The sequence below is a fragment of the Anarrhichthys ocellatus genome, unplaced genomic scaffold (genome assembly GCF_004355925.1).
Source record: "Anarrhichthys ocellatus isolate YVR2014 unplaced genomic scaffold, GSC_Weel_1.0 scaffold7, whole genome shotgun sequence".
Taxonomy (NCBI): Eukaryota; Metazoa; Chordata; class Actinopteri; order Perciformes; family Anarhichadidae; genus Anarrhichthys; species Anarrhichthys ocellatus.
This window is the reverse complement of record NW_022280037.1, coordinates 767,254-837,986: the sequence shown is the minus strand read 5'-3', so window position 1 is coordinate 837,986 and position 70,733 is coordinate 767,254. Positions and strand designations below refer to the sequence as shown.

General features: G+C 44.6%; 4 protein-coding genes across 9 annotated transcripts in view; 2 read left to right on the top strand and 2 right to left on the bottom strand.

Moving 5' to 3' along the window:
- Positions 1-18,851, bottom strand: part of cnksr3 (cnksr family member 3) — a 48,693-nt gene extending 29,842 nt beyond the window's left edge. The window contains exons 1-3 of the mRNA XM_031847108.1: positions 18,650-18,851; positions 4,887-5,050; positions 901-1,103 (exon numbers count right to left, since the gene is read on the bottom strand). Of these exons, the coding sequence (XP_031702968.1) occupies positions 901-1,103; positions 4,887-5,050; positions 18,650-18,701 (419 nt within the window). The 5' untranslated portion in view covers positions 18,702-18,851. The remainder of the gene's footprint in view (positions 1-900; positions 1,104-4,886; positions 5,051-18,649) is intronic.
- Positions 18,852-20,688: 1,837 nt separating this feature from the next.
- On the bottom strand, positions 20,689-28,577 carry qpct (glutaminyl-peptide cyclotransferase). The gene is made up of 7 exons (XM_031847684.1): positions 28,388-28,577; positions 25,838-25,984; positions 25,198-25,479; positions 23,667-23,834; positions 22,861-22,960; positions 22,405-22,521; positions 20,689-22,312 (listed from the first exon to the last, which is right to left on the bottom strand). Exons 1-7 carry the CDS (start codon positions 28,553-28,555, stop codon positions 22,131-22,133), a joined length of 1,164 nt encoding a protein of 387 aa, XP_031703544.1. The 5' UTR covers positions 28,556-28,577; the 3' UTR covers positions 20,689-22,130.
- A 516-nt stretch (positions 28,578-29,093) lies between these two features.
- mocs3 (molybdenum cofactor synthesis 3) lies at positions 29,094-35,234 on the top strand. Its single transcript, XM_031846954.1, has 13 exons — positions 29,094-29,339; positions 30,162-30,294; positions 30,406-30,498; positions 31,084-31,204; positions 31,606-31,680; positions 31,839-31,956; positions 32,045-32,153; positions 32,259-32,321; positions 32,808-32,971; positions 33,093-33,140; positions 33,697-33,793; positions 33,876-33,983; positions 34,517-35,234. The coding sequence occupies exons 1-13, from the start codon at positions 29,247-29,249 to the stop codon at positions 34,672-34,674; spliced, it is 1,380 nt and encodes a 459-aa protein (XP_031702814.1). The 5' UTR covers positions 29,094-29,246; the 3' UTR covers positions 34,675-35,234.
- Positions 35,235-35,431: 197 nt separating this feature from the next.
- On the top strand, positions 35,432-68,862 carry prkd3 (protein kinase D3). Of its 6 annotated transcripts, none has more exons than XM_031847222.1 (19): positions 35,432-35,776; positions 36,716-37,325; positions 53,230-53,368; positions 56,820-57,005; positions 57,558-57,715; positions 58,588-58,777; positions 58,867-58,944; positions 59,026-59,212; positions 59,659-59,782; positions 59,994-60,071; positions 62,916-63,192; positions 64,323-64,375; positions 64,733-64,805; positions 64,909-65,015; positions 65,187-65,348; positions 66,340-66,438; positions 66,535-66,802; positions 67,324-67,409; positions 68,049-68,862. In XM_031847222.1, the coding sequence occupies exons 2-19, from the start codon at positions 37,077-37,079 to the stop codon at positions 68,220-68,222; spliced, it is 2,688 nt and encodes an 895-aa protein (XP_031703082.1). In that variant the 5' UTR covers positions 35,432-35,776; positions 36,716-37,076; the 3' UTR covers positions 68,223-68,862. The 6 variants fall into 6 exon arrangements, with proteins under 6 accessions (XP_031703082.1, XP_031703085.1, XP_031703084.1 ...); XM_031847224.1 differs by having other exon boundaries at positions 35,433-35,776; positions 56,874-57,005; XM_031847219.1 differs by having other exon boundaries at positions 35,433-35,776; positions 58,585-58,777.
- Positions 68,863-70,733: the final 1,871 nt, after the last annotated feature.

The following is a 70,733-nucleotide window of genomic DNA, read 5'->3' as shown; positions in this document are numbered from 1 at the left end:
GCCCCGTTGCATGAGAGAAGAAGAATATTGGAAACACATTTCAAAATGCAGTTCTGTGTACATCACCACAACTTACTATGACTTCAGTAATAAACATCACATAGTTGAATTAACACATTTCGGAAAGTTTGAACAAAAAATAGCCATCATAAGCTTCATTAAGAAAGAAAATGTAGCAGAGCTGTTGTACTGGATTGCATCTAATTGTATTGGTGTACCAAATAAAGTGGCCATGGAGCGTATATGTCTCAAGTGACTTACTGTGGAATCAGCTATAAGCTACTAACACTGTACTTTATAGACTGAGTGAACCTTGCTCTGGTTGCTGGGCTTAGGTGAATTGCTACAGACTGTATCTCTTTCCCATTGACTCCATCTAAAACATATGCGTATGAATCACATCAGGACCCAACCCTCACTGCAGTCCTTCAAGTATGTCTGCTCATTTCAAACTAAAAATATGTATAAATGTGAACTACACGGACGTCACTTTAGCACACCTTGCTCTCATCTATATCACGACCTCATCTTACCTTCTTTATGCCACAAAAAAACAGAAGCTTTGTTTCAGCCAGCGAACACTTAATCCTGGCGTCCTGCTTAGCATGCTCTGCCTTTATGGTGTGATGCGGAGCAGGTCGCCAGGAGAGCACAGGGGAGCCTGCCAGCTCCGTACTTAAAGCACACAGCTGTAAAGCATTTCTGCTTTACAGCTGTGTGTAGTGGTAACTTGGCCAACTGCATGGACATGTGCAATGGCTGTTGCTAACTTTCTGAAAATGTCCTTTTATGCCAAAAGATAAATGCCTGTATCTCCTCGTAGCAGTCAAATGGCAGCCCTTCTGATTTCTGATATCTGGCCTGCACAAGCAGGTGGTGGCTAAAAAAAATAAATGTTACCTGTCGAGCCAAGCCAGGAGGCTCTTTGCAGCGCCGATCAGCTCGACCACAGAGGTGAGGAAGTCGTTGGGCGGCTTGCGTGACATGCTGCCCTCGTACACGGGGCTTTTTCTGCGGTCAGACGTGGCCATGTGTAGACTGTTGGTGGCGGCTCTCATCCTCACAACCAGATTCTTCAAGTTGTCTGTCTCCACCCCATAGTTCTGAAACGGGAAGTCAACACACCATTTTAACAAACTAAAATGGAATGAGCACGCACTCACGATTGAAGCCGAAATTATATCCATTTCCAATTAAACTCCGGATCAAAGCAACCAACCCCTCTGCACAGTTCTAGACCTGGGAGGTACTCGTTTTATTTGACAACAGTGGAGTACTATTCCCAGGAAAACGTGTTCTTTCCTGTACAATGCAGAGCTGTAATCATTTCTTTGACATATTGGTCTGTGAGAACAGATCCTCCCCCCCCCAGTCTCCAGGATTGTTGTGGGGCGTGCAGCGAGTGTGTGCACATGCAATCACCTGATTCCTACCAAGCGGGGCAAAGTTTGCATTCTTGAGCCTTTGGCTGTTTCCTGCTTCTGCATTCCTCCAATTTATAGATTATTCAGATGCACAAAGCAGCAGAGGTATGTGTCTGCAAGGGTCACTGAGCACACCACTGACCCAGCTACGTAGCAGCTCAGCTACTGCCCTGTGTGTGTGTGTGTGTCTGAGACTGAGCATTAGCACTTGTCAAATATTTGGAAGCCCTTGTTTTAAAGTGTTTGCAATGTTTTGACTGAATAAATGGGTTTGGGACTAATGTGTTGGTTAAAAGCTAAGCAAAGAAAGGGCAGCCCGGCTGCTGTCCTGGTAAATATCAGCTTACACGGTGTTGCATCGCTGCAGGCAATGCTGCCGTGTGTGTGATGTGCCAGGAGCTAAATACGCTTAGCAAGTAGTAAAACAACACGTGTCTGGGGAAACAGCGAAGGAGATTTGCAAGTGCTTAGTGTGGCACTGCCTCTATCCAACATCAGCTCAAAAAAAATATACAAATCCACTCAGTCAGTGCTCAAGGAATCACTGGACTAGTCGAACAGTAGCTGTAGGCTTTCTTGCTCGTGGCACACTTGACATGAAATGGATTAAAACATCATTAAAGATAAGCAAACATTCTCAGGGAATATATACGGGGAAAAAAGAGAAAATAAACCATGTGATGGTCGAGTCCTCCACACAGTAGAAGTGGAACTGTGGCACGGAGGCAGTGCAAGTGTTTTCCAGATCAAACGTCTCTCCTGGCTTTTTCATTAGCAGGCTAATCACACAGTCGCAGCAGTTCTAACTGGCCCACAGATGTCCAGCGAGCTTTTGTCCCACACTGCCGGCTGAGCGAAAAACCACGTCCGAGCACAAATATGAGGTTCCAGTCAAATGCAATTTTTCATTCTCAAAACAGCATTTCAAGCCAGATTTTTCCTTCTTTCAGAGCCTTTTTATAGACATTCGTTTAATCTAGAACCAAGATGGCAGAGGCTGTTTTTGTGTAGGTTCTAGTTGGGGCTCTTTGAAGGGACTATATACTTGTATAAGTGTCCTCTGGAGAACGGCTATCACAACACAGCACTTCCTGCCCACGCCACAGGCATCACATGGATCTGACTCGACCATAAAAGAGAGAAATGTATGTACCGTAGAACGAGAGTTTGGGCATGCGTGTGTCTGTTGCTACAATGTGCCATCTAAGGTTAAGCGTTATATTATAAGTCGGGACAGATCACCCCTAGGCATCGGTAAAATACATTTACAGTGGCTCTGTGGCTCACGGAGCCAGATGATCTGTCATATACTGTATGCTGGAGACTGTTAATGTGTGTGTGTGAATATCGTGTGGTGCAGCAGGTCTGTGTGTGGGTCGCTGGGCTCCGAGAACAAATGAAGAAGTGTTGGGTTTCAACACTGACTCTGCAAAAGACATCATGTCTCAGAGAAGTCCAGTACAATTAATTGAAATGTTCTCTCTTTGTCCCCAGACAGCAGTTTGCTCTCGATAGCTTTTGGATAGAAGAGAAGCATGAGTATGGATGTTTCCTTCAGGTATGTGGGGGTAGTGCGTTAGGCCATTGGTCATCGTGATATAGGGTTGAAACTGCTGAAAGGACAGCTCAGGTACCTGATATATAAAAGGTTAAAAACTGTACAATGTGTGCACATGCTTCAATGTTTAAAATTCAAGGGCGAAGCCAAGTAGCAAAGTGTCACAAAAGACGAATGTGACTGCAGTGACAGGAGGAGTCTGACCTGACAGTCAACAAAAAGAGAGAAGAGGGGGGGGCTTGTGGGGGGGTGTCAGGTGATGGTGGCCTCTGTTCCTGTTGGTAGCAGTGACCTTGCCTCAGTTAAAGCTAATTGAATCGGGGGGCCTCACTTCCTCCCACGGGGGCCTGTGGCAGGCCAAGGCCTCCTTCTTAATAAGGAAACCCCTAAAGGACAAAAAACATTTAGCCAGACCGCTTCAGTGGGAGGTGAAAGGCTGCCGAGAGTCCAGCATTCCTGGCCTTAAGTTGAATCGCATAAGACTATCAAGTGCATACAAACACACGCAGACACTGTATTACTAACTAACAGTACATTTTAAAGGGGAGACTAAAGTTCACATGCAAGGTAAAGGGGGGTTTACTTAAAATAACAAAACCATGCTGAGGAAGCACTTTATTTATGAAGCCGCTCAAGAGGAAAATGATTTGAGATTTCATTGCCATGATGTCAAGGTTCTAGGGGTGAACAGAAATCTGGGCCTGATTACCGTGATGGTAAAAGAGGTTGTGGACCACCGGATGTACCATATGGTACATATTCTATGATGAGTAAATCTATCAGAACAAAATAAAAGGCACCCATGTACTGTATGAGCCAAGTGCTTCCAGGTGTGCGCCTCCAGTAACCACAGGTAGAGGAGATTCTGTTAACGGGTAGAGGACGGGTTGGGTTTTCTGGGTTCATGGGATCCAAACCTGGTGGACCTACAGCTTTGCAAGATGCAGCCTCATGTAGGAGAGAGAGCATTTCCAAGTTTCCTCAGTATAAAAACAACCATGCCCCAAACGATTAATGTAAAGCATTTTTTAAGAGAGCGTAAAGGCAGAAAACGCTGAACACAGATCAAAACGCAGGGGACCACAATCTGGGGCTTTTATGGCACAGGAAGTGATAAAACTCCAAATCGAACCCATCTGCTGGAAAAGCCGCTTCTCTTTCAGTTGGAGCATGGACGGTTTTCAGCCCTCTTTTCGTGCTCACCAGTTGAAAGCAGACATATTTTTGTTGGCAGTTCTTCTGGGAGCTCTGATGGCAGACAAAAGGGTCAGCTGATTCGCTCCCAGAGTGACTAACAAGAGCCAAACGGGGGATCTATAACAAAGATGGCTCAGGTAGTAAGAACGACCTGTCTGACGAGACCAAAAAGCAAATACACCTTTGCGTTTTTATGTATTTAGTGTGTGAAGGAGACTTAGTAGGTGGAGGGTTCTTATCTATCAAAGAGATCAAACTGTCACTCGTTGCGACACGATTACCATCAACTGCCTCTGTAACCTCACACAGTTTCTAACGGCCAAAATCGAGCCCAGGGCCTCTTTGACCCGGTCTCTCCTCTTGTTGAGTGACACTGCTGTCCCCCCCACGTCCTCGGGCTGCTTCGTGTGTTGTGGTGCCTCCACACCCTGCTGAGCTGTGTGGGAAATTATGAGCCTTTCTGCATTGCTGGTTCCTTTAGCTGCCGAACCAGAAACTACAGGCTGGAGTTTTGTTTTTTTTGGTGAGTGCGGACATTGAGAACGAGGGGAAGGGACAGCGACCGAAAGAGAGCCCCCTGCCTTCCAGAAGATACAGTCACGTCCCACGGTTATGCTTTTACCTGTGATATCCCTGCTACTGTATTCTGGATACACGTCACATTCGCCACAAACACACACACACATGCACAGCGGAGGTCTACTGACCAGAGCGCAGAGCAGATCGACGGCCTCCAGCACCAGTTCTTGGTGTCCAATCCTGGCCACGCCGAGCTCCTCCAGGTCTTGATGCGTGATCTTCAGCAGCTGCTCCCCGCTGATCTTCTCCAGCTCAAAGTTGCTCACATACTGCTGCAGGCTGTCATCCAAACCTGGACAAATGTGACGGAAAAATAGAGGGATTCATTAGACATGCATTTAAAAATACAGAGCGGTCTGCTCTTTTAGAAAAAGGTTCTCTGCAACTGTCATTTGCAAAGAGGTCTTTGCCCCAATTCAGACACAAAAGTAGACTTCAGCTCATAAGAAGGACAGAGTAGTTCAGCTAGTGTCCAAATAGTGTGTGTGCGTGTGTGTAGGTACAGTGCACACAGGGAACAGGTGGGACTGCTATCTTTGATAGACAAACACACCACAAACAGAGTAACGGTTGAGACCTTTTTGTCTGTTGGGCTGGTTAAACAATGGATGGCTATATTTGTGAACGTATGGGTGTGTGTGTATGTGGGCGTCCCCTTGCTACTATTTGAAGCACCAACTACAAATGAGCGTTACACTTCCAACTGCTTCGGTCATGGAACATACAAGGATGTGACTCCCGTGAATATAGTGAACAGTAACCGGCTCTTCTGATACTGTAGAATGATGAAACGGTACAGTACACGCCCATAAATAAACTCAAACTTGTGTGTGTGTGTGTGTGTGTAGCTGTAGCAGTCAATGCCATCTTTCTCCCCATCAAAGAGCGCACAGAGAGGGGGCAGCTGCAGATACATGGCCCTGTGCCCTGCTTTTCTGAAAGACACTCACTCTGACCGCACGCACACACACACACGCACACACGCACACACACTATTCTTCAGTGCGAGACAGGGTTTGGCTGATCTATTTTCAGTTTGAGATTCAAGTCACAGAAAGCGCTGCTTTTTTCAGGAACATGCAACTTAAGAGCAGATAGCGGCATCCATGTGAGATGTAGAGCATGTCGTTAAATTAAAGACTCGCTGGGTGTGTTCTGTGGTCACTGAGACAAATTTTGTAGATGGCACCTCATATCTTCACGCCTCGGTGACACTCGGTCTCTATGTGTGTTACAGAGAGTATGCAAAGAAGGCGATACGGTGTGTCTGTCTGTGTGTTCATGGTAGTCAAATGCTGACTACACAAGATATTACATTGCTTGTATCAGAGCACCAGAGTATACATAAAGAGTACACACTATACACACACACTGCGTCAACATGTTATACGCATAACCTGAAAATAACTGTTTTTCACCGATATAAAAGTTATAACCCAATCTATTTTCTAATGCAACACCAAATAATAACAATTTTGTTTTGTTCCGCTGACAACAGAAGCAGATAGAAAAATACAAATTGAGGTTTGGATAAACTTTTATGATAGACGTTAAAGGCCCTGGAAACTTATTTTATCAGCCAGCTTCTCTGAGTGATGAACTCATATCTTCTGTTGGAACCATTTTGGTTATTTCATATTAGAAATGTTTCCTTTTTTTCTCCTGCATTTCTCCATTCCCTTCTCACTCGTAACAACGCTAAGCAAATAAAGAATAGGAGCCGAGTTAGTTGCTTTGTGATTCTTCAACGTTCCGGTACTGCAGCACCTTTGAGACACATTTTTTTGTATAAACTGACATCACAATAACACTACACATCAGAATACGCTGCATTGGGCTCACACTTCCTACATAGGTCTCCCTTCAAGGCCATTCAAATTCCATTACGGCATCAAAGATCCCCTTGTGATAACAGTTTCGATCCTAAAGAAAATATCTGCGAGAGCTCAGGTCACCTCCACTGAATCAAAGGGGAAATTCCATCATGGCTTGTTAACCATTAGCCTCCACGAGTCAAGTCCAGTTAGGCTCGCTGGATTGTTCTCATTCCTTGGCATGCTAATTCAGAAGCGAGGCTTCGGAGAATTTTAGGCTTAACCCCTGACTGGCCAACAGCAAGGGGATCGTCTTCACATAGTAAAAGACTTAAAAGGACTGAACTGGCCTGAACCCACAACAGCACCAACACAAACACTGGGCCAGTCTCTTAATGCCATCAGATAAAAATAAGGACTTGGATCCAGAGGGAGAGGGGTTCTCCTCTCTGCTGTGTTAAAAAGGCGTATCCTGTGAAAGGGCGCCACTCTCCTAACCAACCAGAATAACACAATATCACCCAGACGGACTAGATATGTGAAAACAGTCTGGGAAGAAACTGCGGGATGAAAGAATCTTCACCCGCTAATTGATGAATGGCCCATCCTTTTCCTCTGAGCTGTTTTCACTTTCATTCATTCATTGGTGAGCGTTTTCCTCCCACACTTCCTTTCCCTGATCCTAGACGTCTGACTTCAGAGAGTTTAGAAATTCCAGGTCACTCAAGGGTCCAGACTGATCTGCATTAGCTTTGAATTGGAACAATTGTAAGTGTGTTTACGTGCATTGGTGAATGAGACCTACGCCACTTTAAAAGTACCAGGGATTGAGGATCGGGATAATTATGTTCCGCAGAGAAAACGTATTACTCCCCCACTGAATTCAGGGGCCGTAAGAAGAAGGTAGCACAGCAATCTTTCCCTCTGGACTCAACCATCGACACCTTGTGAATAAAAGAGGGGTGTCCTTACAGTGGGGCTTATAAAATATTTATTAGGCCTGGATCAATGGCAGCTGGGGTGTGTGTGTGTGTGTGAAACTATCAATTTTCATTAAAAGGTAGCGTAACCAGTAAAGGAGATAGAGTGTCACGTCCTTGTGAATTGAGCAAAGAGGGGAGGGGGGGAGGGGGACGACAAGGGAGGACTGTGTGAATGCTTTTCAAAAGCCTGCGCAGGATGAAACGCTTTTTGAGGAGTTTTATGGCCTCTGTGAACCACTTGGCAAATTTCCTCAAACCAGAGCAAGTGGGTGTGACTGTAGCAGAGGCACAGACACACAGCGTCAATGTCAAATTCACCCGCATTGCCAAAAAGCTGGACGAACACCCTCCCCCCCCTGAAAAGTGCAATTTGAAGACATCACAAACTATGATGGAATTTTTCAACTACACTCTGAATACAAATTCTATTAAAAATGGTCCGACAGTAGCATTGTACACGACAAACCTGTTGTAATTTAATGCAATCAAATGGATTATAGTACCAGTTTCACATGGTTAAAAAAAAGACCTTCCCTGCATGATGAACAAGGGGGCATCTGAACGAAATCTGTCAAAATCTGTGAGTGATAAACAAACAGAAAGGGAGGTGACTGGCAGATGCCAGTATGTTTGTCTCAGTGGGGCACCTGCTGTTCACTGTGGGGTAGTTCTTACCACCCACCAGCTCCCATTCAGTAAACAGTGATTATGAGAAGAACAGGTTATCAACGCAAGTGTCAGGGTATAAATGGACACTCGTGCGCACACACACACACACACACACACACACACACACACACACACACACACACACACACACACACACACACACACACACACACACACACACACACACACACACACACACACACACACACACACACACACACACACACACACTTCTGAGCAGCTGGGAAAGCAAGAACCCCAGAAACTCCAGTCTGGATGCAACAAGTGCAACCAGACCTTGTTGGAGGCCTTGTAGCTCTGCAGCCTACTTAAAGGCTGCGTAAGCACACATTTCTGGCAATGTCAACAACAGAACCCTTCCGCTTGCAAATGGCTGGGCTATTCTTGTCACAATCTCGACATTTGCCATCTGTACAGAAGTACAAAGACAGCAGATTGTGTTTATCGTGGCCAAGTACATGTGAGCGAAGGACCCACTGCGTTTGTGTGATCAGAACGGGTTTGTACATGTAGTCTCACAGGAAGTCCAGTGTTCTGTCTGATCTATGATCAATTTTGATCAACAATGCTTTCAATGCAGCTTTTAGTGGCCAACTTTTGGTTCTCAGGGGTTTGATTACACCAGCAAAGAGCGAACAGTCTTTCACCTCCGACAGAAAGAACGAAACAAGCACCCTCCTCTTCACCTCCCCCATCTTTCAACCCCTCCCTGTGCTCCCAGTGGGAGACGTAGCCACCCTGTAACACACACACACACAGTGTAGAATAGCAAAGCCACTGTAATGCTGCCGTCTTTATTCGTCAGCACGGCCTCTGAACCTGCTGGGAACGGTCAGGAATTTGACTCATTGTTCTCTGCTGAGCAGCTCCATTGTGGGAATTCACAGCACCCTGGCACAATGGTCTCTGGCCGGACCAGGCCGTGCTGTAATTAGAAAGAAAGAAAGAGCTCCTCTCGGCGACTGCTAAGCTATCCCCTAATGCATGACTTCACAGGACAACAAAGCCTGTCTCCACACACACACACACACACACACACACACACACACACACACACACACGGCTGGCCCTTCGAATGGGAGCTGGGAATAGGAGTTACACAATGGTGCTCTACATCTCTCCATCAAGCATGTTGTGTCCTCATCTGAGAGCAGTTTCATAGAATGTCACAGCTTTCTAGGAGACTCGTCACTAAAGTCCGTTCGGAGGCGAATCATCTTGTTTTATGGTTGCTTTGAATAAGTCGTTTCCCTGACAAAGAGGAGCGTTATTGTGTCATGTTTCCAGATACTGGCTCTTCTTTCCAAGATATTCCTGCAGCAGCTGAAACTGCAATAGTTTTGAACACAGAATGAATATCTCTGACAGCTTAAACTGGCTATGAACCTGTGCGACCCGTGCTTTAATCTTACCATCGCTTCTTCTGGCTAACAAAAGGGTGTTTCACTTCATGTACCCCTAATCTTAAAAACAGACAACTACAAAATGGCTGTGATGTGTCCAGAGCGAGCTCGCTAAGTGAGAAAAAGCAGCTGAGGTTAGTCGCTGCACGGGCAGACAAAAGCAGCTCTGTCTCTTACGGGGTGATGGACAATGACTGATGAGAGAGGGGGGGTCAAAGTTGGCGGGGCTGTCTACTATGAGCACTAGCCCCTGGGCTCGGTCAATCTTCAACTCCAACAGCACACGGCCCCAGTCACATTGCTGGTAACTTTAAGTTTAAGCAGGCTATGGGGGGGAGGAGGGGGTGGACAGCTTGGTTAATATTGACTGGAGCGAGAGGAGAGATGATGTCTGGAGGTAAAGCAGAGCAGTGCATTTTCCAGAGCAAGGCTAGCCGTTTCCATCCGTTTCCAGTCTTTGTGCTAAGCTAACTAACTCCTTTAATGACGGTTCTGTTCCATTAAGCCAGGTGATGCGTTAAGCCATGCCAATGAGCCAGCAGGCACAGGGCCGTGTATACACAGGTATAATTTATATCCTTAATTAGGGCTGCAATACAGTTTGCTGTTCACTAATTAAGGATATTAATTACACCTGTGCTCCCCCTGCTATGTCAATGCCAATATGCTGTACAACATTACATTGTATTGTCTTCAAGTAGTTGGTACATCAGCGCGGGAATATTCAAAGACAGGTTTGTTCGACTGTTTACATGCAGTTTTTTTCTGCTAAAGTGTAGGACAACGACCTCTCAGGCCAACAAAAACAACACCCATCACTCTGCAGCCAGTCGGCCGCCCGGCCACACTGCAGCTCGTTACCACTAGCATTAACACTCACTAAAGAAAGCAACAAAGACCTCAAACATGACTCAAACACCCCCCTCCCTCCCTCCTTCCTCCTCCCTCCTCCTCCTCTCAGTCCTGGTAGTCCACCCACCACAATCTCTCGTCTTTTCCTTGGCCCCTCCAACATTCATATTGTTGTGGTTCCCCTGTTGACATGTATCCCAAGATAGTCGCAGTGTTTGTGTCTTGAAGGTGCACAATGCAATGGAGACCGTCACTTTTGGAATTTGGGAATAGTCTTGTCCTTTTAAATCACAATAGGTGTTACGTCAATAAGGACACTCACTCCGTGTGGCCTGAGAGTCACAACTGAAATGGGATGTTGCATAACAGACTGCGCTGTTTTATGTGTCAACAGGATTTCTAAGACACTCACTTTGCTACAGCCTACACATTATTTTCCCAAAGACAAAACTATAATTAAAGACTGTTTGCTCTTTACAAACAGATGGAGATGGAAGGAAAGAGGCAAAAAGCGGGGGAACAAAAGACAGAAAAAGACAAGGAAAGACCAAAACAGAAAATGACCACTTTGACCCCATAAAAGTTAACCGTTGATCCAAAGTCAAAGCCAATGAGACACAAACAGGTCATAGGGGAAAAAAAGCTCAGTTTGGTGCTTTCATCCCATCGCATGTACGGTGTATGATCAGGGTGGCCCTACACACTGATTACAGAGCAATTTACCAGCACCATAATAGCTGCCTATGGAAACCACAATTAAGATGAACAAGGTTTTGGGAAGGAAATGTGCCCCACTAATTTAGTTTGCCATGGGAATGGTGTGCTAGCACTCAGGCTAACACTGCATGTGGGCACATTTTCTTCCAGAGCCAAACTTTGCATCCATTGTGCTATTATGTTGTAGGACAATGCTTTTATGAAACGGAAAGATATGACAGACAGAAGCAAGCTGTTAATTAGACTAAAGATAACCACATGAGCCACAGGGGCGATATGAAGCTGAGTGCAGCTCAATTCCTAATGTGGATCCCCACAAGCAACTTTGGATAAGAACCGCTAATTGCTATTAATCTCCCAGAGGGTAAATGCCCCCCCCCCCCTCTCGAATCTTGTTAAAAAGCCTGACTAAAAAAGTAGAAAGAAAAAGATTCCACTGCCAAGTCAAGCAGGGGATTTACTCGATCACAACCGACAGCGGGTCCATATCTGACCCTGGCACAGTGGAGGTCCCCTTCTCAGCTGTCCCTGTCCCCAGGCTAAACCCAGCAGGAGCGCTTCACTGTGGCAGCGCAAAGTTCTTCTAGTGGTCACAATTGTCGCCAACAAAGAGCTGAAGCATTGGCTGGAGATGTAATTAAAGTTACGTTCTCTATAGTGATGAGGGAAGCGGTTCCGGGGGGGAATGGGGAACTGGGGTTTGAGGAAGTTGTAGGAGGCTGAAGTGGAGAGAGGGAGAGGAGGAAGAGGAGAGGAGAATGTGACCGCAATCCAAGGATCTATTGCTGGCTTGTGTCCAGGTCAGGGGAGGAAGAGCCTCATTAGTTCATCTATCCTCTCCGCAGAAGATCAACAAAAACAATAAAGTGCACACGCCTCGCAAAAAGACTCTTACGCTGAACACAAATCGACAAAGTCAGCTTTCCCACGAAAATTCCTAATGACTCATAATACGACAGAGAGGAGCAGATATGATGTACACTTGAAAGACTTATGCAACGTAAGACATCACTATGCGGCCTACGGGCCTTTGCCAGCTCATCTCGTTCTCCCTGCTGCGAGGGGGGGGGGTGAGTCATCTTCAAAGAAAGGTAGTGATGACGAGAGCTTGTCACGGGGCGCCTGTGACGCAGCCATCGAGAACACACATTCACACAATGCAGGTCGGGCTATGGTTACTGGACAGACTCAGGTGTTTTAAGACGTGTCCTTACATTTGGTTTTGATGCTCTAAAACCAACGATGGATTCTCCATGAACACACACGCACTCTCTCTCTCTCTCTCATGCTAATCTCTCTCACCACAAAAAAAAAAACAAAACACACACCGCCCAGTTCCAGGTGAGGACCTGTTGTGGGTCTCCCTCACTGCCGTGACATGTTAAGAAAGGGACAGTCGTGTTCCTATAAATGATAAATGTGCTGTTGACATACAAACAGATGGAAGGGCAGGTGAGAGGCTTTCCCCAGGTGTCTACACAAGCGGAAACAAAAAGGACGGATCAACAGAATCTCCCATCATTGTTTCCTCAGCTCCATTATATTGAAAAACGAGGAGCCACCACTCCCTGCTTAAACAAATCCAAAACCCACATTTTGCTCTACTATCCTACAACCTATTGAATTGATATCAAGGGAACTAAATTGTTTTTTCTGAAACTTTCTAACTTTCAGCCTTAAGTCAAGATCAGCTGAGATATGATATAAGATTTGTGAAGTTCCAGCCTCTGGCAAACACAGAGGATTTTAGAGTTCAGTGGGTTGACAGAGTCCACTTTGACAAAGCACAACAGGGGGGGATCTGTCACGGCTGACCTGTCTTCTTATAAGTTACCTGCATGTTAGACGCTCTGCCTGTAGGGAGAGAATAAAGGAATAAACAACATGTGTTTTTCTTGAAGAGTGAGCTGTGATGGGGGAAGTTCAGAAGAAGTTGGATGAAAAGTGAAAGAGATCCTGTGGAAAGTAAAAAAGGCTTCACTGCTATTCATTTGTGGAGTTTTCTGTGGACTCCCTTGGTGACTTTTCAACCATGGCAAAATGACAACAGAAGCTTGGCACAGTTCTTTCCCCGTATCAGCGTAATAGAGTTATATGCGCCTTTGTGTGCCGTAGACCTGCAAGGAAAACCACCTGTAAAAATAAACACAAAGAAAGTATGGGGCTTCCCTCTAATCATCCAGGTGTTTTGTTCGTTTCATGGTTAAAACAAATTTCATCCATTCAGGGTGCCATGCTGCTAGTGGGCCTCGGGGCTCATCAATGCACCGGCGATGCTGTGGAAACACAGATTAACCCAATACAGCTGCCTCATCTATCAGCGGTCTCTAACGTAACAAATAAACAAGAGAGGTGACGGACTCGGAGACTCGGCATAGCAAGTGAAAACACAAGCACGGAGACCGACAACCAGAACAGCCTCCATGCAAATACGTATTTCATTCCAACGCAATGTAATAATGCAAATATAAACACTGAGTGAAAAACGAAAGCCAGTGGATTATCTTTAAGTTTTCTCAAAAGGTTGTATTTCCCACAGGGACGGCAGTTTTAAACGGTGTGAATAGCGAGACAGGAATTCAGTCGGTCTCTGCAAGAGGACCGGGAAAACATGGACTAGTCTGAACATGTTCTGAACAAGCTTTGATCTGGCATCTGCCCAAGTGCCTGGCTCAACCCAAAAAGTGGGTAAGAGTTCATAAAAAGCTACACATCACTTCATAATCATAATGACATTACACTCCCATCGCAGTGTAAGCTGGTGGCAGGATGAAAGAGCTTTGTGTGTATTTGGTCAGCGAGGGCGGGGGGGGACCATCAACTCGACCGCGTTCGGCATTTTAAATCCGTTAAAAGCAACTGGTGGCCCCGGACGACACAAAGGACATGTGTGACCTGTTTTGACTGCTCATTCGCAGAGCTGCTGGTTTGGTTTGGTAGGGGTTGACTGCATTCCTCTTATGTCCTGTGGTTACTTGAGCATAACTGCATTAGCGGTGCTTTGATAGCAACACCAACACAGCCATTCACTTGACTTTTCCTTCTCTACGGGAGTTTAAATCACCATACAAGCACAGATCTGGTGCGGGAGCAAGTGGAGAGTTTATTTAAATCACATGACTGTGAAAGTGAAGCTCATGACACGCAATAAACCAGTTAGTCTGGGCAGGCTCACAAGAGGTCAGTCAGCATGTAACCCGTATTTGCACTTGCACCCGCCGTGCCACCTCAGGTTGGAGCTTTTATTTCCTGTGGCTTAAGCAAGAGCAGGGGCCAAGTAGCTTGCAGGTCCGGCTAAGCTGAGATCATCTTGAGAGATTTGCAATGCACATTTTAGATTTGAATAAAAAGCAAACTGGTCTAGCCCCATGGTTGGCAGGCAAACAAGGTGACACTCGGTCTCCCTTTTCCTGACAACCGAGCATGGATATGCATGCAAATGCAAACTGCTTTTGGTTTACTGATGACAAATCATCACCCCTGTTAAAGGTATGTACACATGATGAGGGATCATGACCGCGTGCTGCCCGAACACAACAGCAATGCCGAACACAGCGCCTTGAAGGACAACTCTCAATCACCGTACGAAAACCTTTTGATTGATTAAAACACAGACCCTTGTTTTGTCTTTGTCTCCTCGTTGCGAGATTAGAACAGTGACATTAACTGTTGATGATTTCTCCAAAAGTCCCCATATGATAGAGCTCCTGGGGCTATAAGGCTGGGACACCGGGCCGTGTGAGAAACGGGCCGACAGGAACGAAACCACAGCAATCCCTTTCAGTCTCCTCTCCCCGGGGGGGAATCCTCTTACAGCACTTCCCCTGAACTCTGAAGGCCATTTTCTATGCAAAGGTAACATGGTTATCTGCCCATCAATGGAACACAATAGGTACATTCTAAAAAGCTGAATGGCTCGACGACTGGAAACTCGTAAAATGACAAAGACAGGAGTTTTAACTAAAAGGGATATCAAAAGGAAGATTGACTTTCAAATGAATACATTGTTTCAGTTTGTTACTTCCTTATACGTGAGGCCACCTGAAGGGGCACATACAGATTTACGCTGCTCTTAAATGCATATACACACACAGCCTACAGAGTAAAGGGTTGCTAAAACGGATTAATGATGCCTTTGGAGGCCATCCAAACACAAAACCTCACTTGTCCGATAGAGCCGGCACATAAAGAGAGGCGGTGGATGCCTTAATAAGGGTGAGGTGTCTGCAGAACGTCTGTTCACGCTCCTGTTTAGGAAGTCTCCACTTTAGCCAGATAAGGATCATGAGCCATCATTGCCCACACCTCCGCTATCATCTCTATAGATAAGGCTGCTGAAGGTACCCATCAGTGGAATCACTCGGCATGTGCGGACTCAAAACACTGTGCTGTTATTTTCTGAAGCACACACACACACTTGGTCAAAAGACAAAAGCGCATTCAGTGCGTTTGCCACCTCTCTGACAAGCTAATTGCCTCCTCGGCACTTTGGTGCTACTCGAGAGGCAGGATGCAGCAGCAACAACACAGGGACATGCTACTACTCTTTAAAAGTTTCCATACACATCAAACACGCTTTATGACGTGGTGAAGGAACACGTGTTCAGCCTGCATCTGGCCATTCATAATCAAACTTCTGGTTATGGGCAACGTACACACACACACACACACACACACACACACACACACACACACACACACACAAGCTGCTGAGAGCAGGGCATGAGAACAGGGGGGCGAGATACGTAGATGTGGACCACTAGATCAACGGGACTTCAATGACTTCTTGCTCAAAATAAACCCATCACGTGCTTAATCCATGTCCAAAAACAGGGCTTTGAAATTTGATTGGCCGTAAGTATAGAAAATGCTGGAGGATATCCAGCTTGTACTGAACTGCAGAGTCTGGACTTGTTAAAGAAGTGGATAAAAGCCACTCTGTCAGACAGTAGTTGTGCAGATTTGCACGTTTGGAATGCCTCGTTTGAACTTGGCAGTCATACTCTCGATAACTACAAGGGGCACAAGTGGGGAGGGAAAAAAGAGAGAAAGTATTCATCTTATTTAGGGCTAAATATTCCCCCAACAGTGCCAGCCACTCTCAGCCGAGGCACTGCCAATGAATGGCATGTGGATTCAGCACTATATTTGGAAAATGACTAGCAGCACATGACTTCACTTTTGAATTTGTGGACATGTGCATGTGGGTCACTGTATTAATGTTACTGTAGATAGTTCTTCATTACCATTATTGAATTTTTTAAAGTGTCACACAAACCCAAAATGTAATAATTTACTGATTTAAAAAAGCACCCCCCCAGGGCTAAGTAGTCCCATACATGACATGTGGAATACCCATCACACAACACCACAGGTCCAGCTGGAAGATCAGAGCTTGTGGTAAAGGAAGTGTGCTTCAGGGAAACTCCAGTCCCCCAAAACAAAAAACAACAGTGTTTAAAATGAAGGAACCAAACGCCCTTTCGCTGGGAATATACAACGACCAAGCGCTGCTTGATCTCCTCTAACAATGCAAGTGATTAACAACAGCCTCAATACACAAAAAACAGTCCCTGTCCTACTGAGGAAAACAAGCTGGGGTGAGAGTGAAGGTCTTCTTCATACATTGCTGTCTGGAACATTTCAATTTGACTTCTTTCACGCGGGCTCAACCAGCTCTGGAAACAACATGAATTACACAAGTTGTTTCATTCAGTCAAACATCATCGGTGATTACATGCTGTACAGTGGCCACTGAGGACAATACAACCCTGTTGAGGACTAATAATATATAAGATATGAAGTCTTAAAAACGTTCATTTAGACTTGACTGACCCGAGCAGACCAATCGGTGATCTGTGGATTGGTTTTAAATGATGACAACTAGCAGCGCTGTAGTTTGATTATTAGTTGAGAGCTCTATTTGTGTTGTGGCTCTGACGGCTTAGAGGCAGATCCTTCGGATTTCTCGCAAAGTAATTGTAGTCTACACCCACAAACAAGGCCTCTAACTGAAGCAAAAGGCTGTTTGGCCTTGCTAGACCACAACGGGGAAAGTTAGATTTCGGGGATGACTTTGCAAGGCTGCATCTTCTGCTTTGTTGAGTTCGGAGTGTACAAACAAAGTGGCAGTGAGCACTTTTGATAAAGTGAAGTTCATTACAACCCTGAACAACAATGAGAGAACTACATAATATATCCCCATGCATGGTTTGCGGTCATTAGTTCACTTCTACCGGGTTTGTAGGAATCTGCAAATCCACCGGTTGAAACCTTACGGAGACAAATGCTGAGTCAGATTTGCGGGAGACTGACAGCAATGGAGCCTGACTGACAGCAATGGGGCCAGTGTAGAAAACTAATCCCCCATCCATGCGTGCCCTGGCCCATGCCTAACCCTTCCACGATCCCCTTTAGCTCCCGACTATCGATGAGCACCGGCAGGCATGAGTCAATCAGCAGGTACTGCACCACAACGCCGTCATAGTTCCAAACAATAACAAATCAGAGTTTACCCTGAGATACAAAGTATGGGATTAAAAAAGGGAAGTCCCCTATGATTTGTTTTGGGAAGTTTCCAAATGTCCTAAACTGTAAGCAAAGACGAAGAGCTTCATCCCACTGCTAGCGATATAAACAGCCTATTACTCCTTTTGGCATTAAATACAAACACTCTTCGCTTTTATGGGTTTGGAACGACAGCACTCTCTTGACTACTTCCATCCATACTGCACATACCATTTGGTGTCGCTCACTAGACATACCTCTGCTCTGAATCCAGGTTCAAACAGTACTGATGTAATTGCCATAGTAAGCATTCCTCTGACCATCTGAAACAGGTATGGCTTAATAAAGTCTGAAGAAGAACAAAAAGCACTAAAACAGGTCAAAACAGAGGGATCGATAGAGCTCCAATCATTGTGACTCCTTCAGAGGGAGCAAGACTGCAACACCAGGGCAGTGACTTCTTGAGGGCAACATTAAAGCGAGTACTGGTTACACACCAGGATTACATAATTAAAAACAATGAGTATGAAGAGAGAGTGCATTGGGCTGTGACTGTGTTCACTTTTTTCTCACTAGTTCAATGGAAACCGGTTTTAGAGTAGAGAGGGAAACGACTGCCAGATGAGAGTCTGTGGTCTAAAGTGTTAACGTTACTGACTTCGGGATTTCTCAGACAGATTACACAGCTAGCATGAGTGACATAGCTCAACTTGCTAACATCTGTAAGAGTAAAAGAAAACGCAGTGTCCCATTGTTAATGTATGTTGTGTCACACAGGAGCGGTTTCTACGAAACTAGCGCGAGATAACTGAGCAGCGACTCATATTAGTCGAGACAGAATAGCTTTTAAAAGAGCGTTGTTGTTGTTGTTAAAGGGTTATTTTAAATTTAAATTAACGTTACAAACAAAGTGCTCCAGACTTACCTCTCATCCATTCTACAACTTGCTTTTGCGTCCACTTTGTTATCGGCTCCATGGCTTCTTTAACGCAACAAAAGGTGCCAAAGTTTGGCGACGGGGTTGTACAATTTAAATTAAAAAAAATATATGCTGTCACATTGTCAACAGGTCGGTGCTGCTCGTCTGTTTGTGTTCACCCACTAAACAGCTCCGTATACACGCGCGAGTGGAGGCTGGACTGAAATCTCCTCACCGCCTCGCGCTGAGATCAACGCTGCGTTCAGGAGCTGCCGGGAATACTGGGATAAAACACGATTGCGGTTACAAAGAAACGACCAAACAAGCCGTGTTTATGAATGGATGCATTCATTGTGCATGTTTATCGGAACAAAATGTGATCAGGATGCATACCTCCCTTTCACATGAAAGTATTTATTTTTTGACTGATTTTATAACAGCCATTTTTATACTTATTTCCGACAAAACCACTTGAACACCAAACAGTCAATGCCAATCTGGAATGGAAGCAGGAGTTTACGGAGAGCACCTGAACGTGGCGTATGTTGTCGGTAGTTTCTGTGTTCACCGCCCTCATTTGAAACTGGAGGTGTGTAGTTCCACATATCATACAGTGCGCTGCCCACTTTATATTGTGTTGCTCCTGAAAATAACTGTCCAAGAACACAGGTTATACTGTGAGTCTGTCAACATAATATAAATGGCGAATCACAGTTAATAATGTCCGTGCATCATTTTGTACAAAGTGTAGACATCTGTCTATATTATATGGGTCATATTGGTAATGCCTACTGACATGACATTAAGTCTTTATTGTTTCATTAGCTATTTTTTTCAGTCAGATTTGCAGTCATTTAAGAAAAAACTTTCTTTCCACTAAACTAAATGCGGCTCAGCGCTGCTCTCTGTTGGTGACTAGCCTCTTTGCAAATCATGTACACACATGTTCACATTAAAGCTTTACATTGGATACAATATCAGTAACTAATTGGGAAAAAATATATACATAGACCCAGATAGAAAGACACTATTGTCTAATGTGTGTGTGATTGAAATTTCTGAACAGTACTGACTGACTGACATAAAACCCTTTGGATTGTTATTTTCTCCCCTCAGTGACAATATCTGATGTATGATCATAAAGAATTTACATTTGACCAAACGTCATCTTATTTCCTTGGCTGATATGGTGACATATGCTATACATGTAGACTGGGATTGGTGAGAGCAGGTGTACAGGTTTATTGTGTGGCAACAGCTAGCTACACTAAAGATTAGAAACCATATCAGGTAGCGTAAGTGTTAGGAAATATAAAAATAAAATAGAAACCTTCTTCTTTTGAAACGATAGGGTTGATTTTAATGTATATCTATTCCATACATGTGTTGAAACTCCAGCATGTTTTCACTATTTGCCTTCCTTAAGAGGCTTTGCAACGTTGATAGTTTTACTATCATGGTTTGTGACATTAAGTAACCTCTCCTGGCTTATTGTTTTTTAACAATCTGAAACACACCTTGCATGTGAGAGTCCCGGCCCTACCCGTCACTCCATTACTGAACAGCTGGCAGCTGTTGTACACTCTGTACTGTAATCAGCTGCAGAAGCTCGGCTGTTATTATACCTGGGCACGTATCAATTTGCTCGTTTCCTTGCTGCCAAGACATATTTTGAATAGGAGTCCTTTCTTTAGATTAAAATTAATTAGAGATTTTTTTCTCCACTATAGGTTAACCAAGGTAAATTAGGTGATGGCTGACAGGTAGAATGCCCGAGGTAACCTTTTATAGAAAACCAAACACAAAACAAGGGAAGGTGAGCCTGATTAGCACATTATAAGACAAAAAAAGTATTTAAGATATCTTTAATAAAGCACAGCGTGTCAGTTTTACCACTGTTTACGAGAAAGCTTTTAAACACAGTTTTCTAGAGTTTGGCTGAAAACTATACAGCAAATTGCAGTTTTTGGTGACTAATGCCCCTTGAAGCTCTTATACTTTTAATCTCCTTCAAGGCAAGATTCACAGTATGTTTGTGTACACTGTTGCCAGGCATCACAAACATTTCTGACTGCAGCAAACGGGAGACTCAGATCCACGGTCAGTTCTCATGGGAGTGGGCTGGATTGCAGGGGATCTGGGTGGTGTGGAATTCAGGGGAGGCCCTCCCTGATAGGATTAAGTGAATCATGGGATTGGAGGTGAGACGGAGGGATGGAAAGGGTTGTTTGGTCGGATGAGGAAGAGATGGCACCTGGGAAACTGGAAGATCAGTATTGGTAACCCTATAGTTGTGTTAGGTTAGAATTACAGAAATAGTTCAAACTTCCTCATGCAAAAGGTCAGCTTAGAGAATCACAACGGCCACGCATCAGAGCAACTTCGTTATTCACAGCTCCCAAAAACAGTGAAACAAAGACCCGTGAAGATAAGCAAACTCGGCATGATCTCGCTTGTATTCTGAGTCAACATTTATTTCACCCTCAAAATAAAGGAAGTTCAGTTTTGGCAGTGTATATTATTCTGGGATCTACATTAAAGATGCGGCTAATAATGCCACATAAACAAAGGCTAAAGGGCTAAAGATGTAGAAGAGAGAATACAAATGAACCCACTTCCTGCCCCTGACAGGTTTGCTCTGAACAGATTTATACCTGCAGGAGGGGAAACGTCCCGTACCCTGTAGCTAAATGTCACCATTTCATGTGTGTCGCCATATACTCCGCTGCATGTGTTTTGGCAGCATAGTGTGGGTTGTCATATTTTATATATTCATCACACAACATGACAGATCAGAGACTCTGGATGTTATTACATGACTATAAGCAAGGTTTTCTTTTGAGGTTACAGTTGTCCCCACAGCAATTCATAATGAAACTATCACAGATTTTGGACTTGCAATGCATTCATATACTTCAATGTTGCCAGGTAAATTAAAGTGGAAAAACATAAAGGGAGTCATAGCATTTTAACTGCTCACAATTATTATTTTCCTTCTCTTTTTGGGGCACCAGATCTTAGACATCAGCATTGACACTAAGATGCCTCATCACAGTGTAAAGGAGCATTTCAGGCTGATATAAAGAGAGCAGTGTGGTAAAAAAAAACACACACAGAAGACCCTGTGTGCCGATCTTGTTGCTGGGGACTCGACTTGAAGGGATGATTAAGCTTCAGAGTCTTGAAGCCTTTTATGAACCCATTTAAGAAGAAAAGACATTTAATTTCGCCCATGGAAGTACATTGGCAAAAACATGTTTCAACAAAATTTACATATTCTCTCTGTAAAATGTTTTCTGCAGCTGCACCCATTTGATGTGCAGCGTTGAGTCTCAACTGCACGTCTTAATTGTCAAGTACATTTTGTTGGCGTTTAAACAGCATTAAATACAGTCTATTCTTTAGAACAACAGCTGAAGATCTTTACTACAGTGAAACATCAAAAGAAAGAAAGTTGTCGAATTGGAATGCAGTTTTTTTTTTGTTTTTATGGGGCATTCTGTGGGTTTGAAGGGATGGCGGGTCTGGCGTTGAGGTACTCCAGAACAAAAACCTGCATGATCTTGTTGAGGTTCTGAATGGTGGAGCGATCCAGGTTCTGCTCGTTGTCATCAAACGTGTGCCACACGGACGGGAATGGGGAGGGGATGAGGTGGAGGATGGGTACACCTGACAGAGAGGCACAGGATGAGGATCAGCCAACACAGCTACACAACATATGTAATCATATCTGCGGTAGTTGTGTTACTAGGTGGGTATACCTCTGTTTAGGAATGGTATATGATCATCTTGCACGTGGCCAACAGGTTGATTGGGCCAGAAGTATTGCACGTTGTTAGGATGATCCACAAGCTGGTTCGTGGAGTGTAAACGCATCTCTGTAGTTGTAAGAGGGAGGACAAAGAGTAATAATGTCTTCAGGGACTGTTAGCAATTTGAGCTACAATCTAGATAAACAAAAAATATATCATCTCCACAGTGCAGTCATGACATCACAATAGTTGCAAATAAGTAAAAGATACAGTGTGACAGATGTCTGACAATTTGAGTGTCACAGTTGCAACATTGGTCTCAATACGATGATGATAGTCTGCAATATGACTAAAGTATCAATGACTATTCATCCAAGTGTGTTTTTTTTGGTGGCACACCTGAACCAAAGTAAACAGACCTACATGGTGTTGTACAGCAGTAGTAAAAAACATGTGATTATTCACCAATGCTCTGCAGTCTGGAGAGCCAGTGCACCGTGCTGGGGAACTGGTTGTAGAAGCGTGGGCCGGGGGCCCCGATCAGGTCCAACAACACAAACAGATCCTGGAGGAGAAGAAACGATGTCAGTGAGCTCTCATGAGAAACTCTCCCTCTACACATCCCGAAGATAAGTAAAGACAAGAAGCCAGGTCCCATAATGATCAAACCTCAGAGCCCCTGCTTAGAGGTGCGGTGGTGCAACACACTGACATAAATGCTCCGTGCTATCTCTGCAGGACACACAAATCACAACTGACTGTCTGTCTACATCCATTCACACACACACAGGCACACACACACACTCGCACACACACATACACACACACACACACACACACACACACACACACACACACACACACATACACACACACTAGGTTCTTTAAGATGCTGTCTGTTTTATCTGTCTGTCCACACAGGAATGTCTACATAGATAGTCAGTCTCACTATCTCTCCGTGGTTGGGATACAGAAAACATTTAAACCAATTAAAGTGACGTGTTGTTATCATAGACTGTATAATAAATGACGCTTGATATCATGACAGCCAAGCCTCCCAGATGATAAAATGGGTGTCTTTGTGATTTGTGATTTTCCCTGAAATACAAAGCCATTTAAGACATGCGCCTCCCTGGTTGAGGTGTCTGTGTGGGCTGTGGGAGGAAGAGGAGATAGGGACTAAACAGATTGTACTGAAAATAATGTGCACTGACAACGGTATGATCTTAAGTGTGATTACAGTGAAGTGGGAGCAGAGAACTGGGGTGTACCATGGCGTGCAGTTGGTTTGTGTCCGTGGCTCCGGCGGGATGTGGGGTGGTCTCCATCATCTGGGCCAGGTGGCGAGAGCCATAAAGGGAGTCTGTGGCGGTCCACTGGAAAAGAGCCTCCTCTCCATCAAAGAAGAGCAACTGCAGGGTGAGGTCAGGAGTAGTGCTCTGCATGGGAGGTAAAGAGAAGACGGTCAAGGCATTCGCAGAGTTCTGCTACCCCCTAGTGGTTTTGACAGAAACTGCCTGAGGTTTTCTTTGGTAGTTTTTATGTGAAATATTCCTTTAAAATTGTTGTAACACCCCCAAAAATATGTTTCTGGAACAGTAAGTGGTCATTAATCAGCTGTGATATTGATCAGGACTCCGCCTCCATGGCACCTAATGTATTTGTATTCATATTCCCACCGTGACCTTTGTGACGGACGGCTGAGACTGATAAGCATGTCTCTCGGACGGTCTCTCCCTGTCACAGGACCTGTCACTGTCCGCCCGACAGACAGGGGCCTGAGCTCAACTGTGGAACAGGAAAAGGGCAGAGGAGCAAGCTACATGAATACTAATGTGTGTTCCTTATGAATCACTGGTTTGTGGGGCGATCAAATATTGTTTTGTTTTTCCATGAAACAGAACGAATATTTGGACTTAAGATGCTGTTGTTGCCTCTGATTTGTTGGGTGTCAATAAATTATAATGAAGTTGAAAAAATGTTGTTTTTTTCTAACATCTAGCAAAATCATAAACCTCTTATTGACTGACTAAATCTTCGTTATTGTGAACAAATCACACAAAATAAGCAGCAATGAATTGATGCTACCAACAAGTGTTTTCTGTGTAGCTGAGATGTTTCTTAATCTGGAGCTGAACTGAAAATAGTCCCTAACAAATGCAGCATTGACATTGCCCAGCTGTTTTAGGAAATTACATTTAAGAAAAAAAATTAAACTGTAATATTGTGACTACTTTTTCAAAGATTTACGTCTTCAGAGTACCACAGACAAGTAAGACAGCTGGAACGTACCGACAGACTGACTCATGATTGGTTTTGGTCTTTTCATGGAATTTGTTGAGAATAAGTTAAAATGTAGATACCACCAGCCTAATCCTTTAAATTAAACTTGGAAAAATGTCGTTAGTACCACCTTCTTCCCTCTTGTAGTTGTTTCTCATGTTTGAGTGTCATGAAGAAACTCTACAGTGATGTTTAACCTGTTCCTGGAACTGCCTGCAACACGTTTGGCCTTGTTTTTTTCCGGAGCTTAGTGCCAATGTTGTATGACTCCCCTGTGACTCCCCTGTGACTCCCCTGTGACTCCCCTGTGACTCCCCTGTGATTCACGGCCACATCTCGAGTCAGTGCTGGCCATAACCACAAAAAACAAATACACCCCCTCAAACGAAAAGCCTATTGAACGCACACAGGAGGGACTGAGGCATCTACACATAGAGTCACAGACAGACAGATGGACCAGTAGTGTACCCTTTAACTTATTGTATGTTGCCGCTTTAAGTCACATGCTAGGCCCACCACCTTCTGAGCTTTCAGTTCTTCATCCAGAGCGCGCGCCAGCTCCAACATCATGGCACAGGGAACGGCAGAATCCGTGGCGCCTTGGAACTCCCTCCCGTGCCATTGTGGTGGGTAGTACTTGGAGTCGTAGTGACAGGCCAGGACCAGGCGGCGACTGGCTGACGAGTTGAGGGTGGCAACTATGTTCGTGAAGGGCAGTTGGCCGTAGGGTGTTTGTGACACAAACTTATCCTCCGTCACCTCCCAGCCTGCTCCGAGGGAACCGAGGGTGGTTTTGATATGCTGCGAACACACAAAGATAATGACTTAAAGAGCATTCAGCCTGCAATTCACCTTACCGATTATCTGTGGCAATAAGTTTTCTAATTTAGAAATTGCTTGTATTTTCTACTGTTACATCATATTAGGGCATGCAACGTGGAGGACTCATTCACAAGTGTAAACCAGTGCATCTATGCCTGTAGCTGCCATGACGTTGCGGATAAAAGAATGTCTTCCGAGAGGGAAAAAGTAACAGTTTTTACATTTTTCTTTCCATTTATAGTCAATTATGTGTGTTACATGTTTTCTGTACAAGTGTTTCTGTCTTTGAAACTGATCCATCCATTGATATGTTATTCTGCAAGAACCATAAGCTCACCTCCTGCACGGCCTGGCTGCCTGTAGAGCCTGGGTACCTAGTGACCATCAGCGGCCTCAGGTCCCTCTGCCACATCTGCGCCAGGTCAGTGTGGGACAGGGCGGTGCGGATCTCCTCTTGTGTCAGAGTGACAGCTCGGTGATGAAGCTGAGCGGAGCCAGAGGAAACAATCGAGATAACACAAAATGGATGAGAAATAGCATCGGGTCCAATGAATATTTAGAAAGGAATTGAGTGTGTCCAGAAAGATCAGATTGTGATGTACTGTTAACGCAGCGTTGCACATGGAACAGAGAATATTCCCCTATTGTCAGTCAGTGTCTGCTCCGGCACAGTTTCAGATCAACAACTTCCTTGTATAATAGGGAAGTCTTTCTGTGATGCATTGCATCGAGCAGCAATGTGGATGACACAGCATACAGATTAATTGATTTAAGTGTGTCACAACACTCTCTCATGTTACTGGAAACCACTCCCTACTGCCAACAGTGGATTTGTTTCATTACAGTATTTAAATTATTAGAGACACCTGAAGAGAAAATACATCATAAGAGGGATTTATTTTAGTCATCTACATCACCTACATCACAATGCCATACATGTTAAAGTAATAATCTCGAAGATTTTCATTTCAATGAATGTCTGTTAGGCCACTATCTCTTGCTGAATGAGGTAAACACAGTGGCGATTGTGCAAAAGGCCCACTGACGTAAGAGCTTGCAAATAAAGGAATTCCCATCACTGTGGTTTAAAATACTGCGAAGTGAGATCCAAAAACACGCCGGCAATTACCGCTCATCGACAAAAGTAAGAGAACAAAACGGAGATCTTTGAGATTGTAACATTAACAAAAAAAACAAACATTAAAAAGCACCAATTTGATCTTGTGGTACGGTTGTATCAACCGTTACACGGGCTGTGAAGTTCACTCTGACACCTCCTCGGAGCGAGGCACATGGGCCAATTAGACCAGTGTGAATAGACATTGATTTTCTTCAAGAACACACAAGGGCTACTTCAGAAAAGCAGGGCTCTATTGAATGAAGAGGCAGACAAGTAAAAGGTGTTTGTTAACATGCTCTCCCTTGCTCTAAAAAAGTTTGTGTAATATAAGGAACGCAATACGGATTTGGTTTCAGGTTTGTCCATTCAATGGGTGCTAAATTACAGCCATTGGTTAAAAAAACATATCGATTCTTTGATCCCATGTCTCTTTTCTCCCGTTTGGTCTCAAAGTTCACCTGCTGAGCAGCGTGGTTGTCCTGGTAACAAACTGTCCTGAGTGAGAGGACAGAGAGCTGATGAAGAGTATCAGAGCACAGTCAAAGCCTGTCTATGTGCTCTGCCCTTTGGTTAGTCCTTATTGGGCAATGTGATATATTGGGGTTGTCGAAACCATACTGACTGAATTATTTAAACGATCTTGAATGATTTTGCAGATTTTTTACAATATTTTATCAATCATTTAGTTGTGAAATATTGAAAAATGTCCATCACAGTGTCCAAAGTGACGTCTTCAAATTGCTTGTTTTGTCCGACTGACGTTCCAAAACCCGAAGATAAACCATCTGAGAACCTGAATGTTGTCATGTTTAGTTTGACATGCAAAGTAAGTCTTTAGATTTTTTATGGGAAATCACAGTAGACATTTGTTTTCCCTCCTAATTTGGTTTCATTTTACTCTCTCAGACAACAGGGGAGGCCACATTCCTTAACTCTGTTCACTACAACTGAAGCATACAACATTCACTTACAAAACATGTTCATGCGTTGGGCCCATACTGACCGGCTGTAATTACAGAGTGGCATACAGTGCAAAATGTGTAATTATGCGGTCACACAGACTGTATAGTCAACCGAAGCACTAGGGCTCACTGGGTTCAGAGAGGGTTAAAAGGGGTCCACTTAAGGTCTATAAATACCAAGACCTGCAATTGGAGGATCAATGATGATGACAGTGCTGCCATAGCAACTAGGCGAAAAGGAGAGGAGAAGAAGAACATAAATGAGGAGCATGAATGGCCAGGCATACCCAGGTGTGTCTCAGGAGAATTACACAACATGAGCTGGGAAACAGTGCAGAGGGCTGCTGGAATATCATGAATAAATACATTATGCATATCACAACTGTATTTGGGAACTTGTAGATTTCCCTCTCTTATAATGAACAGTCTAACTACTGGGAGATTGACACTTTAAAAGGAAACATTTGCACACACAGAGACACGATACAAACAAAATTGGAGTGAGTCATTTTTTCATAGAAATCCAGCATTTCTCTAAAAAAACAATTTGTTTAATTGGGTTCAAATGCGTTTAAGTTACAAAAAATAAAGTAAAGATGATATTGACACTTAATCGATAATTGAAAGCATTTATTTGAGCAGTGTTTAAATAGGTGACATGGCAATAACAGTGAAGAAAAGCTACATGTGGCAAGTTTTTCTAAATGGTTTACTCTTGGAGCATGGTTTTCTGGGTGTCTTTGTACAATTGCCTGGCAATATGTTAAGACCACTAAACATGAATATATCCTCTCAATTTATTTACCTTTTCTTCTGTCCAGGGGATTCCAGCGGTGCAGTGGACGAATGTCACCCAGATGGCCACGGTGTAAAATAAACGCATCTTGGAGGGACCGTGGCTTCGCTCGGTCATCGTTGCTGTCGCTGCTCTCCACATTCCTGTGTCTCTCCTCTGTGAGAGATTACAGATCATGTGAAAAGCAGGAGGGAGGACCCGAGGCTCTCTGAACCACAGCGCGTCACCGCCCTGTTAACGCCTGTGTGTGTGTGTGGGTGTGTGTGCTTGTGTGTGTGGGTGTGCTTCGTCCACTCCCAGGAAACTCATGAGTACGACACACGGGCCCCCTTTTTCATTTGATAATTGCTCATTTTCAGCAACAGATCAACACATTTACAGCATTTCAAAGTCCCAAGACAATTTGAATGGACCCATTAGGTTTTTTTATTTAACGTTTGAATGCGGGCTTTATACAAAAAAGCAAAGAAAAAACGTAAAGTATAGTATATTAAGATGTCATTCTTGCAGATACATAATTATAGGAAATCGCGCTTTGCTTGGATACACGAGCAATTGAATGGAGTGCAATAACTTTTAAACTTTTAAAACACATTACATATTTGTTTACGTATTGTTTTATTTGCATTTAGTAGCCTATTATTTTTGCGAGAGTAAGACCAGCGCTTCGTACGTCACCTGCCACGTGGTTCATTGTCACGTGGCCAACCCGGAAGTCTCTGCCGTGCGCTCAACATGTCAACATGTTCCCATCACACAGTTAGATCGTAGCTAAATCAGAGTTGTGAAATATATTTTGATATACCTAATACATATATATATATATATATACATATATATATTGCAACTGCGCGTGTTGCCCGCAGACATGTCTGACGAGGTGCGCTGCTTGAAGGCTCAGCTCGAGGAGAAAGAGAAAGAGATCGCTGCTCTGAAGAATAAACTGTCCCGAGTGGAAAAGGTACTGTAGTCTATTCTGAATGCTAACAGTCAATTCTGTTACTACAGAAATGTCTTTTTATAATCTATTTGCCTTTGGCTAGCAGTTTAGCATTCCTAGTGCAGCGATATAGCATTGTTGTACCTCGTCTACATAGCAATAGCATACATTGTTTATAATCGGACATGGAACATTACGTTACATTACATATATTACTCCTTTCTTAAAATGAACCTGCACACTTGATAGACAGCTAACTAGCTTGTTAGCTAGCTGGTGAATGTCCTAATTGTGATGCACGTGGTGTAGTTGAGGAAAAAATGCCACATTGGGTAATTGATAATATCTACAGGGGGTGATAACACAATATCCATGGGAATAACTCATTATCATTGCATTAAATGCTGAAAGTTTGATCCTAGAATGCAGTGCTATAGTAATAAATTCCGATGCCTTTGATTCTACAAAAAAAAATCAATGGCAGACATGCAGAAACACTACTTATCACAGAGGAGAGACGGAAAGTTATAAAAAGTCTAAAATACATTTGGAAATTCTCAAAAGAGATAAAGCACACTTAACTCATTTAGTCTTGAATACTAAATAAGACATACATAAGCATGCTATAAGCCATTTAATTCCTGCATATGAAGAGCTTCTTTCCCCCAAATAGCACCTTATGTCAGACATATGGGCTGTGTGCGTATATGTAAAGAGAGATATAAATGTAGCTCATGATATTATAGAGGCAGGCTGCTTGGGGCTGCGATGCCACATGGCTCAAAGCTTCTGTTTAAACTTGTTTCTTATATCTCGTGTTGTGATTCCTCCCCCGATAATAAGAGCCCTGCCACAGTACTGGAGCTGCATGAGAAAGTGACACCCTTAACCCCCCTGAAAGCCAAAGCAGCCCTCAGCAATGAGGACATCATGCGGTACAGCAGACAGCTCATTCTGCCTGAGCTGGGCGTACAAGGTACGAATGGCTACAGGCAGTGTTATTCTGATACGTAGCATAGTCAGCATTCTGTCAAGTGAGATTAACGGCATGACCGAACCCAACAAAGTGAATTCTGATTGTCCACAGGTCAGCTTAATTTATCCAAGACCTCAGTGCTGATTGTGGGGTGCGGAGGACTGGGCTGCCCCCTGGCACAGTATCTCGCGGCAGCAGGCATCGGTAGGTCGTCCACTTGATTAATGCTCAGCATGACCCGGTGCCAAAGAAATCAAACCATTAACCTCGGAAATAAATGGGCTGTGTGGGCGTGAGTAATTGTTGCGCTATCAACGGGTCATTTTCCCCTAAGGCAGGGTCTAAAATTAGCAATCTGGCTCACCTCCCCGCTGGCTGTTAAACTAAATAAATGTACCTGCGGGGGGAAAGGTTTCGAACCATAATTATTCATTTCCACTCCTAAAATAAATATATCACACCACCCATTTTTGTGCTGTTTAATGATTACAATCAGGTGCACTGGGAAAACTTGTGTAAAGAGCCAAGAGTATATTCACAGCTTAAGACCTACTTATTTTGGGAATTTGTTTTTCTTTTGCGGGCAAATCTATACTGCCTGTTGCCTCAGGTGGAATTTCAGCCAAACTTTGGCTGTATAGTCAACTAGGGAAAAGCAGAAAACTGAAGGAAAGCCGGTACAACATTTGAGAAAAGGCAACAAACAACAACTAAAGATAAAGTCAAGTTTTCCGAAGGCACACTTTGTTAAATTGACATTCATTCTAAAGACTTTCTGCCTGCCTGCAGGGCGCCTGGGCCTGCTGGACTATGACGAGGTGGAGCTCAGTAACCTGCACAGACAGGTGCTTCACGGGGAGGAGAACCAGAACCAAGCAAAGGCTCTGTCCGCTGCCAATGCAGTTAAAAGGTACTGATTGAGAAATGCAGTACTGCACACACTAGTGCCCAAACTGCACAAACCGACCTGAAACAGAGGCGCTAGTATTTTGATATTATTAGTAAATGTTCTCCAACTACGATAAGTGGTGTGCTTCTATGTGTTTTGTGACCATTTAGTTGCAGGGCAATACATGCTGGCGCTCTCCAGTCTCGCCACAGGTTATATTTGGTTGTGTACTTTCTCCCCAGTCTGCAGATATTGTGTAAACATGTTATTTTAGAGACACCACCTCACAGTGGGCCCAATGTGGTCAGCGCGCACATTGTGGAGCCGTGACCACATGAGGGCGCCATTTCTCTGTCTACGGATCAACCTCTTACTTTAATTGTTCATTTATTGAATTCATATTTTTGAACGTGACCTTACAGGTTGAACTCAACAGTAGAGTGTCTTCCCTACCACCTGAAGCTCTCGCCGGAGAACGCCTTGCAGCTCATTCGACAGTATCCTCAACCTTGCATCACACCTGCTAATACTTTGTCATGAAACTGTTCACTCAGCTGTGAAAGCACGAGTAGTACTTCACATACTCAGGTGGTGAAATGCGCACATGGTGATACAAACTGCGTTCTTGATGGCACCTTGACTTCGCTGACCTCATGTATGACATTGTGGCGGATTGTTCGGACAACGTCCCCACTCGCTATCTGGTGAATGACGCCTGCGTGCTCAGTGGCAAGCCTCTGGTGTCAGCCGGCGCTCTGAGAATGGAGGGACAGGTAAGGCGGAGAGGCACGAGTCCCATCAGCTCCTCTACATTTGTAATGATACTTTATCAGCCCTCTTGCTCCGTGTGTGTTTGTGTAGCTGACAGTATACAACTACCGCGGAGGCCCCTGCTACAGATGTCTGTACCCGGTTCCCCCACCCCCAGAGACGGTGACCAACTGCTCCGACGGAGGGGTGTTAGGAGTGGGTGAGTCTCGTTCCCTTACTTGCCCCAGGGAGCCCTTGACTTTGTACAGAATTCAGTCTGTGTAAATGGTAGTTGTTAGTAAATCTTTCCACGTTTCTCTTTAAGTTCCAGGGATAATAGGCTGCTTCCAAGCTTTGGAAGTCCTCAAGATTGCCTCCGGACAAGGCTGTATCCTTTGGCTTTTTCCATTCTGAACTCCCACGTTACATGCAGTGCCCTGCTTGGACATTTTGTTGCTTTGGTTTTCCAGTCATCTGGATGAACAAAGAACTGTGAAAGCGTTGTACAGGTGTTTTGTGCCTGTCTGATAAAAATATAGCATAAACAGACTCTGCTGACTCTTCGTCTGCCTATTCCTATGAGAACTCCTTTGAAGCTGCTGTGGTAAAGACTTGCATCAGAGAATAGACTTGTGCTATCCTGCCCTCCGGCTTGCATTGTGACAGCCATGCTAACACCTGGCCCTCTATAATGCGTCAGCCTGGGAAGTGCCGCGCCGTCTTCCTACCGAACGTTGCCATGGTGCTCTGCTCACACAGCAAACGGGGAGACGCGCGGCAGCCGATTCTCTGGATCAAGCAGCGCAGACGCTGACACTTTTCACATTGTTGCCGTTTTCCTTGACCCCCCCCCCCCCCCCTCCGGGCGTGACAGCTTCCTGCGGCCAGCAGCTGGTGATGTTTGACGCTCAAGACGCCAGATTCAGGTCCATCAAGCTGCGGCCCAAGCAGGCCAGCTGTGCAGTGTGCGGAGAGAAGCCCAGGGTGACCCAGCTGGTGGACTATGAGGCTTTCTGTGGGTCTGCTGCCACAGATAAGGTTGGTCATGAGAGAGGTCCTGCTCATTTTCACAGACATCAACTGGATCTTGCCATTTAGTAAGACACAGTACATGTCAGTATTCTGTAATCATAGGAAAACATCTCTTATTGGGTTTCAGTGCCGCAAACTCAACCTCCTTTCCAGAGACCAGAGGATCACGGTACAGGTAGAGCGTACATCGTCCGGAACAGTTGGCCGCTGCGTGACTCCCGGCATTTAGTGCCGTTTATTGTATGATTGCCCACAATTTTCTCCACAGTTTTCATGCTGATTACATCTAAGCGCTGACCCAGCCCCGAATGGGAAATGACTTAAAATGTGCCTGGAGATTTTCTACGGGAATTAATAACATGTCCTATTTGGTGGCGAGAGCAGCGGTAGTGGGTTGAGTCAGTTTTCTGGAGAATTAGTGTTTTCAAACCCGCGGAGTCATTAGCCTCAGAGATTGGGATCATGATTGATTGGGCTGTAATCGAGATTGTTCAAGGGGCTCCAGTAAGAAAAAAACAAAACAATTTTGTTTCCTTTGATTTAAGGAAAAGCAGTTAAAATGTTCACATTACTCCACAAAACCAAATCCGGGCTACATTTCAACATTTACCCAGAATAATTGTGGTTATCCTGTTTTATAGATGTTAATCAATGTCTTTTCCCGAAAGATGAAGCTCCACCTCTCTAATGAAGTTATTTGTGCGCTGAGGTCTGCTTTGATGTGATTCCAGGATTATAAGTCGATAATGGACAACGCAGAGCCCCATCTCTTGTTGGATGTGCGCCCTCGTGTGGAGGTGGACATATGCCACTTACCTCTCTCCCTCAGTATCCTTTTTAGAGACAGAGGCGCACAATCCATCTCCTATGTCCAATCTCTGTGTGAATGTTCTCCTTACACTGTTGCCAGACATTCCCCTCTCGAGTTTAGAGGAGAGGAAGAGCGAACATATCCAGTTACTCCAGGAGAGAATCGGCCAGTTGAAACGGCAGATGGAGGGCGACTGCCGGCCTCCAGGTAAACACGTCAGAACCCACATGTCGTTTGAAATGGACAGGCACGTAGAGCCAACTTGTGCATATTCACAGGCCGCCGTGTGGTCTCATACTGCCGGGCTTACTTTGGACAGCTAGTAGCAGGTTGTAATGGGGTTGCTAGGTGACCCCTTTTCCAAAACAAGTACGGTCAGCCCAAGCAGCTGGTCCGCCTTAGAGAAATTAATATTCAAAATGTTATTTTGGTGATGTTCTGGCTATTCACTGTGTTGAGCTTTCTTTATCAATGAGCTAAATTTAGCCTTGTAGAGCATTTAATACAGTTTTGGTTGTTTGTTATATGGTCAGTTTTTGTTCTGAACCATTTACCTTTTCTTTCAAATTCTTTAATATGTGTACCATTCAAACTCTTGTGCAGAATTTTGTCCCTTTTTAAATGTTTCTTTGTGCTATCATATAAAATAGTAATTTGAATCTGACGCATTTCACGCGTTTAGGATCCACTGGTGTCACCGAACTAATCTCTCTGTGTTCTTTCTCTGCTGATTCCTCCAGTGTATGTGATCTGTAAGATGGGGAACGACTCTCAGAAGGCGGTGCAGGTTGTGGAGAAGATGAGTGGATCAGAAGTGGACAGTGTTTCAGTGAAAGACATCTGTGGAGGCCTCATGGCTTGGGCAAAGAGAGTGGACCCCACATTTCCACAGTATTAATCCATTTTAAATTCTTTTGTTAATAAACTTGGTTTTTCCATCATTGTTCAGTTGTTTTCTTATTTGTATGCGCACTGAACTGTGTGCTGTCAGGTGGATTGGCTTTAATGTCAATACTGAATAGCAAAGTCTCACATAGAGAGAGTGTAACAATGGAACAGTTCCTAAAATGTGTTGTGTAATCTACTGTGTCGATCAGTGCATCGAAGACATGAGCTGACAGTTGGATAACACACAGGCATCCTTGCAAAATCGAATCCCTCTTCCTGTTTTTTCTTTGAATTCTTAGTATTAGAGGCCTAATAGTTAATTGAACAGATGGCTTAATGAAGAAATTAAACCTACACTTTACATTTCAGACATAACTACTGACCCTTATTTTCCCTTTAAACATCCGCTAAGCTGTTTACAGCTTTTGAGAGAGAACACAGATACTTTTACTTTCTTTGTTTATTTATTAAAGTAAAGTTAATTCAGCCCATTCCTCATTTTGCTGGGGACACATATGAACCCTCTCAATAGCACCTGAGGGCTCCTGACCCCCAATTTTGAAACTTCATTACAAACCGATTCGAGTCGTAGAATACAGTTTTTTTCTCTCTTGGCATGGCCAAGTTGAAATAACGGAAAAGAAAAGGCACATGCGCATTGGTTTGAGCTCCATCGGAGGCGCCATTGCTTCACAGGGACTGTAGTTCAGGTTTTCCTCCCCTCACATGGAAAGTCAGTTACGCGGAGATAATAAAAAGACTCCATCCCCCGGCGACGGTCGCTGCTCCTTTTTTTTTTTCCTTCTCGTCGAGCAGGGGGTTGTAGACACAGCTGGAAGGATAATAAGATGCGCACGAATTTACAAATCTGGAATAAAAGATAAAAGAGAAGAATAAATGGACGACTCGGTTAGTCTGCGCGCGCCCGCGTGTACAATTTATGTCGGTATTCGTTCCATGAGACGTTGAGCTGCGACGCTGCGCTTCTGTGTGCGACTTCCACAAAGTGCAGCATTTTAAATTCGGACTCCGCTTTCCTCAGTTGATGGAGTTACAAAGTGTCTTCAGTAAACTCACAATGGAAAGAAAAGCGCCCTTCGCTGACTGTGAAGGTAAAGTATCATTTCAGATGCATTTAAGGCGACGTTTGGCTGTAAAGGGGCTTTTTGCGCGTAGACGACACGTAAAACTGCAACAAAGTCCTCTGAATGTGTGAATCCAGGTCTTGTATAACTTGTTTTGCTGGCATTGTAGACTCGGGTTGTGCTCTGCCAGCGAGCCTATCGAAAGTGGGAGGGGTGCAGATGTTAGGAAGCCCTGGTTCCAGATGTTTGCGGAGGTGGAATTCTTGTAAACACCGACATGATACGCTTTATCAACTTTTACGCGTCCTTTGGGCTACGTTCTTTGTTGTTGTTGTTGTTGTTGTTGTTGTTGTTGTTGTTGTTTTTTACCGTTTTGCGCACGAGCATAACGGCCCGTTGTGATGGTTTTGTTAAGTTTTCCAAACGTCGATAGCAAAGTGAAAACGACTGCTGTTACGAACAAAAGTTGAAGCTGTCGCCCCTCGAGCACGGTGCATTTACATGATGGCTGTGTGAGTTGTCTTAAAGGTAACCCTGGCAAGCTCTTTTAACCAACACAATGCAAGGCAACAGCAACACACAGCACGAGTGATCATCTAAGAGATAATCTATGAGAAGTAACAATTTAAAGTTTTAAGAATTCATTCTAGCACAGGCAAATATTGATGAAGATTATTTGGGGTCTTAATTTAAAAAAAAGAAAAGAAATGGACAAGCCTGGCTGACTATTTGTGTGTAAATTGATTCCTACATGAATTCAACCCAAGAGTGTTCACAAAGGGAAGAAAAGTAGCTGTCTCATACATACAGCCGGGCTGCCCTAAGGCTCAGCAGAATGAGAGCTCCTAATGTGCCCCCGTCCTTCACTATCTCTGCTGTTTCTTTTAGATAGGTGACTGCTTTTTTTTCATTGTAAAAATAGCACTGTGTGTGTTTTTGTCTCTGTGTGTATGTTTGCGGTGACAGGCTTCCTGTGGTCAGAGTGGATAACTGACTTCAGTAAGGAGAAGGAGCTCCACTCCAGGATATGAAGCTCGCTGCAGTGACTTTACTGCAGAAGTCTGCCGAGTCTTCACAGACGTTTTTCCTCCATCACCTGCCCGCGTCTCGTGAATGAGTGTGTGTTGTGTAAGCTCAGGCGGGCGGACCCTCTTAATTTATGAGAAACAATGTCACTTTGATAAAAGAACACACAAACAGAGCTGGCTCACTACCACTGATGAGGACCAAAGATCTCCCCTGTCAAGAGTCAGCTGTGTTTCTTTCTGCCGGCCCTCTCTGAAACCTCCGCCGTTCAGCGCTCCGCGTTGCCATTGGAAGAAACCCAATGTCTGCCTCCTCTCCCCCATCCTTACCTCGAGCCTTCCTCCACTCTCTCCATCCGCACCACCCGTCCGGACCGTTGTACGCGCGGCTGTCCAACGGCGGTCACAGCGTCCCCAGCCCCACCAACTCTTTCCACGGGGTGTCCTTCCTGCTGCAGATAGGACTGACCAGAGAGACGGTGAACCTGGAGCCCAGTGACCTGTCGCTGTCCGCTGTCAAGGACCTGGTGTGCTCCATAGTGGACCAGAAGGTAAGCCTCTCGCTGAAACGCCCTTTCATATGACGTGACACTGTGCTTTTCAGTTAGAAAGGACATCTCTCATCAAACACTTTTTCTCTAATGAGGATTTCCCCAAAGACATGCAAACCTGCTACGATTACCTTATTTTCAAACTTTAGCAGGAATACCGAAGGTGGTGGAGGACCCACATGATGATGCACCAACATGTGTTTTGCCATCCTCTACCATATTCATCTGTTGAGGCTTTGTGTTTCTTTTTTCAAAGTGGACATCTGGGCCTCGTGCCCCAAAATGAGTCAAACACCGCAGAAGCGTGCACACTACAGCTCCGATTGCTCCTCCAGTCGCAGGACACGGCGTAGCAGCGCCAGTCATTTACATTGTGGTTTAATGTTACCGGACTTACATGGCGCAAGCACAGGCACAGGCACACAAGCTCGTCTGCGTACTCATAAACAGAACCACTCCGTGGTTTTGTTTTTTGGACCTACTTCTTTTTCCATGACACTGGTAATGTGCTGTAATGACACTGGAGTGTAGCCTCAGCATAAGAACTTTAAATACAAAGCACGGGCTTCATCATTTTGCCGTCTCTTATTGGGTTGTGTGAGAGTATCCAGAGGGAGAATCAATAGCGCCAGCTTTAATCGCAGTGTTCGTTTGCACTTACAATGATCGGGCCGGTCCTGATCATGGTTTTCGTCTGCTTCTTTATAACGTGCAAACTAAGAATGAGGGTACAACCTTTTTAATTATATAAAATATAATACATACTTTGTAAAGCTCCATCACCACAGATGTTGTGCCTTTGTTTTATATGAAGTGACTACTACTACTACTACAAACTGGAGGGTTAAAGCAGCCCAATAAGTATTGGAAATGAAAACTGAAAGTGGATAACTAAATAGGCAGTACTTCTAAACACATGTGCAGTAGGTGCTGGTGCTCTAAAGCTCCTGCTCAGTCATTGTCTTCTTTGAACCCATGCATGTGTGCTCCATAGTTGTGTGGGATTAATGGTGCGCAAAGCCTGTTGGAATAATGAAATGGCTCCTGTGTGCATCCACACGTCGCTGTTGTTCTAACCTCTCTTGTGTATAACGACAATTACTCCCTTTGTGTCTGTAATTACCACCGACTGAATACAAAGAGGGTGATTGAGCGAAAGCACTCTCATCAGCCACCGGGATCTGAACATTCAGGTCTCTCGGAGCTATATTTGAGTCTGAGATGATGATAATGGAAATGAGGAAAAATATTATGAGGAACAGACTTTGTGTTGAACAACAAGTGGACGATAGCGGAGGGAGCTATCTGTGTTGAGCCTGCTGTCCCTCTGGTTCCATGTTGTCCAAGTTGACATTCCAGAGGTGCGTAATGTTGTTTTTCTTTACAAGGTCTGCTGATTCTCACTAGCTAGTTATGAACAGTTCTGAGTCCCCAGAGCAGAAAATCTCATCACTGCGCATATTTACATGGATCCTGTAACATGTTGGCATAGTTGCAAGAATCTGGAACAGGAAGAGGGTGGGAAACACGGCGCTTTGAAGACAACCTGTAAAAAGTGAGTCGGTGCGGTACGTTTTTTGGCGAGTGGGTGCTGAGATTTGTCGCCCATGTGCAACTTTATCCCTGTGTCACTTCACATATCACATGCATTAATTTAGAGATGCCATGCACTCTAACAAAATGTAGCAGGAAACAATTAAATTGATGACCAACAGTCATGGGAACTTTGAAAAGGCCATATATATATAATTAATATCTGAACATAATGTACATCCTTTTCATGATTACGTACAGTGCATCATCACCACAGAACATATCCAGCACGTTCATCCACATTTCTTCTATTAAACACTGCCAACATGCAGTGCACTGCCTCAGCTATTTCATGAAATCCAGCCACATGGCTTTGATATCAATGGAAAATATGACTCTTGGCCTTCTGCGCACTCCAGTCCATCTCTGCCTCACTCCTTGCTCTAAAATATGCATGATAATGCTGAGCCTTCTTACAAAGGCTGCTCATCCTGGCAAACTTTTCCCAGCTGTGGATCTCTAACCCTGGCTTAGCCGTCGACAGTCGTCCCAGGATGTCTCCAGTCAGCAGAACCTCAGGTGTCTGTCAGCAGAGGCGAGACGGGGGAAAAAAAAAAAAAGCTTTTGACTTCACCCGGTAATATCTTTGTGGAGATAGAGTCTGGATGAAAGTGTATTCCCCCCTTTCCTGCTGTCGTTTCCTGTGCCGAGAGCTGGCCTGCTTCGCAAAGTGACTCAACAGACACGCTCATCCATTCAGTGTCAGGTTTTCTGCTGTGTCAGCTGTTGTGAACCTTCATGGTGGGATTTAGTAAACCATGATATTACCCATGTTGATGTCTTGGTGGTCTTCAAGCTTGTGGATGAGCAATTTGTCCATCCTCCTGCTGATTATCTGGGTCTGGGTCACCACAGCGGCAGGTACAAGAATAGCAACCTAGAGTGCGTTCGAGCATGCTGGGAGATGTAGTTCCCACATGGCATCCTGTCTGTGCTGTCCCAGTACGCAGCCAAACTACCTCAACTACCCCAATTGACCTTTCGGAGCAGTAAAGCTCGATTTGTCGGCGACTCAAGCGTCCGTTGAGCTCACCACCGCATCGTTACAGTCGCGTGTGTTGTACACGATCTGGTCTCAGTGTGCTTTAACTAGCATGCACTCACCACAGTAACTATATTTACATTCTTTCATTTACTGTGCGATACAGAGAGATGCTTGACCACACGCACACTTACATAGATGTGGAGTTACATCAAGGTAACTTGTAACTTCATACCGCTTTCGTCTCATTACTGAGACGGAGACTACGGCCAATGCAATCGCTGTGTTATACTACTCAAGAGTTCCCACCGGCATCAGTAACTTAGGAGAAAACACAAGCAGCCGTTATGTTCTCAAAGCTTGTGACCGTAGCTTAAGGACAGAAAGTTGAAGTGAGTGCTTTACTTTGTTGCACTGTTGCTGTTGTTAGCAAATTTTCAGTGTTATTTTTTAGTGTTCCTCTTTGAAGCCTGTTTCTTTGCTGGCTTGCCAAACTGTAAGATCACACAGTCTTTTGGTGTACGAGACAGCAACATCAGGACACACAAATTAACCCATGTCCAACTTTTCAATGGGCCTTTGTAATTACAAATGCCTATTAACACGCAGAGAAATCACTTTACGAAGCATGGATGCAAGCCGGTGTGCTGTAGCAGATGCACTTTGGATGCAGTTGACAGCTGTAAAATGTCCAGATGTTTACGTTCGCTCTCTTTTACTGTAGATTATGTGTCACGGCTTCAAGGTCGACATTTCATATCTTCCCTGAACCCTTCAGTTTTGAATCAGTCTCATTGTTTGATGGGGAGTCATGCAGCCTGCTGTAATAGCTGTGTATTGTATAGATTTCGTACGGCTCATGCCTCTTCCTGCTAAAGACTCAACCACATGACTTGGCCAGCGTCCACAGAGCAGATCTACTTTCTCTCTGTTCTCTATCTGGAGTTGGTTTTGATAGTAGTGGTTTGGACCACATTCACCAACTTTTAGTGGTTAAGGTCAACCTTAGTCCGGGGCAACCTGATATGGATAGGTTCAGTCCCAGTCTCTTAGGGGAGCTATTGCGGTTACTGCCCCTGCAATCTACTGAATACTTTAAAATATGACTGTTTAAGTGTCACCACTTGGCACAGGGGTACCGACTCAAAGCCAGGCTCCTTAAGGACTGTAAGAAAGGATGAAGGGAGCCAACCAATGGGTGGTGGAGACCCTCCCAGTCGGGTACCCATCAGTTCAGCCTTTATCCATGTTATATTCACGGTTAAGCCATGTTAATGTGGGTGATTCTTTTAGACCTCTAAATGTGCAGTGAGTTCCCTTTTTGCTTCTGCTTCTGTTTTTTTTTGGTTTTGTCACGATGGTGCATTGAATGACCCCAAGTGGCTACACGCGACTTCAAGTCAGGACAGCCTGACTCTTGCCTCTGGTTTTGGGGCTTGATGAATGGCGCGAGATAAACATCCATACACTTCCACTTGTTGAGCGCTTCCTGTTTGGTGTCGCCCAAGTCCTCTCGTGCAGCCAGCGAGGGAGCAGCGGCGGGACAAAAGTTCACGACTCCCTGAGAATGACTCCCAGTTAGCCAGCTGGTCAGCCCGGACAGCCAGCCAGCTCCAGAACATTCCTCTTCACCCAGGCATTTTTGGAGGATGATGTGATGTTGCTCGGGATGGGTGGGATTAGACTGCTAGGAAACTGAAATATTTGAAGCTAAACACTTGCTTTGGTAATGCTGAACATCTGACAAATGTTGACGGATGCTGTAATGGCGATTGCAGAATTGACAGTTTAGTTTTCAGTCTTTATGGGACTGTGCGGTATTTAATATCCTACAAAGACAATTCAGTTTTTAGTGGAGATGCTTTCTGGAGAGTGTTGGCAGCCAACGTGTTTGATATAACTTTAAAGTGTACCTTGGCATCAGTTAAATGCTTTTCTCCCTATCAACGGGGATGATAAAGCTTAGCAGGATAAAGGGAATTTGAAGCACTTCTGGCAAAGGTAATGGAAAAACCCCATTAAGCCTTCGCCTCAAATGTTACTTTTATGAATACTTTAAGTTTAGCGCTCTTCCTTAGGAAGTTTCTGCATTTTCACTCCAGCTGTGAAAGGCAGGTTTCTCCACCGGTTTTGTTAGTGCTGTAACTCGCAGTCTCTGGTTGAGGGCTGTACAGCTGCCTCTGTAATTAGCGAGACAAAGGCCTGTTTGAGTCAGAAAGGGGCGACTTTGGACAACGTACAGTACAATAGCAGAGTATTATAAAAACTAAAGGATTGTTTGGATTGTTCTAAACCGATGAGTAATATCACTTGGATGCTGCGAGGTAACACTTGGCAGAGAGAACTAGATCGGCTCAACATTCCTTTTTCAAGATTAATTAGATGGAGTTGCAACAGTGGAGATGTCTTTTTTTTTTTTTGTTTGGCTTTCATGATGGTGCTGTATCTGCCTTTAGGTGCTGTTTAGCAACGGTTATTTTGTGCAATTGAGGTCACAAGATTTGGCTTTGGTGATTAAGCTTCAGGACATAGAAGTGGTATTTCACCGGCCCTTTTCACCTAAGATCTGTATGTGGTGTTGAGGTTTGTCATAAAGATAGACCTGGCCTGGGAAATTGTATCTATAGAAAGACAAAAAAAACTGGCATAGTTTTATAGAAGAAAATGAGAAGGGAAAATAGCAAGAAAGAAGGGTGCAGATGGAAAATGGAGAGACTGCAGTTCACATCGACCAAAACTAACTGAAACACTCGGGAAATAAATCACCACCATCTCCCTCCCTCCCTCCTTCCCTCCCTCCCTTCGACACTGTAAGCCCACATCTGCATGTTCCTATGGAGCTGGCAGCCATATTTCACCCCAGAGGGCGTCCCAACAGCACAGTGCTTTATGTGTGATATACATGAGGCCAGACGTTTCCTGTAAAGCACATTCAGCTCACCCTTGAGTCAAAATATTCACTGTTGCTTCTTGGTTATGGCCTTCGCCTTTTTCCAAATTAGATGGTTTTTAGGCATTCTTTTTTAATACTGATGTATTCCAAAGCCATAGAGTTGACTAAATTGATATCACAATTGGGATTGCTGAAAAAAAACTAAAAAAACGTTCATGTACAACTCAAAGGCGTACTTGCCCAAGGAATCTATCAATTTCCCAAGTCTTGGAGTAATTTGTGGAAAAGAGAGAGAGAGAGAGAAGAAAAAGGGGAAAAAAATATCTCTGAAGTTAAGTGAGCTAAGTAATTTCTACCATCTGTAGGGCACATTTCTGCCGCATTGCTCTCCTCTAAATGTAAAGTGGCAAGGCAGAGCACAGGGCCCGGCCACAAGGGTTAGAGAGAATGACAGAGTGGAGAAGGGTGCTCCTCTCCAGGGACAGGGGGGGGGACAGCCCTGTTGGCAGGCCTTGCATGGAGCACAGAGGGGGGGTCGCGGCCACCGTATAGCCTGGTGTCCGTCGGTGCCAGAACCATAAGTAGAAGGCCGCTTCTGCCACCATGCGTGGCTTTGCTTCGGATTTTCTGCCCAAATGCCCTTCACAATACTCGACTTATGCCAGTGGCGGGGGCGGGGTGAGATAATCTTGCATCACTCCAATCTCTGTTAGTGCTGGCTGAATGGGCTTTGATTGCGATTATGCTGAAGTGGTGGGCAGCAGTAATGTTGAACCGTTTAATACGCAGGAATCCCGGTGACGTTGTCCTTGGGAAGCCAAGCACGTGTGGTGATTTAGGACCACTTCCTGAGAGGCTCCACCAGTTTCCATTCATAAATTTGTAACCGAAGCATAACACAGTTCGCTGAAAGAGGACATGTCATTTCCCTTATTAATTTTCTCATTAACGGTTCGAGTTTCTCCTCTCCTTAGACTGGAGTTTCTCCTTCGCTGCACTCGCTGACAACCTCAGCATACTTAGAGGACTTCAACCATGACACATACTGAAGTGGAGAGGTCGATTGACATGCACACTTGGCCTATTTGACCTATTTAATCACTAATGTCCCTTTTCTGAACTGTCAAACCTCTCAAAAGGCTAGCTAACAAACATATGTCATAATCGTCATCTTAGCAGATGTGTTAACATGCCAAAAATGTTTCCACCGTCCTGCAATTAAGACCACATGGTGTCTGTTGTAGCTACACAGTGATATCAGCGAGGCTTTATTGATCCCTGCAGCGGGGGGGCAGCTTGCAGAATGACTCATTCTGAGTTGTTTTCTCAGCACCGTTTTGCCTTTCCTTTCTTTCAGCGTATAGTGAGTGATCTGTCAAACTGATAGGAGGGTGGCTGGGGAAGTGCAATTACATGTTGATACTAGAAGAATACACCATGAAACCTGTGTTATGAAGGGAAAAAGGTCAGAAGAAATGCCCTGGTGAAAAGCACCACAGGGCCGAATGGAATAAAAAGTAGCTGTATTGGAATTCCACTTTTATTCGATTGGCTTGTTTGAGCGTTCTGAAACCCGAGGGGAAACAGTCAGCCACTCAACATGACTCCTTTTGTCGCCGTGTCTCTTGCTGCCGCCGCGCTCGCCGTTCGGTTGGTTCCCCCTCAGAGCCGCTCCCTGTTTCCATATTCTTTCTTTGCCCCTGCTCTCCAAAGCTGCTGTGGTCGGCGGAGCAGGCGTTCAAATGGCTTTTCTCGACGCTGCACATGCACATTATTCTTCTCTTGCGGGTTCAAATGTGCAGAGAAATTGCCTTTTGGGTGTCCATGCTGTGAATAAGGTGACAGCTTGAGTGTTAGAATTTGGCTCTACTGAGTGTTTGGTTTAGTGTTTTTTTTGAAGTGTAGTTCTTTTACGAAGGTACAACTGTATTTCTGTAAAAAGTAAGTCCTCATTATCACTCATAAAGAGAAAAACCTCAGCTACTAGTGCCTGCCCACTTTCTGTATTGCCGAACCTGCGGCTATTATTAATGTTTCTGTTGAGCAACAGCAGCATGTTCTTACATCCTGCTATTACCGCTCACCTCATGACCTCCTGCTCCGCCAGAACAAGAGAAAGTGCAGTCGCCATCAATCTCCCATAAATTCCCCCCCGAGTTCACCTGTTTATTTGCCCTGCGTGGAGGTAAAATCTGGCAGCTGTTCCCGGCGACTCCAGGCCAGAGAGGGGAGATGGAGTGTGTTCTGCAGTGTATCTGCGAGGCAGAGGTGCTGGCGGAGGATCGCGGCGGGGCTATAACTCATCAGCAGCGTGCGGGGGCCTGGCCAAGCATGTCTTAGATCACACTGCTCTCTTTCCTGAGAGGCCTTAGATCCTGTGACTCAGCCTTCCTCTTCTCTGCTTGGCCTCTGGACAATGTTAATGCATGAAATTCTCATGCAAACACATGCGCTCATATATACACACACACACACGCGCGCGCATGTGCACGCGAGCAAACACCCACATGTGTGAAGTCATCGAAGAGAGACTGTTTCTGTCATGCGTGCTCTCATTGGGGATACAGTGGCTCGCAACCAAACACTGACCTCATCCCCATTATCTCCCATCCACTTCAGTGCTTTTATTCCGCAGGCCATATGACCACAGAAGAGTATTGTTTCTCCGGATTCAAATAACCAAAAGACGGGCGAAAAAATTGCGGGGTTTTCTTTGGAGAGCAACGCTTTATAAAACAACAGGAAGAGATTTGGCTGGAAACCATCAGCCACTGTAAGCGGTATAGCTGTTAGCATCTCCTGATGACTGAGAGAGGTCTAGGATAACAGGTGTAGAGTCTCCTGCTACGCTGGGGTGAGGACAAGGCCCTGGATCTAAGCTCAGTGGTTAAGAGTTGTGATTCCAACTTGTCTGCACCAGAAGTGGAGATACACACACACACACACACACATGCTCACACAGGCTGCAATCTCACACACAGCAACTCTCAGCTTACGGTAAGAAGGAAACCAGCAGGGAATTAATTGCATATGAACACTTGGACACTTTTTCAAGCTTCTGCGTTTCTCTTTTTTTACCAGTCAGTGATGCTTCAGTCAGGCTGCAGTGTTCACACTTCTCTTAAACATGCAGGAGAAAGACAAGGTGTGAGAAGTGGTTTAGTTGCTCAAACAAGAAGTTGCTCCGTCGCTATGCTGCGTCCTGTCTGTACAAAGCAGCCGCATCAAGCCAGGAGAAGTTGCAGCTGATTGATGGTGGAGATGTTCAGCTCGTGCGGTGTGCCTTACAGTTTGTGAAAGTGCATCGCTACGGTGTGGTGCACATTGAAATTGACTGTAGCGCCAGATGTATTTCAAGTAAAGCTCCGTTCCACGCTTGGCTGGAGCTTTGAGAAGCGTCAGATGTCATTCGGACCGTGATCTGTTGTTTTGAAGAACATACCGCCGTGTTCCACGATGACACAGCCTCATGCAGCAAAAACAAAAAAAACAAACTATGAATGAGCCATGAGCCATGCTCTGCCACATGGAAGGAAACGAGAAGTCAGCGCGTAGAGTGAGAAAGTCACAGCTTTTCTTGCCGCTCTGCCACTGAATGAGTTTCCCTTCCGCAGCATGTGGCTGCTGCAGTTGGTTACACTTAGTGGAGTCTTCCTTTGTGGAAAAGACTTGACTTCAGGAGGAGCACATATTATGAATGTGTGTGTATAGTGGACAGGGATGGGATGAGTTTGCTTGATCCTGCAAGTGTACAGAGATGCCTGCTTGGATATAAACCATATGAGGGTAATGCCGCTCCCCCCCCCCTCTGCTCTTTCTGCCTCCAGCTGTATTGTGCTTTCGTTGGCCTATGCCAGCAAACGACGGAGCAAGTGGTTTTATGTAATGTACCATTGAAAAGAAGCATGCATTGACTGCAGAGAAGGGAAGAACATTGTATGCAGTTGCTTGACTCATCATGGATTGTGGTCAGTAGATCCACAGTGTATTGTATAACCCTACAAAATCATGAAATAAAATGTCATGCTAAGTGAGTAGAACAGTGTGGGGTGTGGTTCTGGCACCCTGCATCTCTCTGAATCGGCCGGGCCAGTAAGTGATGCCCATATTGAGCGGCTGCCGATTGTTATCGGCCGATAATCAGAAGAAATAAGCTATCAGCTGTTGGGCAGCACAGTCCAGCTTGGCTAAATAATTAAGCTAAAAGCTAATATTAACGGAGGTTGCATTAAGATGCATTATGATGAGTTCAAGCTCTTTCCAGTAGAAAGTATTAGGCGAAGGTGAACTTTAATGTTGTCATGATGTTTTCAAACGTAATCGTGAAAAATTGTAGAATTATGACCTGTTAAACTTTCTTACACCAGCTCTTAGCAGCTTATGAAGTATAACTAAAACTACTAATGCATGCAAGATTTTTTTTTTTAAATCAAAGCAAATACTTTATTGACAATTCAAATATTTTTTCGGGGCGGTGTATCGGTCGATATGGCTCATTGACCGTCGGCGGCAAAAAAGCGTGATCGGCGCATTTGATTACATAAAAATAAAAGAATAGATTATAATCCTTTTCTCTTGCATGTTTGTTTAATTCAACCAGCCACAGTTATTGCATGCTTCAGATGTGGACTTGAAGCTTTCATTAGCTTGTTAGCAATCATTGTCCATCTCTAAAGTTCACAACAGGTTAAGTAGCAATGTGTTAGCTCGTTCATGTGAGCTCTTATGGTTGTCGTAGCACTTTAACACACTGTGTATGACTTTCTGCTCGCTGCTGATTCCATCCACTTCATTAGGTTTGGAACATTCCCTCCCCGAGACAGTAAAACAATAAGTACAGTGAGGACATCTGCACCATCAAAGTCAATTATTTCGAAATTATACAACCAAATTATAAGCAAACTGGAGGACCAAAAACACTTGATGTTGAACAAGACAGTGGAAAAGCAGAGTGTTTCCAGTGTGCCGTCTTGTGATGCTTCACTCCATGTGACAAAGGAATTATGTTTATGCCCACTTCTAGTAATTGCATAATTCGTTGCACATGTGTTTCTCGTGTGGAAAACTTTTGCTGGGCATCACATTAATAATATATAATGAAAACAAATACAATTCCACTGTTGACTTTAATAAATTAACACAGTTTTCCACACCGTGTTTGATGTGACTTGAACAAAGTAATTACACAGTTTTTCCCCCCACGGCTCGCATGAGCGCATAATTGGATTTTCCAATGCATTCGTTGGATATCTCTCTCTGTTGCGGTCGTTAACGTACACCTCAAAGTCAAACAACTGTTTCCCCATCGTTTTGGCGCAGAAAAGTGTTTTCCTATTTGTGACACCCTCTCTGTGGCTCAGTGGAACTTCTGGTTTCATGACTTACTGTGGAGCTCGTCAAGTCGTGCTCGGAGTTATTTACCAAGTTTGAATGTATATGTAATTTGAGCCAGCTTCTCTCGTTAATGTATTCTTAGGGAGTCTCTTCAAATATCAAACAGAAACAAATAAAAAACAACATCTTGTGGCTTCTGGGGGAGGGATTCTGGGGCAGTGTGATCTGTGCCGGGGCTCTATTAGATAATTGGAGGTATCAGTCAATGGACTTATTTATCTGCTGAGAAAAAAAAAAGCACCTTCTATCACACTGATCTTGTGACAGCTTTTATCTTGCCACCTCAAGCTAAATGAACAACGGCCTTATGCCTCCTGACTCTGGCTTAGTGTTTCACAGAACCTCAGTATACCTTGATGAAGATCTTTAGCCTCTGTCCTCTGCAGGGAGCTTAGATATTCCTCTACCCTCTGATGTTATAGTGCTATAGCTCATCCATACTGCAGTATAAGTATAAGTCATTCACTTTTGCACATTCACACCTGAGCTGACCAGCTCAACAACAGTCTTCAGCCTGGAGCTAAGCGCCCGCTTGGGGGGCAGCTCAGAAGTAGCCGAGTGAGAGACTTGCTCATTCATCTTCAACACAGTTCCCCAGCTCGAATTGGCATCAGGGTGAAAACGTGTGGAAAGTTTTCCATCCACTCTAGCATTTTCACGTTAATTTCTTCAGGTGCACTGTCCCATTAAATTGCCAAAACAATAGTTAAATGCAAAAATAAATCTCCTATACTGGGTAAAGAACTGTAAGCAAGATCTGTGTCACACTCAGATGACAAGGGTCTGGAGAAAATCTTTAAATTGTGGAAGGTTGGAAGTCCTGGGTCACCAATTAAATGGAACCGTTGGTTAGTTTTCTTGATGGGAATAGATTGATTTGTATAATGACAGCTGACTGTGTATGTGCTTATTTCTGAACTGATATTTGTGCTTGAGTTTCTCTTTTCCATGCCTTCAGGGAAGGCATGAAGGGGGTCCGGCTGTTACAGATTAGTTACTTATAATACAGAGTAGAGGCCAGTGTGTCGAGATTATCCAAAAAAAAAGAAAAAAAATCACACATGGGAGAGATCACATGACAATCATGCAGAATTACAAAACGGCATCCAGAGTGTTTGTGAAGAGAGCCATTGTTGTTAGTCTAGAACACTGTTAGTGTGCATGAAAGGCTGACTTTGGCAGGGAATAAAAGGATACATTTAAAATGCATGAGTGTGGAGATGATTCATCATTTGATCCACAGATAAACAATCAGCAACTACTGCATTTTGAAAAAGTTAGCTATGTGATGACATCGTTTTGAGGTTTATGAATCTGTGGTAGCATTTTATAGACCAAATGATTAAAAGGTTAATCAAGAAATAACGTAATCGTTAGTTGCAGCTTTGCTTTAGTGAGCACATGACCTACAGCGAGCTGTTTATTTTTTGAATGCATTGTTTACTTAGCTGCACATGTACAATATGTCCATGCAGACGGATCTGGAGCAGGACATTTCACTGGAACTGTCCTCCACATCTGTCTGGCCTGCTGCCAGACTAATAAAGGTGCGAGGCAGCCGGAGGTCAAGCAGCATACTTTTCCTCGCTGCAATCACATGGCCAATCTGTCAGAGCCTGAGCACCGCTCGCAATGCTGCTTCCCGTTTACCGCCCACCTCAGCCACCCATCACCCCATGCACAGAGACACAAACGTCCGACCGCATTAATCACGCAGAACACTATTCTATTTTGACAAAAGCTTTTTTATTGTCCTGTGTGACTGAGTGCCTGTCTTCACACTTTGGTTTTGGGTTATTTTAGTGGGCTAGCGGAGATGTTCAGCAGAACGTTGTCCATGGATGAGTTATGACTTCTGAGTTTCCCTAATTATACCATTTTGCAACTGATAGCATCAATACTCCTCAACGCCAAATGGCACACATGGTTATTCAAACCAGATCATTTCTTTATGGCTGTCTTGATGTAATTTCTTTTTGGCTCCCCAATGAAATAGGACCATATTTCAGATCTGCCCCCCCCCTCTCTCTTCATCTCCCTTCTTTCCTCTTCTCTCCTGCCTCTCACTCTCTTTCCTTATAACAGGATTTAGCATATCAATGGCGGATTAGTTCGTTTAACAAAAGCTTACCACTGCAAAGCCCCTTTCCACTCGTCTTTCCAGCCTGACTTGTGGACCCCACACACAGCTCCACCGCGCCGATGTCTTTGGTGTGCGTGTGTGGTCGCGGCTGATCCGCTGAATGGATTCACGTTTGAAGATGACAAAAGACATGCTTGGTCACTACGGGCTTCGGCGAAGTGTGCAGTAGCATGCGCGGGTGATGGTGTGTGAGGCCGCATATGTGTGCAGGAGCATGGTTTGTTTTTTTGCGTGAGTGTGTGCCCGGAGCTGCTTTAGGCCCACAGGTTAGCCATCACTTATCGCTCTATCTGTACAAACGTTCTGTTAAAAGGTGTCCTAAACCTGCCACTCTATTGTTCTTGTACCTCTCAGGCTTCCTCTTGCTTTAACGGGGCACGGAAAAAAGTAGTGTACTCTGCCCTAGCATCAGTTATACTTGCTGGCCTGCAGATGCTCCGGCTTTGGAATGGGACCTGGGATCCATACAGTGGAAAGTGTTGCATGGGGGGGGAGGTGACTCCAGCTGGCTAGATTTGGGCATCGACCCATGTGCGTGCGGGTTCGGGTGGAGGAAAAAGCCCTCCGTGACACCGCAGCCGGCTCAGGAAGGATGCCCCCACTGCCTGCGTGGTGTTGGTTTGAGCCACGTAGCATTAATCACCGCAGAGGGTGACAGGGTTTAGGATGTAGGTATGTCGAGTTGGAAGTGTTCCACTATACAGGCACGCGCCTTGTGTTACAATCAGGGCTGAGCAAAAACTTTCTCCTGTTAACTTTGCATGTTTGCGTTTGCAATAGTTGTGATGCAGAGGGAATCGCCTTCAGATTGGTTGGTGGTGGACTCCTATACGGATGGAAGGATGACTCTTTACGGTGAATTGTCACAAAATATCCTCATCTGGCAAAAACACATGAACACTCAAGCACACCACAGGCCCACGGCGTTTGTGGAGGCTCACTTCTAGCAGTATTACCAACTCATCAGTGTCACGGCGGCGACGTGCCTGTGACTGTGAGCGCACGTCAGAACGTTGTGGTTCTATTTCCGAAAGGACCTCCAATCAATTTGAACCCACAACTTTTTTCGCGGTTCATAATTTTACAGTTAATAAGCAAGCTTTAACCTGACACAACCTCACTACCCCCATTTGGGAATGACCACTCTCACAGTAATGCAAGTCAACACTCTCATCCACCTAGAATTGAATTACCATATTTATTTACAAGGGTCACTTCACCCAAATGACAAAAACACTATTATTTTCCACCCAATTACCCCAAGTAGAATCCAGCAATACTGATAGTTTGGGTTTTGATATACCTGCCAGTGAGTTATCTATCTCCAGCCCAATACATTGGAGGGGAATTGATTAAATATCAAAGTATCTTTCCAGAAATAATATCCTGGTTGATTGGTCCAACATTACATTGCATCATGTGCAGCGCAACTGTTGCATAATATGTACAGCGAGGAATAATGCTGCTTTGGCTGCATGTTCTTTATTCCAAGAGTGAACAGTTCATGAATGCTATTCTAAGCAGGGCCTTTCATGGGAAAACCATTGCTGCACAAGAAGTAATATTATGATGTACTTTATTGATCCCTGAAGGGAACTTGTCCTCCTCCGCTGGGAGATCAGAGTGTAGGTTGGGGGCAGGGGGACAAGATCCTTTGTTGGAGTTAGTCTCCCTGCCTGCGGCCTGAAAGACCAGAGCAGGCCTCAGTAGTCATCAGTTTCTGTGCAGAATTCAATTTTTTTGCCTTCTGACAGTTCATTCCTCTGGCTTTTGTTGACACGAGTCATCCGATACACCCGTGTTTTTTCGGAGCCATTAATCTGTCTTGCTGTCTCTGTATCTGTGATTCTTGGCAGTTGAATGGCTCCAGGTGTCTTGTGTGTCCCGTGCCCAGACGCTTTGCCAACCCCCGGTGCTCCGAGGCCGCAGTGGCATTGTTCTATGTGGCCCATTGTGTGTGACCCTGGTTCAGGGGGAAACAGCTGGTGGATCCTCCAGTACCAGCCTGCTTGGCACTGCGACTAGGCCCAAGCCATGGTGTGAAATAACTGCGCCCCCAATTCCCGCTTTGATACAAACCCTGCAGGACAGCTCTGAACATCCGTCCAATGTTGATCAGCTTTTTCCGGTTGGCAAAGTGATGTTACGATGAGCAGGCAATATTAAGTGTACGTTAGAATTTTTTTGTGTTTGTGCTCATATCATTTGGTTGTAGCCCTTTCCTTGTGTCAAGAACGTTGCTCTCTAAGAGGGCTTGCCTCGTTACAGGAAGTGACTCAGTCAGTATTGACTGCCGCTGCACTTCCTGTGAGCTGATTCTCCTCTCAGGATGTTTACCTCCTCCTCCTCCTCCTTCCCCGTCTCCCTCTCCGCCCCCTTGCGTGATCATGTGACTTCACGTGGGTGCACTCGGCTTGAGTCAGACCCGGCTCGCCTAGGTTTAGTTCGGCCCAGACATCGTCAGTGACGGTGGCTGCTGAGTTGGGGGCCTTGGCCATGCTGGAATCCAGATGATTCTTCATTGTGTGTACACTTATTAAACAATATAACTGATACATCACGTACATGACTTACTTCTTCTTCACTGAAGGGTCCTTTTAGTGGTATGTCCTCCTGCTTTATAGTGTAGAGACCTCTGAAGGGAGGAAAGGAGGTGTGAGCAGGAGCTCTCTTCCCGAGCCACTGGGTTCAGAATACTCTAGTCCCCATACTGATGGTGATGTAAGCCACTGGATATGATGTAATACGAGTGTATGTGTGTGTGTGTGCATGTGTGTGCTTGTGTGTATTTATAGGTCTACTGCAGAAAATATTAGAGGTACAGGGTTGATCATCTGTCATTATTTGTCAGGCTCAGAATTTCACTAATATCTTCACTTGTATCTCCACCTCTCCCCAGTTCCCAGAGTGCGGCTTCTTTGGCATGTACGACAAGATCCTGCTGTTCCGCCACGACTTAAACGACGAGAACATCCTGCAGAGGCTGACCTCGGCAGAGGACATCCACGAAGGAGACCTCATTGAGGTGGTGCTCTCTGGTATGTAGGCTGCAGTGGAACTCTGAATAGATGCATAGTGTCCCCCCTTTAATGTGTTGAATTTTTTTTGCACGCTGTTTTTCTCCAGCTTCTCAGATTAGATCGAACACGAGCAGTAGTGGTACAATGAATTGTTACTTAGCATTTTTGTGAGGGAAAAAAACAACCCAACAGACATTTGTGAACTATTGCTCCTGGCAAATTCAAAAGTTTAATTTCATTTTCTTGGTTAATTGATTAGTTAGTTTGTTTTACAAAATGTCTGAAAATAGTGACAAATGATCAGAGTCGCCTAAAGCCCAACATGACATCCTCAAATGTCTTTGTTTGTCCACAACTCCAATTTATTCAGTTTACTGTCACAGAGGAGTCAAGGAACCAGAAAATGAAGCTGGAATGACTCAACCGATGAATTGATTATCAAAACAGTTGACAAGTAATTGATTAGTTGCTGCAGCTCTTTAAACTAATAAACTGGAGGAAGCTTCATGTGTTGTTTTTATGCCTCGTCATGGTTGACAAACCTTCCAGTAAACAGCCTGTAGCGTCTTGCTCAAAGCAACTTCAGTGGGTCAGATTACTCTGTTCTCACTGAGACTTTGCAGTCAAAATGAAATATTATTCTTGTTCAATTTGATGTTGTCAATTGAATTTGCTGCCAGTGAATCACTCCGGCGCTCCACCCGCTCGCTCACCTGCTTTTTATTGTGTGATACATTTCTTTTCTTCCTTCCTCATCAAAGTTTCCATCAGATTGTCAACCTTTCTAGCGGGCGGCTATGCAGGTGTTTGGTTTTTCTCTGTTGTTTCCCGCGATGAATGAATCAGCTTCCTGTGCGGTGCTGAGACCAACAAGCGGCTCAGAGTATCTGTTCGGATCTAATCCGTTCTCCTGCTCCATCTGTCTCCACTGGGAAGCACCTGACACCACCTGTGCTGAAAAAAAGGCTGAGAGTATTGTTTGCGGGGATTTAGGCGGGGGGATGATTGTATAGGTTCAGGATCTGAGGATACTGCAGGCATCAGGGCTGAGGAATGTAGACTAAAGACTGGAGAACTTCCTCCTTTTTGTTTCTGACTGTCTGTGTTTGTCTTGTGCTCTCTTTTGTGTCAGTCTCTGTTGCTCTCTTTCTCTACTCGCTTTCTCTCGTTCTAATCCCTCCTACCTCAACAAATCCATCTGCAAGTGTAAGCCCAAGCAGTGGAGCTTGACAGTTTATAGCCTGAGATATACCTGACGAAAACCGTCACAGACGAGTCGGATCCCAGATTTGCTACACGTGCAACACATGCAGTTTCATTTAACACTCAAATAAACTTGGCCTTCTTCAGGAAAGGGGCTTTGCGTGGTGTCAGACAACTTTGTTTGAGAAGCGCAAGGTGGGAGATCCACGTTCCCGAGCCCCTCATTCGGTTCAGAGAAAAATATGAGCCTCTTCTTCCCGCCCCGTGAATTTGTCTCCTGTCATTTTCCCTTCCAGTTTTCCTGAACCGACCTGTTGTTGGATTCCGCGGCCGTGAGAGAGAGACGGTCTGAATATCTCTCTCACTGCGAGAGGGAGGCAGAACTGGCTTTTTCTTGGCCGTGGGCTCAAAGCAGAGGGTTTGTTTTCCCCGCAGTAAGTGATTGTAGAAGACACGCCGACTGTAAACACGCTCTGATGTGCAGGGCGGCCCTGGACACAGCGGACACAGCGCGGGCCATCTCGGCCCATGAGGTTTTGAGGTTTTGCCCCGACCCGTTGTCCCTTTGTTCCATTTTTCACTCCCTTAAAAACACTCAGCCACACAGGCTCCTTCTTCACCACTGCTGGCATTGTGAAATTGATATTTTACAATCATAAATATGGCAAACTTGTTTTTGTCAGATGGAAACTTGTGGCCTCCGAACGAACGCTCTGTGCCTCGAACAGATAGTGCATTCATGTCAGCCTCTCCGTTTCGTGAGAAGCACTCCGAAAAACAACGTGTCGAGTTTATGTTTGGTGTTGTTTGATGCTAATTAGCACGACGGGGCATTACATAACACCGCGACTGCTAAGAAGCGACCAGTTGTTTTTGCAAACGTGTGTGAAAAAGCACATGAATGCCGCCTTTCATGTGTCTCTGCCAGGGAGCTGTGTTCACCCCGTGACATGTGACCTGCCGGAGTTCTTTCTTCTCTCTCAAATTAAACCCAAACTTCAAAAAAATCCCCCAACCAGCCAGTATTTCTCTGAAATGGAGAAAAGAAATGCCTGTGTTGATGTTGCATAAAAGTGAATATCTCAGATGATATATTAGCAGCGGCCCCAGTAAGTGGGTTGAAAATTAAAATAAGGTTTGTTATTTGGGATGACCCTAGAGCTGACCTATGATCTGTCCTGCCTTTGGAAATGTTGCTTTGTCAAGCTAGCAGATCTGATTAATTCCGTGTGACCCGGCTTTTTTATATTGCCAGTGAGGATTTCTATGACATCTAAAAGTTTTTTTTCCTGCTCTAAATCTTGAATTGATTTCTTTCTTAAAGGATGTTTTCTCCTTTCTTTTATGTGGAGCAGATTCTTAGCAACGGAAGTGTCTATTTGTTTTTACAGGCCACATGTCATATTTGTTGTTGGAAGTCTGCATCTCATCACAATCACAACAGCTGAGCATTTCCTCAGTTGTCGAAAAGCAAATGTGCTCGGTTGAGTCACCTCAAAGGAAATGAACACAAATACACACACACACACACACACACGCACACACACACACTATGACATCACTATCGCCACCGCTCAGGTATTTCTGTTTCACCTGAGTATAAAGATTAACTGCTCCCTCTTTGGTCACTGCGAACACATCGATGACTGCACAGGAACAGCTAATGCAAGCTCTGTAGCTTCAGTTGCACAAACAAGTTTGGGCAGCAGTCTCCTCCATATCTTACGCATCCTCACATCTTTGATGATTCACAGCCATGACTAACCAACACTCGCTTCCAACAATGAGTTCAGTGCGTGTGTGTGTTTGACACAACACAGCTCCGACATGAAGGACAAATAAGAGAGAGACAGGCATGGGGACGCGTCCTCAGCTCTGGTGGTTTTGATATTGTGTTCTTAATAACAAAGATTGACTGATATAACGGGGTCATTGTGCATTTTCTCTGGTGTCTCGTGGGTGTGCCTTATCACTTTCATACATAAAGGTAGGACGTTATAAAAGTGTCTTTGCGGATGTGGCGCCCTCTGTTGCAGCCGTGTAGACATAGCACTTTTATTTGTTTGTTTTGGAGCACTTGCAGAGAGAATCTCATTTCTGTTAGTGAGACTAGATATTGGTTTTATATTAAAAACCACGTGAAATACATTTGATAAATGGCTGCTCTCTTCTTGTCTTTTTGATTTATTTGTCATATTTTTGTCATCATTCTTTTCTTTTTGATTCCTCTGTTTTTTTTGTTTTTTTTCAACAAACTGTTTTCCAGATTTGTTTTGCTTTTACCAACTTTTAGTTCGACCACTTTCTGTATTGTTTCTAGCTCAGGCCACAGTTGAAGACTTCCAGATCCGACCCCATGCCCTTTACGTCCACTCCTACAAGGCACCCACCTTCTGCGATTACTGTGGGGAGATGCTCTGGGGTCTCGTCCGGCAGGGGCTTAAATGTGAAGGTTAGACATAAACACACAAAAACACCTCGTTGAATTCTGTGGAACCCTGCTGTGTCATTGTGAAAGCCTGTGAGTTAACCAACGTGAAGACCTTCCACTCTAGGGAGCAAATGCATCCTCTTTCCTACTGTATCCACACACACAGACACAAACACACCACATCTCTGACCTCAACAATGCATCAGGGAGATATGCAAGCAAACAAGAAAGATTTGGCACTGTAGCTAGTGAAATGCTTTCCGATCGCAGTGGAAGTGTGCTCGTCCTCGTTGGATCAGATTTTAATGATATTCTTTAATTTTCCTCTCACTAGGCTGCCTTTAAAGTCCCCTGACTGTGAATTAAAATTAAAAGGAAGTAGTTGATTTACTGTAAAAACACTGTAAAAAATACTTTCCTTTCAAGCCACCAGTGGTGCCACCGTGTGGCCGATTTGCAGAATGAAAATATGCTCACCCCTTTTTCACCTCGCAGGTCGATATGCTGTAATCTGTACCATCCATACTACCTTAGCGTTTGTGACTGATGTCATTTGTGTTTTCACGTTTTAAGGATGTGGGCTGAACTACCACAAGCGCTGCGCCTTTAAGATCCCAAATAACTGTACCGGTGTCAGGAAGAGGCGACTGTCCAATGTCTCACTGCCCGGACCCTGCCTCTCCGTCCCCCGACCGGCACCTGTGGAGAATGCCGTGGTCGTCCTGGAAGAGGTGAGTTCTTAATTGGTGGTTGCGTAAATGCATGTGCTTGGACAGGAATGGATAGAAAGAGAGCATTGTGAAAAAGTTGGAAAGACGACAGTATCTGCTTGTTCTCTTAATTCTAAGTTCTCTAAATCATCCTCACACAAAAAATGAGTTTAGACGTCATCCTAAATCAGACGGGGAGCCAGGTGAACTGGCCAAGAATGCGAGGCAGTCAATCCGCACGCTGCTCACAAGCTTTGTCTCAACTGTTAAACGTCTTCTACTTATCAAATTTGGCTCTCTTCCATGGGGGACTCTCCTGAGCCCTGTTGTAGAACACCACTGATGCAGAAAATTGAATTGCGCTGCGCAGCGCTCAGCGGAGAGATCCTTCTAATGAAACATTTTTCACTCTAGCCCGCACTGGAATATTCCCCTCTTGTCTTTGTCCCCACACAAAGGTCATCAGGAAAAGTAATTATGCAGATGACATTAAAAGTCAATGTTTGTGTATCTACTCATATATGAAAATGGAGAAAGCTTCCTTCCCATTTCTGTCAGGATCTTCCAGCTTGGTTCATTACTAAAAAATCTGAACTTAATATGTGGTAAAACCTGACAGATCTAATAACCGTTTTTAGACTACCGGGATCGTGTTGTAACTATGCAAAGTTATGCTTGCTCAGTGTGGCGTATCTCTTTTCCACTGATTTCTTTCTCTTCTTCTACTACCATGCCATTATTCACTCTGTCTTTCCCAATCACTCAAATACTCCCTTTGAGGCTGTTGTTCCTGTATTTTCCGCTTCACTTCCTTCCTGCATATGGTTTTAAATTCTTTCCAACGCCCCTCCATCTTCTCTGTTTCTTTCCATCCTTCCAACCCCCCGCAGCAGAGGTCCCATCAGGAGGCAGGGAAGAGGATCCTGTCCTGGAGCGGCAGGCCTATCTGGATGGAGAAGATGGTGCTGGGACGGGTCAAGGTGCCGCACACCTTCGCCATTCACACCTACACTCGCCCCACTATCTGCCAGTACTGCAAGCGTCTGCTCAAGGGTCTCTTTCGCCAGGGCATGCAGTGTAAAGGTAGGACTTTAGATGAGTGGTTTGATTTTTAGAAAGTGTCGGTGATGCTCTGCCACACTTATCTTTTTTTTTCCAATTCCATCTGTCAGACTGCAGATTCAACTGCCATAAGCGATGCGCTTCAAAGGTACCTCGGGACTGTTTGGGGGAGGTGGACTTCAACGGAGGTAGGTTCTAGTTCACAGTCACAGTGGTATGTCTGCGATATTTGCACTTTGAAATATGATAATAATGATGTTCGTGTGCAGAGCCAGCCAGCCCTGGACCAGACTCCGACACTACTATGGATAATATGGAGGTGGACAGTGGCGACATGGATGGCGGCAGAGGACTGGACGACCCCGAGGAACCCTCCACCCCAGATGAGAGAATGTTCGACATGGATTCTCCCTTATTGGATAGAGAGAAGGACGAAGAGCCCATCAAGACTATTAGGTATGAAGGTGTTGCTTTTGAGTAGAGGTTGTCCTGTTTGACATTTTCATTTCTGCTACCCCATTCTGAGACAAACATGGCTGGTACAGTAAAAAGGGACAGGAAACAATAGGGAGAAGGGGAAGACATGGCAACAAACAAAGGTAACAAAAAGCAAAGAAAGGTCGGCAGCCTGATTCAAACCGGCGACTTCGCGGCTATGTTTTAAATCACCAGGTCCAACTGCCCAATTCCTATGTTTATTCTACACCAGCAGCGTGCGTTTTATGTTTCCAGTAGTGTTGCCCCTGCTGCAAACATAAAATGCATCACTTCCTGACCTACCAGACGTTGGGTGGTTAGAAGAATAAATATAAGGGGTTCAATGAGCTGGCTTCAGGTCAAGTACGAGTAATTGTCATATTGATTCATGAAATTTTGATTCTTTTTTTTTTTTTTTTGTCTAGCCCTTCCACCAGCAGCAACATCCCTCTGATGCGGGTGGTCCAGTCCATCAAACACACCAAGAGGCGGAGCTCCACTCTAGTGAAGGAGGGCTGGATGGTTCATTATACGAGCAGGGACAACCTGGTAAGACTGATAAGGAGCCCAGTCTGAAAAATAGGCTGTGCTTAGCCTGTATGCTGGGGAAAACTCCTTCTCCAAAGCTGTTCACATGTGTTGAATTCAGCACAGAAGGTATTTTCCTCATGAAACTAAATTCTAAAGCACTGTGACGTCGGTGGGTGATGTGCTTGTTGTCGTTTGGACTGACTTTGCGTTCGTTCTCCCCCTTGAACAGCGGAAGAGACATTACTGGAGGCTGGAGAGCAAGAGTCTGAGTCTCTTCCAGAACGACACCGGAGCCAAGTTCTACAAAGTAAGCATGAAGCTATCATCTCTTGGAAAATCCTGTCCTTGTCCTTCACATCAAATGCACAGAAGCATTTCATGAACTGTCAGGAAATGGAGCAGCTTAATGAATAAGAAGTCCCCATTATAGCTCCAGTGTATCGCAAATTTACCATTGCGCTACTTTCTTATGGTTCAAACGTGGTGACGTTGGAGCCATTAGGAGTGATCCATTTTCATATCCATGTTTGCATATTGTCCATCACACTCATGAGAGGTATGTCAATTCGGTCTAACCCAGTGGTAGCTGTATGACTCAGCTTGAGGGCTGTCGTGTTGCAACTGTAAACTACCCTGAGGTCAGTTCGGCCCGCTGAAATTCCCCCTGTGGGAAGCCTGGTCTCTTCCCTGCATGAAGCGAAAGGATCAAGTCCCCAACAGTCGCTATCTTTAGCTATAGTCAGATCAGATCAGATCAGATCAGATGGGGCATTTGAAGGGGTTTTAATGAGAGAGCCGTACTTTTGACCATAGGGATCCCCAAGTAAAAAAAAAAAAAAGTGGATTTAGAGGAGAATTTTGATGCATGATTATTCTATATCATAGTTAAAGTCTGAGAAACCTGAGAATGAGTTTTGAATTGAAGTCTTAATTTAAAAAAACAAAAATTCCATTCCCAAGTAAGTGGTGGCTGCGAGTGAAACATTGTAACTTTGATATGTAAAATCAGTTGCGGAGAGTGCGTGACACTTCTCCGCTCAGTGCCAGCACCGTAGTCAGTCATTACACTGCCGCAGGGGCTTAATAGCACGGTAATTACACACTGAGGACTCAGGGAGGGAGCCTGCAAGGTAAAGACTTCCACATGTGTGTTGGTGGTTGTGTCAAAATCGTTTTATTGTTCGTGCCGCTTTGTGTGTCTTGAGACGTTGACACCTTCTCGAGCTGTGGTCAGACTTGTGCTGCAGTGGGATGGAGCGTGGGATTCTGCAGAGTTTCCAGTGCGAGAGTTTACTTCTGAGTGTGTGTCTGTGTATGTCAAACAGGTGGTTTTATACGCAGCTGTTTCTAAAGTCGTCTTTCTTACTACCCTTTTATGCTGGTTGTGAAACAAATCAGAAAAAAATAATCTTGATTCCCTCACCCTCCTCTCCCAATTATTTTGTCACACCCTGCATCCCCTGCCACTAAAGCCTCAGAGAGGAAACCTCAGCAGGGACCGACTCCTTTAGGGTGTGTTCACTGGCAGCTTTATGTGGTTCTTTATTATCAACTTGGCACTCAGCTACGTTTAAGACCTCCAGGAGGCGAATTGAAGGCTAGCTGTAAAGGCCTTTTTTTTAATGCTCCAAAGTTTGGTCTTTGTTCCATAGCTGCTGCTTCGGAGTAGCAGATACGTATCCGATGATAGATGATGTGAGATGATTTCCTGCGCGTACAGTAGAAAAAGGTTCTCTCAGGGGGTTCTTCTCAGAAAACCACAGATTCTCCATATGCTCGGTCTGCGTCCGGGAAACCCTCCATCCTGTCCTCTTCTCTGAAGTTTCTAGCCTGCTGCTCATCAGTGTGTGGCCACTGTCCTCCCCTCTCCTCTCTTTTTTTATACCTCCAATCTGATTAGTGTGGTGGTCGTGTGGTGGCTTGCTTGGCAGGCATGGCAGCCATTTTCTCCATTTGGAAGCCATAACGGCTCCTTGTTTGAAGACGAGACCCCTGTACTTGTGGCTTTCTCTGAAGAACCTCTTATGGGGTGAGGGGGCTTCTCTCTCTGTCTCTGCCAGATTGAGTCCTGTCGCACTCAAACGTTGCACCCGTCCCCCACTCCCACTCACACACACACACACACACACACACACACACACACCCCTAACCACTTACATACCCCCACCTTCACCCCCACCCCTCACACACCCACCCACCAACCAACTCTCTGCCCTGTGGAGGAACGGTAGTTGCCGTGTCTTTCGTCTCAGTGGCGAGCGGCAGCGCCAGCGGCTCGTGCTCATATGGGGCCTCTGGCTGGCCCTGCCTTGTAATCAGGGAACCAGAGCACTTCAGCCCGCCACAGGGCCCGCTCACGTGACCCGGCCCCGCTAACCACAAGCACATCATCTGATACTCTGTGGTGAGCCACGCGGAGGGGACAGCGTGCGCCTCTGTGAGCCCCCATTGGCTGGAGCATCTCTTGTGTTTTTTTTAATTTTCGACCCTCCCTCCTCTCTTTGATTTGACAGTGAGTTGGAAGGGGAAGGGGAAGGGGGTGCTAAACTGTCCCCTCTGTATGTGCTCATAAGAGAGAGAAGAAGTAAAGGAGAAAGTTAGAGCTGGGACTATATAGTCAACACTGTGTGTGATTGCAACAAACGAGTGTGGAGACTTTTGGAGTGTGTGAGTGTTACTACCTCTATTGTTGTTTCTGTCATGTTATGGTTTCGGTGGTGCATTACATCATTTAAAAAGTTTCTGCTACTGTAAGATTTGTTTCTGTTTGTATTTTATTTGATCAGATAATCACCTTTAAATAAAGTTTTACAAAATGTGTCAAAATGAAATGTTTCTTTTAAAGCAAGAAGGAAACTTGTTGACTTGATAGAGCAAATCGTTTTTAGCAATTTCTGTAGATTGTTTTATTAATTTGTATTTTTATTTCTTTCTATTTCTTCTCTCTCCTTCAAAAGGTAATATGACGTATATAATGCATGTTGTTATTTCCTACACCAATACATTGTTTATGCCTCAGGTGTATTGGTTGTTTGTGACTGTGCAGGCAACAACCAGTGGACTAAATGAAGAAAGAGAGAAAGATAGTGAAAATCTCACTTGATAAAAATATACTTGATGAAATATTCTCTGTGCCTCACCCCTCCCACAGGAAATCCCTCTGTCCGAGATCCTCCAGGTGGAACAGTGCAGAGACTACAGTAATCTGGCCCAGGGCAGCAACCCACACTGCTTCGAGATCATCACAGCCACCATGGTCTACTATGTAGGGGAGAACAACTACAGTCACTACCACAGCCCCGCGCTGGCCGCCTCAGGAGTCGGCATGGATGTGGCTCAGGGCTGGGAGAAGGCCATCAGACAGGCCCTGATGCCCGTCACCCCTCAGCCCAGTGTGGCCAGTCCTGCTGGCCAGGGCAAAGATCACAGTAAGTGGAAGATGACAGCTCTCTTGTGCTAAAAAAAGCATTGTTTTTGTGGAATAAATGATAAAACAACTTGAATTAGAGCTAGCATAGTTAATTTTATCTAAAAGGTGATTTAGACGGTCGATCATATTAAATAGGACATTGGAATGTCATGTGTCGAAAGGGGATTTAAAAGTGCTAAACATTCATATTTTTTATGATGTTTCATTGAACATTTCTTTAGTTAATTTAGTCCTTAATGAGATGCCAAGAGCCATACCTAATCTTTTGGCATGCAAAAGCTATCTATATTGTGAGATTAAGAGAGATGTAGAGCATAGTTTATAATGTTGTTTGTGACTGCCTGAATTGTTTCCCCTCTCAGTGATGACTTCTATATTATAAGTCATCACTGAGAGGGGTTTTCCTGACTTAACACAATAGGTTACTTAGGGCTAGAGGCTACAATAAATGAAATGTCTTGATAATAAGTTTGAGGTTTGCTCAATTAGAAAGTAGCGCCCACTTTGCACCACCTTGGCTAAAATGTTCAAAAAGCACGGTAGCCAGCCTTAGCTTTAGCAGGGAAACCCCTGTGTTAGTGTCTAATGGCTAAAGGAAGTACGGCTATGAATGAATCACCGTTCGGAGATGACAGTGGTGACAAATGAACTGACATGACTGTGCAGAAACACGAATTGACAATTATCTGTTTGAATGTAAATATTGGTGTAATTTATGTGGGAGTTTCTCATTCCAAATCAAAAGTTGTTTTTTTTTTTGCGTGTAGCATTAGCTGAATGATCACAGCATCGTGTTTTCTACTTGCTTTTATCTCAGGCTTTTGTATGGGCCAGCATGCAGAATTAGCCACTGCGTCTGTTATGAAATGCATCGCATACTTGCACCATTCAGGCACACTTAGCTTCCCAGATCTATTTTATAGACAATTTATTGTGTAATAAAATGCCTCATTATGTGTGACATATTGTATGCAGCTGCGATAAGCTTGACAGTTGTGGAGAGAAAAAGAAATACTAGTATTTGAGCAATGCGTCTCGGATTGCAATTAGAAATTCACGCTTATGCTTTGGTAAAGTGTCGTTTTTTAAGTTGTTGAATGTAGAAACATCATGTGTTTTGTTCTCCAGAAGAGCTGTCCATCAGCATATCTGTGTCCAACTGCCAGATCCAGGAGAACGTGGTGAGTGGGGCCTTCTTTTCTCTGGGAGGAGCTGTTGTACAATTTCCCAGCACAGCCTGCACATGCACATACATTCATTTGCTATTAAAGTATCTGTTGTGGTCAAATCTGAAATAGATTCCTACTGTTTCTTTACTAAAGTTTTGTGCTGCATGAATGGGGAAGCTGCTGGTAAAGGGATTTTCATCTCAGTTCCACTTCTGCATTGAGTAAAAGTAAATGATTTTGCAATACCAGAAAACATTTTGGAAGAGCACAATTGTTTTTTTCCGGGCTTTTGATGATGTAACCTTAACTGATTGCCAATATCAACATGGAAAAAACACAGCAGTAACATTGAAAATGATCCCTGTATAGGATATTGCTTCAGTGTACCAAATATTCTCTGATGAGGTGCTGGGATCCGGCCAGTTTGGCATTGTGTATGGAGGTATGTTTTGCTTTTGATACATTTGATATAAAATAGCTCTACTGTGAATTGTACAGCATTTGTTTAAAGTTCTTAATTACACCATGTCCCCATCATATCCTAGGCAAACACAGGAAGAGCGGCAGAGATGTGGCCATCAAAGTTATTGACAAGATGAGATTTCCTACTAAGCAGGAGAGCCAGCTAAGGAACGAGGTGGCCATATTACAGGTAATGACAAGAATCCATCAATGAAATCAAAGTCTATGCACTGCACGTATGAGAGGCCTGGACGGGAGCCTTTCCATATACACTACAATGTTATGCACTGTCTCTCCTTAAGTTGTTACCTCACTATTTCTGAACCAGTGAAGACTCAATGTCTTTTGTGCTTTTCTTCAGAATCTGCATCACCCAGGTATCGTCAACTTGGAGTGCATGTTTGAGACGCCGGAGCGGGTGTTCGTCGTCATGGAGAAGCTGCACGGCGACATGCTGGAGATGATTCTGTCCAGCGAGAAGAGCAAACTGCCTGAACGCATCACCAAGTTCCTGGTCACACAGGTCCGTGTTGCAGAAACACACACTGTGTTGCTCCATCTCCTCCTGTTTTTTCACCTCCCCCCTCAAGCCTTTAAGATTAAGATTCCAGCACTCTCAGGCTGACTTTAACTGGAACGCTCCAAAGCCAAATTTGACTGTATTCTCTGTATTCTCTCAACTGTAAGCAGCTGATCTCAAATATAATGATAATCAACTAGACATACAGCGTTCTGTTGCCTTTCCACGCTTTAGACTAAAGTTCTTGCGAGCATTTTCCGTGTTTTATTTTGTATCAAAGCTTTCTTTCCCTCTCTCTGTCCTCCCTTTTTGTTTTTTTTGGGTGTCAGCCCACTGAGTGTCTGCTGCAGCTCCAGGGCCTGTTTATTCTTGTGGTGAGCTGATTGGGGGGTGGGGGGGATTGTTTATGCGACTAGCCTGCATGGCATCACGGCCCCCTCCCTGGCCGTGGATTACAGCCTGCAGTGTGCTGGTGGCTTTGTGGCTTGATTAGAAGAGCAGCAGGCCCCTGGGCCATCCGCGGATCACGGGCCCCAAACAGAAGCGGGGCCGTCAACGACAGCCCCATTAGCTGCGGCGGGCCCGGCTGTGATGTGGCCGGGAGGACTTCTGTCAAAGTCAGGGTCAGGATAGGGGAGCCAGGCACTCTGCGGTTTTTGCTACAAGGCCATAGGCAGACATGCGTGCGGCGCTCGCTTTACGCCAGGCCTCGTGAATATAGATGGGATGATGAGATGAGATCATGTGTCTTTATGCGAAGGTACCGGTCAGGATGGAAGTATTTAAGGGCATTTGCATGCTTATGCTGCTGTTATTTTTCCATATGGCTGCATCATAGATTCTACTGCTTAGACTATACAAACATTACCCTGTTTATACAAGACACCTCATGCATTAAAACATTTAGACGCTGGAGTTTACATCATTGTCATCTGGATTTTTTTGTTTTTTTTAGCTAAGTCTGTGCTTTTTCGACTTTTTCCTCGCAAAACAGATCCTGGTGGCGTTGAGACATCTGCACTTCAAAAACATTGTTCACTGTGACTTGAAGCCTGAGAATGTACTACTGGCCTCGGCAGAGCCTTTTCCTCAGGTGAAAAAAAGAAAAAAGACATGTATATGTATTGATGCAGGCCGCATGTGTGTGTGTGTGTGGATGCATTGACCATATTTCTCCGTCTTCTCACAGGTAAAGCTGTGCGACTTTGGCTTCGCCCGTATCATCGGCGAGAAGTCGTTCCGGCGCTCGGTGGTTGGCACCCCGGCTTACCTGGCTCCAGAGGTGCTGCGCAGTAAAGGCTACAACCGCTCCTTAGACATGTGGTCAGTGGGAGTCATTGTGTACGTCAGCTTGAGTGGGACTTTCCCTTTTAATGAGGACGAGGACATTAACGACCAGATCCAGAATGCTGCTTTCATGTACCCCCCTACGCCCTGGAAGGACATCTCCGCGGAGGGTAAGAAGACCTAAAACAATCTGTCTGTTTGTTCCCTTCCCCTTTACAGCAGGAATTCACCCTTGCCTGATCTAATCTGCCGGTTGGCTTGTTTGTCCTTCACTTTTGTAAGTGCTTGGCGGCTCGGTTAAACCTGTAGTTTAATGTCAAAGTGATACTCGAGACATTTAGCCTCAGGCTTGTCCTTTCCACCTACACGTCTGGGTCGTCTGAACACTGCTCTTACTTTTCTTTGTCTGCGGTCGAGGTGACTCACTCTCAAACCTCCCCCAGCTGCAAACCCCCCCCACCCCTACATACAGTCTGAAAGATATGACAAGTTGAAACAACTGAGGGTGCTGGTGTTGTTGTTTAGTAAACCAACTTCAGTAACCCCTGTTCTTGCTGATCTTCATCTTTTGCTGTGAATTGCTTAGAGTCTAACCCTTTCAAAGGCACATCCTTAAGTAATCTGTTGGTATGAGATGATAGATCTTTTGAGTTTATAGATTCAGTCTTCTCATTTTCAATTTCCTTCACAGCCACAGATCTGATCAACAATCTTCTCCAAGTCAAGATGAGGAAGAGGTACAGCGTTGACAAGTGTCTCAGCCATCCCTGGTTACAGGTGACATATTAGCTTTCTTCTTCTTCTCAGAGTCGTAACTCAGGCAAACCTGAACACACAGACATAATACGCATAATGTTGGATTCAGCATGACTCTCACTATCCAAACATGTTGCCTCATAATCATCACGTTTGGATATTTTATTCAGCATCAACGGTCCACTGATAGTTGTCAGTACATCATGGGTTAAAGTGCAAACAGGAACTGCTAATAGCCAATTCAGCATGACTTTCCATGATGCAAAAACGGAAACAAACTTACTGACTCCATGCCAACATTATGCTTCCTGCTTCCAACCAAGGATGCATCATATCATTTGTGTACAACACATCTGCAGTAAAATCTGGTTTGCACTTGCCGAAAGGCTCACTAGCTGGCACCTGATCAAAGAACATGAGGATGATTGGTTCGTTTCACTAAGGCGTCTGCATAGAGGTTGCCATAGTAGTGGCCTACTTTAAGAGAGTTCTTATATTACTGGAACACTGACACACACTATCCATTAATTTACATTACATTACAGATGTTGTATAAACCTGTGGACATACACACAATTCAATGACTTTATGTCAGCAACACCTCCTCACGAAGGAGCACCATCCTGGAATAATTTAAAAGTTCATGTCTCTGTTCCTCAGGACTATCAGACATGGCTGGACCTCAGGGAGTTTGAGACGCGGCGAGGCGAGCGCTACATCACCCACGAGAGCGACGACGCACGCTGGGAGGAGTACGCAGACGAGCAGAGTCTCGTTCACCCAAAACACTTCATCATGGCTCCCAACCTGGACGACATGGAAGAGGACCCCTAGTGGCACAGCCGGGGACTTACTACACCACACGTATTAAAAAAAGGACAAGAAGTTTCACAGGGAGACTTTTGGGAGCGGCGGATGTACCCCCCCCCAGAACTGTTTGTTGTGGAAACAGAGAGAAGCCGATCAGGTGGAGAATCGTTCTCCGGAGGCTTTGAAGTGGGGAAAATCCCAACAGAATTCATAGCATGATGCGCTGCTACAAGCAGCATGCAGGTGGAGATGCGCGCCACAGAAAACGCATTAAGAAACTGTCAGGAGAGAAGAGTGTTCGTCTTCTTTTTGCACGATATCAAAACATTCCATGGATTTCCTCGAGTTTGGTTCGTTGTTGAAAACAATCACAAACCAAAAACAAGGTGAACTTAATAGTTTAGTTATTGTACTCACAATTTTGGATAACTTTGAGTAATAATATGACTCTGTTCTTTATGTGAGAGAAGAGATCGGATAGAGAGCTTACCCCAGGAGTAAAGGGCACTTTTCACAAGGGATTTACAGTGTGAGAATTTAAAAACACATGAGTTTTGTTCTCATTTCCCATCTGTTTGTGAGACTGTCTTTTGGCATGAAACTGGAACTATCACATATATTTGTATGTTTTTTTTAAGAATATGTATTTCCTAAATGTGGTAGATTTTTTGCACTATAATACCATTGAACATAGCAATTGAATAGAAACACTATTCGCTGCTACAGAGAGCAAACGGTGTTTGAGTGCCTAGTCGAGGTGCAAAGGTTTAACCAGAGATAATTGGCAGAAAGTTGATGAAACTCATGCGGCTTTGGCTGCTTTGTCGCCATTTATTATTACAAACCTCTGCAGGTATTTTCAACCGACACGTCGTTAGAGTACGATCTGTTAGTGGCAGCTAATAGCGTGCACGTTTTATCAACTTTCCCGTAGAGACAGTGACCAACAGACCCTGACCAAAAACATTCGTTTGTTTCAGTGTTTCCACACCTTTTTCTAAATTAACATGAATATTCATTTCTTGAGTCACTGAATAGTCATTAAATGCAATAATGGAGCCATTTTGTTTTCTATTCAACATGAGGCAAACGCGGCATGGACTCTATGTTAGAGCATCATGTTTCTGTGCATCCTTTTCTGTAATTTCGCAGTATTCTTGAATGTGACTTTTTAAAGAACTCCAGTTCTGGAGAATGTGTTTCTGATTTAGCTATCTGAAGTGTTGCAACGCCGGAGGCGGCAAACCAAGGTTTTTACATAGAACAAAATATTGGTGTGAGTTACCTTGTTTATGATGTTGTCTGGACCGTTTCCACAGCCCTTTTTGTCTAGACGGTGGACATAGTAGAAACTATGGGAGTTTATTGTACTGAAGTTTTGTTGTTTGCTCTGTTGGTGTGTTTTGGGAGTACGTTCCTGTTTCCTGTTGTCCTCTTCCTGTCCTCTTTGTTGCCGCTGGATTGGCAGGTGTCAGTGTTTTGTAAAATTCAGTACATACCAATGGAATAAAAACAAAACAAAACAACATCTTCTTTCTGTTCACTCCCCTGAGTTTTAAAAGTAGATCTAGTATTTCAGCACCTCAGTAGGCATGCATGCATAAGCAGCCCTGGCTTATAGCTTTGTGCATGTTGCATCACAATGTGTGAGTGAGCGTGTGTGTGTGTGTCTGTGCGTGTGTTGTGGTGGTTTCACATGTCGGATCCCATTCTCAGCAGCTGGATGTGATTGTTGCACCACACCGAGCAGTTCTGCCGAGCCAGTCGCTCACCACAAGGGAGTAATGACATAGTTAAAGAGGGTGGTGGTGAAGTGGGGGTTTGTGGAAGACTTTGAAATCGCTATCATGGAGTCCCTTCCAGTATCAAACATGTTGCTCAGCTCTAGCAGCATGAATACATTGTCTTATTCCTGGACTGCGCTTCAAAACAGGACTATTGTTTGAAGGTACAGTTCACTGTAAACTACAGAAAATAGACAGCTGTCATCGATTTACCAAAATCTTTGAAGTGTAGCTTTCCCTGATTCCTCCACCAATATCTCCGCTGCAGTTACTGTAGACATCGACTGACCACTGTTAGCAATCATGGCTAGCATTATTGCAATGCTATCATCTAATAGTCACTGATGAGAGATTTAAGCTACTCTTTTTTTTTTCTCTAAATGGTACTGCTCTCCTGCGTCTGGATGTTTTCAAGATGTGGGTCCTCTTTGCAGGCCAGATGACCCCATTAACCTTTGTGAGGAAGACATGTATAGACTGAAAGGCACAAATACAAAGGCACTGTTTGACTGAGTTGGTCCTCACACATTAAGCCGTGAACAAAGAAAAAACCCAACTAATCCCTGTATTACAGCACATGTTTTAGTGTAGCTTGTTTAAGTTATATTGTAAGGATTCCTGGTGGAGGAAAAGTGAAGCTACAGTGAACAAGAGGAAAGGAGGTAAGAGCAAAACTGCATGTGAAATAAAGTGCAATGTCTCCCTCTTGTGGCTGGACTGAGATGTAAAGGTTTCAGTAATCCATTTTTCC

What these genes read in the sequence shown, in the direction of transcription:
- mocs3 (XM_031846954.1), top strand. Translation starts at nt 29,247, where the DNA reads ATGTCTGACGAGGTGCGCTGCTTGAAGGCTCAGCTCGAGGAGAAAGAG. An exon ending in CGGAGGGGTGTTAGGAGTGG is followed by an intron (nt 32,154 to 32,258) that starts GTGAGTCTCGTT and finishes TTTCTCTTTAAG; the next exon opens with TTCCAGGGATAATAGGCTGC. An exon ending in GGGCGACTGCCGGCCTCCAG is followed by an intron (nt 33,984 to 34,516) that starts GTAAACACGTCA and finishes TGATTCCTCCAG; the next exon opens with TGTATGTGATCTGTAAGATG.
- prkd3 (XM_031847219.1), top strand. Translation starts at nt 37,077, where the DNA reads ATGTCTGCCTCCTCTCCCCCATCCTTACCTCGAGCCTTCCTCCACTCT. An exon ending in CATTGAGGTGGTGCTCTCTG is followed by an intron (nt 53,369 to 56,819) that starts GTATGTAGGCTG and finishes ACTGTTTTCCAG; the next exon opens with ATTTGTTTTGCTTTTACCAA. An exon ending in CCAGGGCATGCAGTGTAAAG is followed by an intron (nt 58,778 to 58,866) that starts GTAGGACTTTAG and finishes TCCATCTGTCAG; the next exon opens with ACTGCAGATTCAACTGCCAT.
- qpct (XM_031847684.1), bottom strand. Translation starts at nt 28,555, where the DNA reads ATGATCTGTAATCTCTCACAGAGGAGAGACACAGGAATGTGGAGAGCA. An exon ending in TCCCCTGGACAGAAGAAAAG is followed by an intron (nt 25,985 to 28,387) that starts GTAAATAAATTG and finishes GGCTCCGCTCAG; the next exon opens with CTTCATCACCGAGCTGTCAC. An exon ending in TATACCATTCCTAAACAGAG is followed by an intron (nt 22,313 to 22,404) that starts GTATACCCACCT and finishes CCTCTCTGTCAG; the next exon opens with GTGTACCCATCCTCCACCTC.